The 70388-nt window shown below is 45.3% G+C and overlaps 2 protein-coding genes across 3 annotated transcripts; one reads left to right on the top strand and one right to left on the bottom strand.

Moving 5' to 3' along the window:
• The first annotated feature begins 13172 nt into the window (after window positions 1-13172).
• Window positions 13173-63285, top strand: PLS3 (plastin 3). Of its 2 annotated transcripts, none has more exons than XM_058847768.1 (16): window positions 13173-13268; window positions 42539-42625; window positions 49382-49545; window positions 51914-52043; window positions 52487-52619; window positions 53868-53949; window positions 54616-54781; window positions 55887-56029; window positions 57384-57479; window positions 57991-58186; window positions 58844-58922; window positions 59116-59230; window positions 59350-59483; window positions 60341-60464; window positions 61049-61173; window positions 61970-63285. In XM_058847768.1, the coding sequence occupies exons 2-16, from the start codon at window positions 42559-42561 to the stop codon at window positions 62100-62102; spliced, it is 1887 nt and encodes a 628-aa protein (XP_058703751.1). In that variant the 5' UTR covers window positions 13173-13268; window positions 42539-42558; the 3' UTR covers window positions 62103-63285. The 2 variants fall into 2 exon arrangements, with proteins under 2 accessions (XP_058703751.1, XP_058703752.1); XM_058847769.1 differs by lacking the exon at window positions 13173-13268 and adding an exon at window positions 31825-31939.
• A 2823-nt stretch (window positions 63286-66108) lies between these two features.
• Window positions 66109-67395, bottom strand: LOC131583382 (nyctalopin-like). The gene has a single exon (XM_058847398.1). It carries the CDS (start codon window positions 67393-67395, stop codon window positions 66109-66111), a length of 1287 nt encoding a protein of 428 aa, XP_058703381.1.
• Between the last annotated feature and the right edge of the window lie 2993 nt (window positions 67396-70388).

Here is a 70388-nt window from a genome sequence, read left to right as displayed (position 1 = left end):
GAGCTGCCCCTCATCTTGCAAGTGCTAAAGGACAAGTCCCACATAAACAAAGGGAGATTAGGCCCCAGGTGTGTCTGGCACCATCCTACCCTAAAAAACATAGAAGCCAAAAACCCCAGGCTCCATTGCTTGGCACATCCTTGGCTCCTCCTGGTAACAACAGCCTCTGAGCTGCTGAGCCTGTCTTGCTCCATGGCAAAGAGGTTCTGCTTTCTCAGTCTCCAGCACTGGAGAGTCCAAAAACTAAGCCAGAGGGGTTTATTGGGCATGAGCCCTTGCCAGATGCAAAGGTTAATGAACTCTGGCACCACTGCTATTTGCAGGTGGGTGATTATATGTTCATAACAAATATGCCATCAGTTCAGGGCGGTCAGGAACCTGTTCCATCACGTGCACACTAGGGCACGGGTACAGGCTTGAGCTGCCTCCTTCTTCTTAAAACCTTTAATGATTTTTCCCCTGGATAGTCTTGGAGCTGCTGCTCATGAATAGTTCTCACATTTCCCCTTCACAAAATGAGTGCACAAAGGCATTTGGGAAGAACAAAAAGTACTCAAGATTTTGACAACTACAGCTGAAAAATGTGTTGGATTCAACACCTTCTGTTTTTCCCTTTGTTTCACCTGAGGACCTCTGTAACTATTTGAATTTCCAATGAAAGATTTTTAAATGCATTTTTTCCATTACAAGTAACCTTAAGTATAAGGGGAGTTAAATATAGAGTTAGGAAACATGAGAATGTTCAGGTTCAACGAAATACTTCTGATTGCTCAAGACTAAATATTTTTCTCCTCCCTGTCTTGCTAACCCAGACATGTTCTCTTTCTGGTTTGTTTTGACCTCTGAGCTGACAAATGCTCCCTCCTCTGTGCCCGCTCGAGGGTACAGTAGGCGCACCTTTACTAAGATTCTTGTTTTTCCCCTGGCGTTCTCATTTGCCTTGAGCTCTTTGAATTTTAAACCTTTATCTTTGCTTTCCAGCACATTTTCTCCCCTGCCAGCTGAGAAAAGGCATGTTCAGCGCTGTGATGGTGGAGACAGCCGTGCTGAGCCCTGTGGGCAAGCTGGGCTGTGGCAGAGCAGGCTGATGGAACTGCAGTAACCTGCAGTCTCCCTGAATGCCAGCACTGAGGTTTCTTTTAGGAGAAAAGAAGGACACTTATACTTTCCTTCATGGATTTTTTTCTTCCTCTTAAAAGAGGCAATTTGACCTTAGCAGGTCTTCTTGCACACCTCACCTTGGGCAGAGCCAAGGCCACAGACCTGCATTACCCTTTATACCTTTCTTGGAAGTACTTGCATGGCAAATGGGGTCACAGTCCTCCCTTATCATGAATTTGCTAGGTCAGAGAATCGATTCTGTCAGCCTGACTGGGTGGGCAGCAGAGGAAGAAACCCCATCCCCATCCTCCCACACGGAGGGTGAGCACGGGAACAGCTCCAGCTCTCACCCTCAGTGAGTGGGTGGCTGGTTGCATGGGCATCCCTTGTCATATTGCAGATCAACTCCAACTCCTGAAAACATCCTCACTTTGCAAAACATCAGGATTCAGTGGATTTTGAGCTCAGCAAAGCATTTTGGAGACACATTGTGACACAAAAAGGTTCCTTGCTTCCTGGTTTGCTTTCTGCCCTTGGATGGATTCCTGCCACGGTTCACTTTAGGACGAGTGGTTATCACACTCTTAAAGCCTCTCTCCAGATCATCGGGGACAGCCCAAAGTGGCAACATAAAGATACAAGCCAGCAGACTGATGTGTGGAAGTTTCAACATCTACATTGGTGGCTTGTCTAAATCCTCTCATTCCCTCAGCATGGAGTATTGCCATCTCCCATCCTCCTGCCAATGCCTCCTTAGAGAACAGAAACGTCATGGAAGAGTCCTCATTGTCACAACCATAAACACGGCAGTTTTACAGAGAAGCTGGTGCATTATACATACAGCAGATAATTGTGCTGCTGGGAGAGAGATAGCACAGGCAATAGAAAGTAAACAGAGAGTGTTTGCTTGGCAGCTTGTGGACTCGGCAGGCTGCAGGGAGCAGCTCAGATCAACTGCTTCATGGTCAAGGCCAGAGAAGCAGAGAAGGAGATCCTGGGGAGGATCTGCTGACAGCTGGGACTCTGTTGGGTAGATCTGTGTTTGTGCTCCTTTACAGACAGCAGCAGCCTCTGGTCTCAACCATCCTGCTAAAACAGGCCGTGGACTGACCACGTGGGACTTCTCCCACTCCCTGTTTTCTTCCACACTGAGACTGTGTGAGGAAAAGGGAAGACCAATGCAGGTGCAAGCAGTAGTAGGGACTGTCCCCAGCTGAATCACGACTTTCATACAGCAAATGAATTCACCCTTGCATGAATAGATTACGCTTTTAATAATAGCAATGAAAAATCAGTTTTGCACACATGTGGGTGTGCAAAAGGGCTGAGAGGAGCAACAGGTGATTCCATAAGCCACCCTGGCCAGCCACACCACAGGCAGCTGCCTGTTCCAGAGCCTAGCCAGCTGTTCCAACAGTTGTGTCATCCTAATCCCCTACCACGTGTTAGCATTCCCTTGGCATGCCCAGAACTGCCAGCGATGCTTGGCCAGAGCAGCTGGGGAAGGGTGGCCTCCAAAAAGTCTTTATTTTCATGCTAATAAAGATCAAAGATTTTCTCTCCAGGGTTTCACAGCAGTTCCCACTGTGGAGGAGGGGTCACTTGGGAACTGAGTGATGTCCTGGGGTGAAGGCAGTGGCCACACCGATAAAGCAGAGCTGCAGGTGATGCCAAGGGCAAATCACAAAGGGCAGTTTGGGACAGAGGCGCTGCCAGCCCCTGGCAAATCCATGGCCAGAAGGAAAAGCTGCCATTAAAGGCCACCCAGATCACAGCATACGTGTCTCCCAGGGGCTTGTCTGCAGAAAACACGGATTTGCATTGCCATGACCTTTCACCACCCATCACCCTCCTGTGCCCCTCGGTGATGTCCCCATGATCATGGTTCTGAGAATCCATGTGTGCATCAGCACCCACTGTGTTAGACGGCACGTGGTCAGGGGACATGATCATCATTATCCCAAATTACCTAAATACTCTGAATAAAGAGTGGAAAGTGGTGAGTAGACACACAGTGGTGGATTCAAGGAGGTGGCACTGTTCAACAAAAGTTAAAATTTTTAAAAATCATGCAAAATATTGCAAGTCAACAAAAAATGTTGGGCCCTGCCAAGAAGAATATCCAACCCAGAGGTTGTGAGGATTAAGAAGCTGGGTGGAATTAGCTAGGGTGGGACTTGTTAAGGGAAGAATTAAAATAATTCTGTTTTGCTCACTTGGAGATTACTATCATGATGAGAAGAGGCCAGGGTTTCAAGCTGACATTTAAACCTGAGGAGCTGTGTATGCAGCAGAAAGCTGTATGGATGAGGAAAAACCTTCCTCCCAGCTGGGGATGTAAAACCAAATAGGCTTGTTTGAATTGCAGGGCAAAGGTTTTATTTAGTGTGTGCTACACAGCACATCTTCCAGCTCCCAGGTCTGTGAGGCTGGTCCCCAGTGGGGAAGTTAGTTTCATTTTCCCAGTTACTGGATGGGAAAATCACAGTTTGGCTGGCAAAACAAAACCAGAAAGGATAAGTTGTAGTTAGAGTGAAAATAAATAACTCGTTTTGCATCAGCTTGAAGATTTTCAACACCTGCAGCCTCCTTTAAGTGTTTAACCTCACATTCAAAAAGAAGTGTCAAGTGATTGTGCTTTGAAATATTGCACTTGAATCTGTGGTTAGAATTTGTATTCCCCAGGATTTGGGATGATTTGCTGAGTTTGACCTGACTCCACACTTTCCGTCATCCACCTGGATCAGCCTCTTCCTGAAGGACTGACCCCATGGAAGGAACCAAAAATGCTGGAGCAGTTTTTGATGAACTGCAGTCCATCAGGACCTCTCATAATGTGTGATTTCCAACTCTTAGTAAAACAGCTCTTTCAAGATAATCCTTAAGCAGATGAATTAATCAAGTAATCTAAATTGAATTAAATCCACAGGGAACACAGACCTTTACAATCACTTGTAAACAAGGTCAGGTTTTACAAGCTGTCTTCATGGCTAGCTGGCCTGACAAACCCATCAGACAGTATTGATGTCATCACCAACAAAAATGGTGTGTTTCAAAATATAAAGCAAATATGAGCCACTTAGTAGCTATGTGACAGAGAAAGCTACCCTAGATTTTCTTCCAGTACCAATCTGATGGACCATAAGCGTATAATGATTGGGAAAAAACTCTTTCCACAGATCAGGAGGAAATATTTAGCGGCTGAAAAATGTTTTTGTGTGTTAATGCCTTTGGCAGTGCTTCATTCTCAAATTTGTTATGAGATACATGTGTGAACACAAAAACAAAGTCAATTGTAAAAGTGTTTGGGACAAAATCAAAACTAAAGCCAAATGTTGCTTGCCCTACTTCTAGAAGACAGCCTTTTATTCATAGCTGTCACAGCAGTTGATGTTGGTCTGGATGGAACATCAAAAATACGAAAAGTGAGGACAGATAATGCTAAAACAACAACAGCAACAAAAAGCAGGAAGAGATCAAAGCTCTTCCCTCTGCCAAGTCAAAAATGAGATGAGATCTCTGTGGGATATATGTTACAGATATAAGTTACTTTGTCCATCAGAGGAGAGCCCTGCTCTCTCAGGGTACTCGGTGCTGACAGCTCTTAACCCTGTTTTGTCTCCATGTGGAGCACAGGAGGTGCTGAGGCTGGGAGAGCTGTAACTGCAGACACCACCCTGCAAAGCAGCTCCTGGGGACGAGCTGGGCTGCACATGGCCACCTCCCCTGCAAGTGTGGCACTTGGAGGAGTCTTGGACCCTATAGCCCTTGTCAAAAAAGCTGCATTTCTAAAGATTTAGAGCTTTGGGCTCTTCTGCTGGAGTGGCTGCTGAGGCAGGGACCCAAAAGAAATCCCATCAAACATGGAGGTGATAAAGTGCCTGGGGCAGATGCTTTGGGAAATATCCTTGGCTTGGCATGCTGAGAGCAGGGGCCACAGTGCCCTTCCAGGAACCAATTTGTCCTTTCTCTACAGGTCAGTATGGCCAGGGCCTGGTCATTTCAGGTATCCACACACAGGAGTGAAGGCCTCACTGCTCTCATCTGCCACTCTTAAAAAGACTGTCAGTGCCTGCTGCAGAAGCAGGAGGACATGGAATGCCCTTGCTTGAGGACAACACAGCCTGTTTTCTAATTCTGCCTGTGCCCAGCCCACTAGAGAACCTTTTTTTTTTTTCCACAGGAGTATTATTTTCTTCTGTTTTTAAGCTGTGTCACAGCTATGAATTCCCTTTGATGCAGCACGTCCCTATCAGCTCCAACAAAGGGAACAAGAGGGGCTCCTGGGAGGAATTCCTGTCTGCAGCTGATGCTGAGAGACACTTTTTATGAGCTGTTTACTGTCCTTTTCCAGTAAATTACTTTTTTTTATAGAGCACGTTGGTCAGACCTGCAGACTGTTGTTGGGCTGGAATGTGAAATGCCAGGACAGTGTCCAGTTAAAAGTCCTGTGATGCAAACCCCTCTTATTTGGCACAAATGTCCTTCAATGCTGTGAAAGCAAATATCCATGCAAAACACATTTTGTTATGAATTCAGAAAAAAATTATATCCAAATGAATTTTTATTTTTTATGCATCTTCATTGCTGAGCCCTCTCCCCTCAGCCAGGATGAGGTACAAGGCTGCTCTGGCCAAAGAGGATTTTTTGGGACACAGAGAAGCTTTCTGTGAGCTCCTTTTACAGACTGTCCCAAGGCTGCACACTCCTCAGAGGGGTTGAAGCACTCCCTGCAGGACTGGGCTTGCTTTCAGAGACGGGGACTGCTTTTGGAGAAAGGTTTTATGTTTTCTACAGTTGTTGTCATCACAGTAGAGCTGTTGGTTTGTCCTCATCTCCTCCTGCCTAGGAGACATCAAACACAAGCTACAGACTACTGGCTGAAGTGGAAGCATATGGAAAAGACTTTCTGCACTACTGGAAATAAGTATGGTAATGATTCCAGAATGCAGAGCAGAGGGAAATTGAGCTGAGCTCTTGACACATGAAGGCAAATAATTTTACAACATGGAAGTGCATTTTCTTGTTCTCTTTGAATAAAATACCCCTTGTTTTTAAAATGAAGCTTGCAGGAGTTTTGATGCTGGTTAGTCATCAAAAGTGGGTATTTGTACTTTTGTGGGTTACCAGCCCACAGCCCAATGCAAATGATTTCAGCAGCTGACAGTCACAGACTGCAGTGACCCAGCTATCTAATAACCTTGCCTAGAGTCAGGCACCAAGAGAAGAATTAATTTTAACACGTCTAGATCAGCAAAAACTAGAACAGCAAGAGCTAAGCACAGGGAGTACAGTGGTGAGGTCAGGAAGGCGAAAGCATTGCTTCCAGCTGGATGCAACCCTCTGCATGCTGCTGCCTGGAGAACTGATCCATGCTCCTGTGCCAGGGGGATGGAGCTAAGCAGCACTTACAGGGCTGGAAATGAGGTTAACTCCACTGCACACACAGCATGCAGCTGCTCCATGCACTGTGGCTGCACCCTCTCTGCTGCTTGGGATCCTGCACAGATGGATGAGAAAGGAGAGAAATCCCAGTGACCATCACTGAAATTTGCTTTCCTGCAACAAACAGGAATGACAATAGCAGGAGATAAGGCTGGAAGTGCCTTGGAGAGGGCAATTAGCCATATCCTATAGCAGTAGACATGAACCTGAACCACCTTGACTGATTTTTGTTTGCCCTGTCCCTGTAACTCCTGCCCCATCCCACACACAATTACCACAAAAATCACATTACTTTCAAGCAGTTCTCTTTTTCCTGCTGTGTCCTTGGCAATAAAGTTTAGGAAATGCAAAGCCTGGATATGTAAACGTGGACTAATGCACCAGCACCAGTCCATGCACCCACATATCCTGAGGTGGCTGGTACACCACCAGAGCCTCATGGTTTGGACCAGCAGGATCAGCCCTGCCCCAGCAGCACTCAGCTACCTGGAGATGCAACTCAGGGCAAAGCAGCTTCCTTGGATCTGCTCAGATCAAGACACCTGGCCTGATCTCTGCTCTGCAGAGCACAAGAGAAGCAAACAAAGCCTTGCAGTTGCTGGATCTATTAAAGAAACTCCTCCTCTGTGTTTGTCCCAGCCACTGCATTGGGTTTCATGTGTCCTGGGCCCAAGTGGAGCTACACAGCATGTTTGGTTTGGCAGGTGTGGTGCAGCCTGGCCTCAGAGCTGGGAACAGCCACATCCTGGGCTGGGAGACTGCAAAGCAACTTCTGTGCTAGGCAGGGTGCGAGGGAGCAAGAGTGCCACAGCTACAGCCCCACACAGGCTCCTGCTCCTGGCACACACGGCACAGCTCCTGCACAGACACACACACAGCTGGAGACACAGCATTGCTCTTAAGGATAACTTTTTTTTTTTTTTTCTCCTGGGTAAATATCCTTATCCAAAATCAGCGTAAGAGAATTCTGTGAGTCTTATCGTGTTCTGCAATTTTCCTGCCTTACACAGTCACTAATAGCTCCCTATTTATTAGCACTGGCACACATCCACACCATCTCCCAAGCCCTGGGCTTGCAGGAATGTAGACAGCCCTGCCTCACTTCCGCTCACCATAGATTTTGGAAGTTGTGGGATGACTGAGTTTTGTAGGAGCTGAAGGAACTTTGTGCCAGCACGAGTAAAAGGAAGGAGGAGGCAAAAGTCAGAGTGGCAAAACTGTAAGAAAAATCAAGGAGAAAGCCCAGAGAAAATGAGAACAAAATATTCACAAATATGTTACGGACTAAAAGGACTAAAAAGTCCAAATTAGTTAGAATCACAGAATAATTTAGGTTGTAAAAAACTTTTAAGATCATCAGGTCCAGCTGTTAACCCAATGCTGCCAAGCCCACAGCCAAACCATGTCCCTCAGCGCCACATCTACAGACTTTTAAATCTCTCCAGAGAGAATGACTCAACCAATCTCCTGGACAGCCAGTTCGAGTGCTTGACAACTCTTTTGGTGAGGACATGAACAAATCAGTAAGTATTAGGAACATAAGAAAAACCTGTCCTTGAGCAGCAAGAACACTTCCTCAGTTTTCAAGCACAGCCTACAGCTCTCAGCCTGCAGCAGGTGAATATAATTTGTTAGCTGCCATGCAGTCTCTGTGTACCTCATTTTGACTTAAGCCAAAGAAAGGCAGAGTGGAGAGACAAATGAAAGCAAGGCCACTGCTGCAAGCCTGACCAGCACAAAGGTCAGCACTAAGACTCCTCCTTGGATGTCCTGTACATGTCCCTGTTCATCCATCCCAAGCTCTCTATACCATACAGAATTGCCTGCATTAGCAGCTGCTGTTCTTCCTGCCTCCAGTCTTGCCCCAATGTAAAACCAATTGCAAAAAATATTGACCCATGCTTATCTTGCCAAACCACCAGGCATTTCGCCCTTCAAACTCCTCCTAAAAACTTCATTCCAGGGTAATGCTGTCCAGCTCTGAGCACACTGCCAGGATTTAATAATAAGAAGCTGCATGAAGAACATCAGGCCCTGTTAATAACCAGGTTACTGCACACCAGAGTGTCACTTGAGATAAAAAATGACCAGCTGTCAGCTACATGGCACAGACTGCATTTTCCACAGCTTGTAGCTAACTCTGTTTTGGTTCTTCTGCCCAAAACTACCTGTGTCTGACCTTCTGTATCTCATATTCTCTGGAAACGTGATTTTCTTTGTAAGCAGTTGCTTGTACCTTAGCTAGGAGAAAGGAAACATGGATTCAGTAACTTCTTGGGATCTGATCTTGATGGGATGAAAAATCAAGTAAAGAGAAGAGACAAAACCACTTTTTCATCGCCATGCTTTTTTTGGTTTTTGGTCCACAATGGTGAGGGAGGGGCGTTCACCCTGTTGATATGAACTGCAAATAAAAACTTAAGTCACCCATTCTCCCATGTGCTTCCAAGGTCAGTGAGTCCTCTATAAGCTCAACCCATAAAAAAAATATAGTTGAGGGCTGTAGAAAGGCATCACATGTGTAACTCTGGCTTGCCACTGATGAGTTGGAACTGAAGAGCTCTTGTAATGCTGCATGAGCAATCCCTGAAAAACTCTCCTTGACAAGAAAGAATACAATTTTAAACAAATGAAACATACACTGCAGGACTGAGACAACATGAGACCCTGGGCAGCTCCTTTGCCAAAGCAAGAGCAGATTAAATAGGAGGCACTGGTGGTTTCACAACCCAGTCTAGAATGCCATGAGGTGGTGTTTTATCTGGCAGCCAGGACAGTGAGAGGGAAGGCAGCCTGCCCACAGCCTGGCCCACTGTTAACTTTGGTGTGTAATCTGCACTCACCTGGGGAGTCTCAGAGACTTCTTTAGACCTTGAATAGGGATTCCCTGTGCTGGACAAATTTGATGGATAAACTCACTGATACTTATCTCCCAAAAGTTGTTTTTAAGTAAAGAAGTGCACAGAATTATTTGAGTAAATGTTTCTAGTGGGAGGTAAATTCAATTTTCTGCAGTTCAAAATATTATTCAGATTCCCATCTGCTTTCTTGCAATGGAAAAAAATAGTTCCAGATTATTAATCTATTCACAGCACCACTCAGTTGTTCTCTTTGATTGATGACAAGTGTTTTTGACATTAATGTCCTAGTTCTTATATTCTGTTAATGTTGTGGGTAAGTGTTTGTAGAAAACAAAACAAAAGTCTAGTTGAGAACAGATGGCCTAATTCTAATGGAAGAATTTCACACCAACTCCTTAAAGGCCTCTTCTGAACCCCTGTGAACTCCTAGAGTGTGTTTTGCAGTTTCTCCCTCTCCCTGGCATACTGTGCATCAGAGACACAAGTTTTCAATTGCCCTGTCAGGCTTCCTTTCCTTCTTCCTGATTGTCACCACCCCTCACTCAGGTCCGTGATGATCTTTATCTCAGGACAGCTATCTTAGCCATGGGACATCAGCATTGTTCAATAACCCAGCCAAGAGCAATGATTTAACTCTTACACAATGGAAAAGCAATACAGGAGAAGCATTGCTAAGGTGCCAGATAAGAAGCTTACATTTCAACAGAGATAGTAAAAATTTATTTCAGTTCTCTAGGCATGGAGTCACACTAACATTAACCTGGCAGTGGCAAAGTCTCTTAAGAGCCCATCCAGCTTCCACTGGAATCAGTAACAGTAATACTGGACACAGGGCCAACCCTCCGTCTGCCTGGTGATTATTATGGCAATAAAATGCATTTATAGATCTCTATATCCTTACAAATTAAAAAAATCCAACAGGCAGTCTCCTTCCATTGTGGCTCTGTAACCAGTGCATTTTCTAACATCTGTTAAATTCACTGCACTGTGCTGAAGAAGCAAATTAAGAAGCACTGTTTAAACAAGTCTTCAAAAAGTATTTTCTAAATAGCAATCTTTTTGAAAGGGCTGTAAAAGTGTCCTAAATACAATTTCAGGAATTGGCCAACACCAATATTCCAGATCCACTCTGTGCTTCAGTCTCTGTTTAAAATCTCCATGGGACATTTCTTAAGGGGACTGGTTTCCCCCTGTGACCTTTGCCAAATTTCACCTTTCACCAGTTACATCACCCGTGGATGCAGTGAAACAAGAATCCAACTGCCTGCTGTCAGGTGATCTTGAAAAAGTCTGTCCACTCTTTCACAAAGCTCTAGGAAAGGGAAACCAATATCAGAGTGTTTTTAACCATAAATAATCACCCAAGAACATGCTGTTGTGTGTTTTTGCAAACAAGGTGTTCACTATGGGTTACGTGTAAATGAAACTCCAGGTTTTGACATCTTACTCAGAATATGGTAATTACAATGAGTACATAATAAAAATATTAAACTGAGCTTGATGACTGTATCAGGGTACTAAGCAGTGGTTGTAGCTGAATTAATGGATGTGTCTACTATAGCTCAGCTTTCTTTGTGCAAGAAGACACGGGGAAATCCTAATAAAGAGGCAACTGGTAAATGTTCAATATGTTTAATACTTTACTCCCTCATTTAGAGAACAAAGAGTTGCCTGTTTCACACTACTGGTTTAGACAAAAGCAGGGCATGGAAATGTGTAATCTGCATTTTCTGAATAGTCAAGATTCACAAAGATGATTTCATGTCTCCTGTTGTTTTATGTTGGCATGCTAGCACAAGGGGACAAGAAGAAATCCAACATACAGTTTTTTTTGCTAAAATCCAGAATCAAAATCAGAAATAATCCCAGCTCTGTCGTGTTTGTAATGCAGTGTGAAGTACTGGTCTAATCTAAACACAGGACTACCACCACAGAGCATAAAATTGAACTAATCTTTTAAATCAGGATAAAATTACCACTCATCTCCAAGACCCAGCCTGATAAACTGATGAATATGTAAGAGTTTCTGATATCCAATGAGAAATCCAACTGTATAAAAAGAATAAAAGGATGATGAGAAGAGAGTCTGATTCTTCTCAGGAAGCTGCTCCTGCTAATGTGATGAGGAAACTCCCACTGTGAGCCATGTCGTTTCCATCATGTGGGACAACTTTATGAGACCGTGTCATTTTTTAGCTTTGGAAAAACACTGCAAAATGAATTTTCCTGGCAGTTTTGACAACAAAATATGTTTTACCTTATGTTATAATGAACAGACTGGCAGCCTTTCTGTAAATAATTCATATAAAAATTCATAACATACGACTATGCAATTCAGATCCAGAAATGTGCACCTGTAACATTGCCAACATAGAGAACTAAGTACTCATTGCACTCAATTTCACTGGGCAGTTCTAGTTAAATATGCCCTACATTTATTTAAGTTTGAAAGAGAAGAGAAAGAATGATCTAATGCTGGTGTGTGCCTTATCTATTAATAGTCTGTTAGGTAACTGTCACCTTTTGGCAAGTTTCTGACACTGGTGGAAAATAGTTAAACAGCAAAATATGAGATGTGCTTTTACATTATACAAGAGCTAGCACCTTCCATTAGTGTTCCTGGTTGTTATATGAATTTATTACCTTGTGCTGTTCTCACCTTCAGGCATGGGCATCCTTCTGGCCTGGAAAGGGGTTTTTGGGCCTGAATGCCTATTTGCTTTTCTCCTAAAACCAGAAGAAGGTATTAATATCTGAACCCATGTTTTCTCCTGGTCCTGGTGGATGTGCCAGCGTCGGCCAAGAGTGTGAAGTTTCCCATGTGGGGAAACAACTTCCCCTTTTTCTGGCCCAGGTCTGAAGTGCAGCTCTGGCCCCATCTCCTTCTCTCTGTTCACCTCCTTCTTCCCACAGCAGGTGTTTGCTTTTTCTTTCTCTGTTCAAGGCCTATTTGGATTAACTTCTGTTCTCCACCACTTTTACGCAAAAGCGTCCCTAAGGCCCTTGATTTCCTGAACCCTTCCAGCAATTTTCAGAGTGAATAGCTGTGTAGCAAATGTAGAAATTAGGGCAGTTATGAGGTCACCTATCCCAAATTGGACAGCTGGAAGCTGTGTGGGGAAAGGCCATGGCAACGCTCTCTGTCCAGGAGCACAGAATAACAGGGTGCAAGGGACAGGTACCTGCACTCCTCTCACTCCTGGTAGGAGCCAGGCCCTGAGCCTGCCCCAGCTCTGCTCTCCGGGGAGCTCCTCGCCCAATGCGCCCACCAGCACCAGCTTTCCCTGGACATCCTCGGCATCAGCCCGCAGGGTTGCTCTTGAGGAGACAAGGGGAATTTGCAAGGCAAGCCCATAGCTCCTCTGTCTGCGTGGCAGGGCTGAGGCAGCCAGGGCTGCCCGTGCATGGGAGACAGGACACAGTCTTGCAGGGGAGGAGGGACGCGAGCACAGACGGCAGGGATGCCCGTAGAGAAGAAAGGATGCCTGCTTGGATGAGAGTGGCACACAGCAGAAGAATGAGGGATGCTTGCCGGGCAGGAGCGAGGCACGCGCGGGATTTGGGATACACGCAGGGCAGGAGGATGAACACACTCGGCACCAGAGCGATGAAGGCAGGGAAGAGCGGGGGGAAGCCGCGGCAGAGCAGCCCGACGGCGGCAGGGACGCGGACGGGGCGTGCCCTGGCTGGAGCTCAGCTCTGCCCTGCCCTGAGTGACTCGGCGGCCGCCCACTCGCAGCTCGGGGCACCGTGATGTGCGGGCGGGCGGCCCAATGGGGCCGGGGCGGCGGGGCCGGGGCGCGCCGAGCGCGGGCAGCGGGCGGGGCCGGAGCGGCGGGACGGCTCGGAGCGGCACGGACGGTGAGTGCTCCCGGGGCTCCTCCAACGCGGCTCCAACTCGCCCAAAGTTGCGGGCGCTCGCCCCGCCGCTGGACGAGCGGCAGCCCGCGCGGAGCATCCCGGCGGCGCTGCCAGCGGCGGGGATCCGAGCGGCCCCGGCGGCTCCTCCGGGCCCGGCCCGGCCCTCGCTGCCCCCGGCGCCGCCGCCGGCCGGGCGTGTCCCCGGGGGGTCCCGGGCAGGGCGGCGGCGCGGCGGGCGCGGAGCCGGGGCGGGCGCGGAGCCCGGAGCGCGTCGGTGCCGGCGGGACGCGGGGGACGTGTCCGCCGGGCGCGCTCCTGCTGCCGCTCCCAGCTCCCCGCGGCGATGAAAAGACACTTGTCTGATTCATCCTCCCGGAAAACTTCACCCCCGGGCTGAGCCGGGCCGGGCGCGGCCCGGGGGATGCGCTGCCCGCTGGCGGGGCTCGGCGCTGGGATGGAGCCCCGGCAGAGTCGAGGCTTTGTGCGAGTTGGTAGGAGCAGAGCCCGGCCGAGGGGCGGGGAGGTGCCGCTTCCCGCTGTGGGTTCCTGCGGAGCGGCTCTGAAAAGGGGTTCGGTTTGTATTTCGCTTTTATCTTTTGTGCAGGGTAGTATTCCCCAAGCAGAGAGCGTGAGGAAATGGGAACGACTTCTCATCTAATTGAAGCGGGGTGAAATAAAGTGAAGTCGTGGGACAGCTGTGTGGGTTTATTTTTATACATCTCTAATTTGGACTAGGAGAGGAAGTGTCACCCTACTCCCCCTAACAATGGCTTCTTGTTGGGAGCCTGGGAAGGGAAAGAGAGGAACAGGGAATTTTTCAGGACTTAAAGCTCCAAACTTCCCTTTGCTGGGGCATCCTGATGTTGTCTGCAAGTATTGTAATGGATAACATCCAGTCTCAGTGCTCACTGAGATAACAACTCTGCAGGCATGACTGTGCTCCTGTTGTAAGTTTTTCTAAGTAGAAATAGTGGTGAAACGTGTGGATGGGAACAGAGCTGCAGTTAATGCTTCCTTGGGTCAGGCTGCACGTGCCTGCTCTGTAAGAGCATCCACGCCTTCAAGCAGGGCATCGCTTGGACTCACTGATTTCTTTTCAGGAGAGCTGCTGGTATAGATCTGAGCAAATGCCATTGAATCAGCCTTTGAGGTTGTTATTGCTGTTACACAATTCCAGTGGAATGTGAGAGCTGGGCTTCCTGTTTTTGGTCAATCTGTAGAAGCGACTATAAAAGATAATAGATATCTCAAGTAAATTGCTTTTGCATGACAACTTGGAGCCATTGTCCAGCCAGTAACACTTGTGACTTCTCCAGTGAGCCTGGTAACCTGAGAAGCAAAACTCCTTAATGCTGGGAGACTTGCTCAGAGTAACTTTAAAGACAACAGCTGGAACCTGGATATAAAGAGGGAATAGTTACCGAGATCAGCATGTGCTAGTGCTGTGCATAATGATGTACAGAAATTCAGTCTGTTTTGAAAAGAAATCTTGTGCAAAGAGAAGCTGCTGGTAGTTTGTGAGTGGAGAGCAGTGATTCAGGGGATTAGTGGACACAAGGCAGGTCCCCTGGGTGCAATATTCTGCAGCTGATTCTGCCCTGGGGGTGTTTGATGGCCTTATGTGGGGTGTGTGCACACACAGAGACTTAAAATTCCAGACCTGTTTGTTTGCGTCTAAATAACTCTTGAAAAAAAAAAGTAATAAAATAATTTGTTAAATGAAACATTTTCCAAACGGTGTTGTTGTCACAGCCAGTTAATCTTGCCAACGATTTAACAATTTGAGGATGTTGCTTGGTTGTAACCAAGCTCCTTTAAAGGAATTTTTTGCTTGTGAAAGATGAATTACTCATTCTTTGTCTGAGTTAAGAGATCATAATGTGATTATTAAACTTGGTTATTCACTGCTAGATATAAAGAATTGTGTTTATTCAGGGTCTTTGTTCTCTTATCAGAATTAATCTGATGAAGTTTCCTCTCCTGTAAAATACTCACACATCTCCCCAGATTAAGAATGCCCCAAACTCCAGAAACCTATTTACCAGTTTTGGCTAGATGAGCTTCACAGTGGACTGATGACTTCATTAGGTATTTGGATAAATGCAGAGGAAGCTCTTCCCCTGGGGCTCCCTTACTGACTTCTCTACTCCGGGTTTCAATTGTTGTGAGATTAGGATTGTGAGTGAAGGAATTGCAGCCTCGTTAAATGAGTTTGCACTGAATCCACTCATGCGGGATCTTCTAGTAACTCTTTCCTGTGTTTACTTGGCTTTCTAGTGCAGTGACTTAAAATGGCTTTGGAGAGGCGGAAATACAACAGTTCTGACTTTAGGGAAGCAAAGGAGAGAGCTGCTCAATGACTGATTGGAAGGAATGTTAGGGACAGATAATTCAGTAGTTGTGCTTAAGCAGCTGCTGGTGATGTAAGTGATCTGTGTGCCTTGTGAACCACTTTATCTTTGTGTAGTAAAACTGGAAGTGCTCCACTTGGAGCTTCAGTATGGCAGTCGCATTTTTGACAAGGTATAACACAGTGCATTGGGAGAAGATACATACTTTTACATGATTGGCAGTGGGTTTAGGGAGGGTGTGCCCATCATAGATACTGTAATGCACTTCCTTATCTAAGTAGATGATGTGATCAGTAGCTCATTTCACACCTGAGGTTGTCTTGGTGGTGATACTTTAAGTGGTGGTAATTTATTTGGTGACGTGTCCCAATACACAGATAATGTTCTTGGTAATCTATTTTACACAGCATGAAATAATAGGTGGGGAAGCACAAAGGGGCTGTGTTTTCAGCAGAGCCAAAGACCAAGTAAGTTCTGCTTTACATCAGTATAAGGTATTTATTGTTTGTGGTTGGGGCTTGTTTGTTTTTTTAAGTTACAATGTTTTGCATCTGTTTGTTTCATAAAATTGAGAGATGAGAGATGTGGATTGGAATTCTCTGGGGACATTTGTCCCTCTTTAGATACAGGCCTGTTAGCTTGATTTTCTTGCACATGGATTGCCTGTGGCAGAGGAGGCGGTGGAAAAGCAGCATCAAGCCTGCTCGTATTATTCCAGCACAGGTTTTGTACAGATCCATCAGTGCCCTGCAAAGCACAGTCCCGGCTCTAATGGTGCTCACAAGGGCAGCTCTTGACCTGCCACGTTGGGAGGCAGTTTAACCCTGTGCAGGGATGTGGTGGTGCTTCTCATCACAAAGACAGTGCAAAGTAAAGGTGGGAAAGGAATGAGGGAGGTGCCAGCTGCTACAGTGTTCCTGTGCAGTTTGCAGAGGGTTGGACAGGTGAAATTTATGCAGCTGCTATTTGGTTTTTATCTGTGTACCACCGACCAAGTAGCAGTAAGCAGCAAAAGAAACATGGTTTAAGTTGATGTTTTGTTCAGGCTTTGGATATTATTCTGCCTCCACATATATTAGAGCAGCAATTCAACATAAAAAACCACAGATTCTCATCTCTCCAGGCCAGCTGTTTAAACATGTGACTGACAAGCTATCATCCTGCCTGCTGCAATAACAGATATTAATTTTTAACTTTCTGTGAAATTGGGAATAGCCACAACATGATATGTTAATATTTATCAACCAATGACTAGTCTTTGCATGGTCAGCACTTTTTGGACTAAGTACTAGTGTGCATTTAGTAATCTGTGTCTTTTTGGACACTGAGCTCATGAAGTAATTAGAGTTGCTACTTACATCAAAAAAGCCAAACATGAATCTAGAAACCCCTACCAGCAGATGTGTAAAAGGTGGATACTGAATTTTAAAGGTTTACCAAACAGCAAAAGGAAAAAGAAAAAGAAAAAGAAAAAGTTTACCAAATGCAAAACATTCCTGAATATCCTTTTCTTTTCACCCATGTTGCAAAACTGAGATCAGCTCTTGTAATGAGGGTGATGCAAGGTTGAATTAAACCAGTATTTGTTGGGCTACTGTGACAAATGTCACAACATCACCTATCCCTGGCCTCTAAGCCCCTTGATAGGCATTTGTCAACATCTTTGCACATGCATTCCTGTTGGCACTTTGGGAATTGGATTATTGCACAAGCAGCAGTGGTTGTGTTTGTGGTGGGTAATGTCTTGGCAGAGCTCTGCCCTCAGCACTGCTGGTAGGGGAGGGCATGAAAGGACTATTTCCCCTGTGACCATCCCAGAGAGTTGCTCAGACTCTTGTGCAGAATCAGCTGTCCCTGCTTGCACCATTAAAGCTCTCTCCTAACCCAGAGCTGCCTGCTGCTCTTGCTGCTGGTGGGTAAGTAGGTGGGAAGTGTGAAAGCTGAAGGCAATTGGGTGATGGTCCAACATCTGGGTCCTGGGTGCTGTGGCTGGGAGAGATGATGCTCAGGGGGCATCCTGGAGGTCCTCTGAGCAGCAGCAGCTCAGCTGACAGTGACTGGGCTGCTCTAATTGCATTCAGCTGTGTGACTGCTGGTCATGAATGAACTAGTGTTGTGTCCCCTGCTCCATACACAGGGGTTTGGGTGTTCCTGTGGGTGTACTGTCTCTCTTGGATTTATGGAATTAAAATAGGTATCTCTGGTGTGGTCTGTGCAGGGAGTAAGTATGAGGTGGGTGGTGTTTAGACACAGCAGCATTAGTTCAGCTTCAGTCTTAGCTGCTGCCTGCTTTGTGCTCTTCAGTGCTGAAAGTTGTAGGTGATGGGTCAAGCCTGACCTAGTGTTTCCTGCACTGGATATCCTGCCTGCTTCTAGGTCAAGTTTCTCTGAAGTGGAGACTTGGATAGCACCTTTCCATGTGTTGAGATCCACTTGGAGTGCTGCAGAATGATCTGTGAAAAGTCCTCTGGTTTGTGCAAATATTTCCCAAATGAAGAGCCAAAGGTGTAGATTTCCTCTGCTTTATCTGGCTGGCATTGCCACGCTGTGCCATCAAGCATGGGGACAGGGGATCCTAGCTGTCAGAAATCCTCCTTCCTTGTCTCACTGTGCTGCAGCTGCCAGTCCACCCCATCTCCACTGGCAAATGGCACTGGCACACCTGGGGTGGGTGTGCTGTGACACTGGAGACAGTGCCTGGGGAGGGTGATGAGACCCACTCTTGTAACTGTTGCTGGAAGAGATGATTTGATTATAGCCGAAAGATGGGACTAGTGTGCTTGTGGCTGCAGAGCGCAATCAGGGCAGCAGGTGCTGTGTTTGAGATTTCAGGTGTTTGGTGTGTTCCTGTGTCATCTTGCCAGCCACATAAAGAGCAACCTGTACCAGCTAAACAAGAAAATGTGGTTAATTGATGGAGCTGAAGACAGAGGTCTCCACCTAATAGGGCTGGAGAGTGGGGTGGGAGAAGGTGGCATACACATCTGTGCTCTGCTAGTGCCCTGCTGTTTGATCTGGAGGTGATAGAGCTCTTCCATGGGCACATCTGACATGGGTGCTGACCACGACTGACATCAGTGTGACCAGCAGCTGCCCTGTCATCACCCTGTTTGCTTGGCTGCTCTGCCTTCTCCCAGCAGTTCTGTTCCCGTCAGGGGTGTGGACTTCCCTGGGCAGGGTGCTGAGCTGTGGTGGCCAGCTATTCCACTCAGTTACTGTGGCATCCACTGGTCTCCTGGGAATCTATAATCCGTTGGCTTTTTTTGGTAATGGATTAAAAATGCCAAGGATGATAAGCAAGTCCTGTCTGACCTGCTTGGAAGAATTATATCACATGTTCTCTAACAGCTAGGGTTTCCTGTCTGGGTTTGTGGGTTCATGCCTGGGCTACTTAAGCTAGTTTTACACTGTGTTTGTGAGTGGCATGATGATGAAAAGGGGGCTTCCATGCTGCCAGGAGAGCTGCAATCAGCAGAGATGGAGCTGTCCACAGTTGTTCTTTTTGCTTGTTTTGCCAACTGATTCCTGTTAGTTTGTCTCTACCTTTCAGCAGCTGAGCCATGAGGGTGACCACTGCCCATGAAATGCAGCATCCTTGGCAGGTGGGCTGCTTGCCTCAGGTCCTCTTCCATGTGTCCCCCTGTGCTGGCTGGTCTGCACTCCAGCACCTGTGCTGCTGGGCATCGTGTACATTCCTGGGGGCAAATTGACTCCTCCTGCAACATCCAGGCTGTCCTCATGGGCTGTGGTGGCCTGTGCACTACTGACATTTGGGAGTTAGTATGGAAGAAATAAAATAATGATTGGTTTGACATGTGTCTGAGGATGTGGGGAGCAGGATAACTGTCTGAAATGGGAAGCTCTGGTTAGGACTGCTGCCGATTGCTCATGCCAACCCGTATGGGCCATATGCTTCTAACCAGTCTCCTTGTCTCATTTCCTTCTCTGAAATGCTTACAGCTGTTTTTCCTGCCGCTTCAGTAGGTTTTTTGTTCCTGTAAAAAGAGTGACAGCTCACAGATGCTGCTGGGAGTCCCCACTGAATAGCTGGGAAGAGGGACTATTACTGTGATCTTCAAGAGAAGATAAAGTGTAGTGTCTCTGTGGGCGGCCTAATTACTGATGTTTTAAGTAAGCTTTTTTTTCTTTTTAAAGCTGACAATAGACTTAACTGCCTCATAAACTGTTTCCTCATCATATACTGCCTTTAGTGATGTACATGAGAGAGGAGGTAGTTGATGAGGTCACTTATGTGTAGAATAAGGAAGGATGGAGTGAAGTTCTCCATAATCATGTGTTGAGGTGTTCAACATTCAGTTTTTCTGCTCTGCTTATAATGTTTGGGTTAAACTTCACAATGTTGCTTAGATGTTGGCTTTTTTCCTAAAGATGTCTGTGACCAAAGTGATAGCAGTGCTTGAGGTTCATCATTGTTGGTCCTCCACTTACTCCAGTGTACCATCTCTTTGTCCTGCCCCTTCTGCATTCGGCCAAGAGAAGTAATTGCAGACTTCTGTAGCTGGGTTAATGATCCAGCCCTGGCCATGTGAAGAAGGAGCTGTAGAGATGCTGATGCCTATGCAAGTGTTTCACAGTTTATGGCTGGGTGGTAAAAGGGCACCTGAAGACAGTGAGAGAGGCTATCTATATCTGCTTTTAGACAAATGACCTGTGCAAGGAATGTGGGGCTAATGTGGCAAAGGAAGTGGCTGTGTTGAGTTGGCTTGAATGCCAAGGTAAGACAAGGTCTGTAACAAATAAAACCTACTGGTATGTTACTTCTGAAGTCATTGTGATCTTGGATTAGTTTAGGTGCTGAGAGTCCAAAAAATCTCTGCTTTTAGTGGGTTGATTGCCTGTTGGCCATAAGCCCTAAATAAGCAAAACTTGCCTTCTTTTCCAATCCTCTGCTTTGCCTTTTTTGCAGTCCCAACTGCACAAAACAGTGAAATGTCCCAACAGCTGTTGTTTTTTTGTTGGTGTTTGAGATAGGAAACCTTGTATGGGACCCTGGTGGTGTGTCTATGGCTGGTGACTGTTTTCCTGCCTCATCCTCCCAAGGGTCTCACTGCTGTGCAAGGAGATGTGGATTGGCTTTTCCTCCTGTAAAAAATATACTGGGGCTGTAGTCTCCTCACCCCATGTTATAAATTATAAACTGCCGTGGGAAATGCAAAATAGAGTAATTCTGATTTGTGTTCTTTTAGAGCCCTGTTCTTTAGACCAAAATACACAGGATAAGTCTGGCCCTTCCCTCTATTCATTTTCATAGCCTCCTTTGTTTTTAATTTATATATCTTTTTATTCTAAATTCCTCCCATCCCCAAAATAGAACAGACATCAGCCTGCAAACAAAGATTGCCAGGCATTGGTCTTGTGGATTATAGTGGCTTTTTTGGCCTGCTTGGAGACTGAGCCCCACCCTACGTAGGCTAGGATTAAAAATAGTCTTTCTTTTCATCAGGCTGAAAACTGTACACAACACATCTATGTCTTGATTTCTGGGGCATTGGCAGCCACAGGAAGCCCTTCAGCTATAAAATACCTCAGAAAATCTGTTTGCTGCTAATTAATCCAAAAGCGCTAAGGTGGCCACTGTTGGAAAGGTGTAGAGCCAGATGTCTGACTGCCAACCACGTAGCTACCTTAGATGTTGATTAAAGTTTAGCTGTGTTTCTTGAGGGGCCTGAAGAAATGGAGAGCTCTACCCACAGCTATGCATTGGGCTGCCGCTTCAGGAATGTCTCAGCTCAGGTGCTGCAGGGACGTCCAGTGGGCAGAGACTGCCCCACAGCCTCCAGCTCAGTCCTGTCTGTCCAGACCTGAGCTGCACTCCTCCCTCACTCTATAAAACAGGAAAAGCATTGAGGGCAAGAGGCTGAGCTGTATCTGGTGTGGTGATCTCATTCCCCCATTGCCTCTTGGAAAAGCCAGGCCTCAAACCCAAGCTTCTTAGGCAAGTCTGAGTGGTTGGCCATGGGATAGCAGAGGGAAGATCTGAGTGTATCCTTGCTCTGGGCATCTGTTCTCTGCCTCATGAACCTCAAGTGTTGGCGTCTTGCGTTGTTTCATTTGTTTTCCACTGTCCTTGGCTGTGCTTGGTGGGGCAGGGAATGCTTTTACAGGCTGGTAGAAGTGCTGCTGGCCGGCTCCAGCCCTCTCCGTGGGGAAAGGCAGGATGCAGCTGACCCAGGATCTGGAAGCAGGCAGTGCTGCCTGGCAATTCCTCCAGCTTAGCCACAGCCTTTATGGCTGTTTATGGCAGGGGTGGGAGTAAATGAGCAGGGGAGTGTGATGGGAGGAGGGCAGGGAGACTCTGCCCAGTGCCTGTTCCATGGCTGGTAATGACTAGCATGCTCTGTGCGCCTGGTTTATGTGACCTTGGTGATCAAAGGTCTCTCTGTAATCAGAGAAAATGCTGCCTTCTCTTCAGTTTCTGTAGACTCTGCCTTGGCCTGTTCTGTTTCTGTTAATTCTATTCTAGAGTAGACTGTAAAAAAACTTAAAAATGTGAAATATTGTATTGTCTCATAAAACCTTTGTAAATAGTCATGACACTGTAGAAGGATGCTAGAAGGATTTTATTTCCCCCAAAGCCTAGGGATGAGCTTTCAGCACTTTCTCACTCAGCTGCATGTTTTTTACTTTGAGAGTCAAGGGGCTATTTATTCATATCTCAAATTCTTAAAGTGGAAAAACTGACTCCTACAGGTAGGCCTTTACTACAGACTTTTTTGGTGCTAGAGGAAACCAATTTTTTTTTTTTTTTAATATGCTAGCCAGGCTGCTTTAAAAATTTTGTATAAATACTGGAACTTACACAAGGCAAAGTGAGTTGCTGCCCACTGCAGAGTCAGGTCAAGACAAGGAAAAACCTGCAAAACACCAGCTTAAGGAAAAACATAAAGAAGATCTGATAATCTGGTAGATGAGACAGGCTGAGTGACATTAGAAATGCTGCTGTCTTATATCAGTGTTTCACAGCTCCAGAATTGGGCTGTGGCTCAGAGAGATGCTGTAGGTAATCCTGCCCCTGGCCTATGCAGCTTCTGCTGGAGTTTTGTGTGCTAGAACTGCTTCTCCTGCCTTGTGTCCAAATGATGGGGAGACTGTCTTGCTAGGGGGAAAATACAAAGAATTGACTGCAGAATTCTGAGGACGTCCTCTTCGATTGCTACTGAAATTGTTGTCTCTTTGAGGTGGTGGGAAAGGAAGTTTTAGAAAAATCCCCTTTGTTTTCCCTTGCTTTTTTTTTTCCTGAAGATCAACATATGAGAAGTATTTCTATGCTAGAAAGCAAATATGAAGGCACGTGATTCTGCATTATGTGGCTTATTTTTGCCAATATGTTAATGACTAAATTAGGGGCTCTCCAGAGCTGAACACACAAGACTTTTGAAATTCAGTTTAATGACCATGGATAACAGAAGCTTGTATCCTGTCTGGATTAGATGGAAGGTGATGTGCAGTGGGTTGTTCCTGAAACAAGTTTGCAGTCACCTGTGTGCCATTTCAATATTCTTCCTTGCCTGTTGTGTTAACTTTAGTTACAGTTTTCAGATCTTTTTTCCTATGTGCTCATTCCCTCAAAGTACCTTTTTTGATCAGATTTGGGGTTTTTTGATGTTTGTGTTGATCTTTGCCTCAGTGATGTTGCTGGTGCGTGTGGTACAGTTCCAGCCCTGGTAGCAGAAGCCCACATACCAGGACTTCTGCTCCATGGATTCTGCTCAAAATAACAGGGAAGGAGGGGTTGCTGATCTGCCTCTTCCACTGTCTCCTGTGTACTGTGAGGTAGAAGAGTGTCTTGCTCTACTTTCGCAAACAGTAGGACTGAACATGTTGCCTTTGACCTGCTGGGAATGTCAGGAACTGGAGGAGGTCCCATGGATTTTCACAGTCTCTGATCCTTTTTTCATGGAAGATCTTGGTGCAGCCCCTCTCGGCAGATGAAACTGCTGGGCAAGCACCAAAGTTCTCAGTCTGTCCAGTGCAGCACTAACCAAGTGGAAATTTGAATTCAAGCTATCCATCCCTGTAATTGGCGTTCATGCTTTGTGAAGCGGTGCTTCAGCTGGGTCTGAAAGATAGTAAATTCTGGGTCCTTGTTTATGCTGCCATCGCAATCTTGTGCTCCTTCCTGCTAATCAGCCAGGAAGGGTTCGTGGAGTGTTGTTTGGGTTTGGAACAGGGCTGTGGTTTTGAGATTCCAGGATGCTGAGTCTTGTCCCAGGGACCGGCTTGGATGCTCTCCTGCCTTGGAGCCTCTGCAGCAAGATGTTAGTGAGCAGGCTGATATTCTAGCCCATCCCTGTTTTCCTTGGGCTAATCCAGTGTTTGCCTGGTGCTATAACTGCTGACCAGCTGTAGTACTGTGGTGATATATACATGTATATATTCTGCTATAAATCCTGTAGTTAAACATTTACTTGACCCAGCATAAAACAAGGTGCTTGTCTCCAGCTGGTCGCAGAAATAAAGGAAGTGAGTTCCAAAACAATATTGCAATTAAGCTGTTTTTCCTGAATTTTGCACAAAAGGTTTTTTCCTCCAAGAATGGATCGTAAGGACTTTATTTTAGGGAATACATAGGGTGTTGTGGGTATATATAAAGTTACCCTGTTGTGATTGGTATTGGGCAGGCATTCAGGGAGAAAGTTGACCCTTGCTTTTAAGAACTGTTTCTGAGATAGCAACATTCTGAAGGTCAGTAGAGAGCAAATGGAAATACGTTTACAAGAGCATTCATGTTTCTCAGTGTTCCTGGTAATAATAAGCAAGTTTCTGAATCCTCACTTAGATAGAATTCACCTCTCCCTAAGGAGAGAGGGGAAACTGGGCCTTCTGAAGACTGAAAATATTTTGAATAAGCAGCCTTAATGTCTGACCTAGACTCTAGCCTGTTCCTTTCTGCACTGTTTGGATGAGGCTGGGACTAAGCTTTCCTTGGGGACATGGATGGGAGGTTCCTATGCAATCCTGCTCCTGCCCTTCTTTTGCCCACCCTTCTGTAATGTTCTGGTTGATCTGATTTCCAGCTGGGCTCTTGCCACTGTATTATATAAACCAAATGCTCAAGCACAGGCAGCATAGTCAGACTTCTTGCTGAAAACTTGAAAAATTGACATTGCTTCTGCTCAGCTAAGAAGCTGCTGGAAGTTACTGCAGCTGTGCTGGATGGATGGTAATGGCAGTGCCCTGCCTACATTAGTTAGGTCCATCACTAATGACAACAACTTTTATTCCTTCCTCCCCTTCCTCCTCTTTCTGTAAGTAGTATATACACTTTTTCTGGGTTATATAGGGTTGTTTTAGTTGGTCCCTTTGCTCCCTGTGTTCTGAAGGTCTTTATAAAAAGAGTTTTGAAAGTCATGAAATGGAGTACGGTTCTGCCCCATACAGTCCTTGAAACCTGCTGTTATGCAAGAGCCTTTACAACCAGTAGTCAATGATTCACTTTAGCAATTAAAGCTCTGTGCATTGGTTTGATATCAACTTGGCATATGGCAAGGCATTGCACTTTCTTCAGTGCATTGCCCTTTCACACAGCTGATATTCTTGCTCAGCTTTTGGACCTCTTTGGTGTAATCCATGTTGAACCTTCGGTGTCATTGCTCCCAGCGATATATCTACCTCTTCTGCCTGAACTTCAAAGTTGCTTCATGCCTTCTATAAAATACTATGCCTTGTTTGGCTTTATGTAGGATCTGTAGATGTTTGGTTTTTTTTGCTTTTGTTTTGTTAGCTTCTATGATGAGGGTTTTTTTAATACTAATTAATCAACTAATTAATAAATATTAATTTCTTTAATACTGATTTCTTTAATACTAATTCGCAAAGCATTAAACTCAACAGCAGCAACAGACTAGAGAATATAAGAAATCTGCTGTCAAAGCAAAGGCTGGCTTCATAGCACAGAGATCAGTCTGCTACTAGTAGCTGTTTTTTATTGTCTGGAGAATGTGAGATGGCTTACTAATCAACAGTGCAATGAGCTGTGTGGTGAAGCTTGCACTCAAGGGACCTGAAGGCTATGGGTGACAACTTAGAGTGTGTGTGTGAGTGGTAATCCAACTCTAGCCCACCTTTCTACATATTTGAAAAGAATGCAGTAGTTGTGGGAGACCCTGGAGTTACCCTGTGCAGCAGGACTGTCCTACAGGAGACTTTCTGTTGGAGTCTGAGAAAAAGAGCAGTTGGAGGGAAGCCAACAAGTGCATGAGCTAAATACCAGAAAAAGCTTCAACATCCCTTGAGATGGGATTTTGGACTAGTTCAATACAGATGAACTTACAGGCCCCCTTGCACAATATGATGAGCCACGTGCTTCTGGCATCATGAGATACCAGTCCCTTCCTGAAGATCCTCCCTGGATGGGCTGGGTGTGTGTGCTGCTGCCCAGGCTGGTCAGTACCTGAAACCTTTCTGACAGTGGGAGCTCACCTGCAGATGTAGGTGGGTTGTGTGGGACTGAGGAGCCACCCAGTGGCAATCTCCCACAGCCTCCCACTGGCCAGGAGTGGGTGCAGCAAACTGGTCTGCACAGTGGTCAGCATTTGGCCAAATGTCCATTTGGTGGCTGGAGCAGGCTATGATTGCAGAGGTGTAACCTCTTCTTGCATATAGGTGGAAGGTATTAAGCAGTTTCTGACCTCTGGTTCTGCATAATTGCCAGTCTTGCTATAGTCCATGAATCTATTTTTCAAACCACATCTTTTATATTGCTATAATTTTATTTTGGAGATTACATCTATTTTATTAGTAATCTAATAGGGTACTCCTGTAGGCAAGTCCCTGGTGGTATTTGGCATTAGAGAAAGCTCTTGTTTTCAGTTGGCTTTTTTTTAAGTTGAAATGAGGTGCAGTGTTTGGCTTTGGTAGCAGTATTTATATTTTAGTACTTAGGAAGTGAATCTTCTCAGGGGAGAAATCTGGCTCAAGTAGCTGAAAACTTTGTAAAAAGTGTTGCTGCTGCTCAGGCTGCAGAGTATTTATCACTGATGGAAAGTTAAAAGGCTTGTGACAGACTTGTATGAAAATATGGACCTCTTCTAAACAAATCTGTACTCTTGTAATTTGCATTGTGCAACCATTTGCATTATGATTGTTTTTTTGGTGCTTCTTAAAACTTTCTTCAGTGTATGTCAAAAGGCCTTAGTTCAAAGAACTACATTACTATTAAATTGCAGCTTTTCCATATTAATACATTCCATGAGGATGCAGTCCACATGAATGCTGTATGCTTCTCATTGTAGATGTGTCTAAACTGCGTGTTGCCAAAAATGGATCAGAACAGTCTCCCTGTTCAGAAATACTGTGTGAACAGTCACTTGTGTTCTGCAATAGTGCAGTTCTAGTTTAAAATACTATTTCCTTGAGTAGAGACTGAAGGTGAATAGTCACCTGGAGCATGTTCTCCAAGAGGGCAGAAGATTGCCTGAGTCATGGCAAGGGCAGACTTTGGTGATGGACAGAGCTGGCAGCTGAGATGAAAGATAAAAAAGTATGTTTGTGCTTCCAAGACCCTCCTACCAGACCTGGTGCCACTCTTTGTCCACTGGCCTGGTCTGTGGCGTGGCTGAGCTGGTGCTAACTGGGATGCTGTGCTAACAGTGGGCCCTCTGCCCACTGCCTCATCTCCCTCGTGCTGATGTCCATTTGACCTCAGCCAGCCAGGATGGGAGGACTGAAGTGCTGAGGAGAAGGGGCAGGATGGCCTTTGGATGATGTCAGCCCTGCCTGGGTGCAGTTCTACTGTGTCAGGGCAGTTCCTCTTCCCAAGCTCCAGTCATTAGGCTTCATCTGATGCTGTTATAATCACCCAAAGTGTTTTCTTTGGGGTATGATTGTTGCAAGGTGCGCTTCGTGATTGGTTAGGTGGAGCTGCAAGACTGGCTTAAAAATATTCCCTACTCGGAGTTCCTTCCACTGGCTTCTCCTTTGGCTCAAATATGTAGCAGAAAGGATGGGAGAGTGCCTCAGAGCTGGTGATGCCCTGCTCAGGCCTGCAAGACTGGCCAGACAGATCCCAAAGGCACTGCAGACTCCTGTGGTGTTTTCAGTGCTGGCTTCTGCCCTGGGAAATGCAGCTCATCGGGCAGCTGCTTTTCCAGTGGATGTGCAGAAAGGGTTTCCAGGTAATCTCTTAATTTCTTTCTCCCTTTATAAAAAACCCTCATCCAACCCTAGACTCCCCATGGCCCATGGTCTTCAGAGAATAACTTGTTCGCTTTTTTTTCCACTTATACCCTCTCCACACCCACCTTTTTTTGTCTTTTGAATTTAATAAAGTGGTGACTCAGTACTAAATATAAAGCCTCCTGCTTCCAGCATCATCTGCCTGTGGCTCATTTCCTGGAGCTGACATGGTTGAAGCCTCCCGATTTCCTTATGAAAGAGCAAGACATGAAACATCCTTTTCGTGGTGATCTGGGCATACTTGTGGAGTTCTTTGGTGACTGCTTGGCTGCCTGATCTAAGCTGTGAATAATTAGCTGGTTAATTGCTAAGCTGAGCACTGGTGGAGCACAGGGTAAATCGGGAAAGTCCTCAGATCTGTTTTGCACTGCAAAATCATAGTCAAGTTTGCAGGCGTTTTTTAAATAAAGGCCAACTTTCAGTCCCTCCTGCATATGGAAGGTTTTTATTAAATAAGCATGAGCCTGACTAATGTCTTGCTTTCTTCCAGATGACAGGCTCGCTGACAGAGCAGCTCAGGAAGCTTTTAAGGGGGAAATCTAGCTAAGATGGACCTGTTTTTTTCTTTAAAAAGACTGATAAACTGAGGAGTTAAGGTCAAATGCTTGCTCCTGGCATGTCATATGTTCCCATAGCTGTTTACATTGATGGGATTTACACTGCCATTGGTTGGCAGTGAGGGAGAAAGCAAAAAGTGCATAAACCCTCAATTTATATCAAAAAGCACAGGTGAGAGTCTTTCTATCTGTTAATAATTTCGTTAAAATCCTTACATTTAAAAGAGAATGTGGACAGAACTGAAGGGGGGGAATATCTTCCACATGGTAAATGCTCACAGTCTAAAATGGGGTGGTGGTTTTGCTTTCTAAAGCCCTGGCTCAAAGAGCATGGTGTTTTTTCTCTGTAGTGAAGTAGACTATTTAAGTTATCTGTTTTTCAGTTAGGTATTCTTTTGAACTTCTTCTCTTTCCTTTTTTGATTTTTTTTTGTTTGTAAGGAGAGGGGATGCTCCTGAAAACACTTGCTTTGCAGCACCAGAGCAGGCAGAGGCAGGAGACTGAGCTGCTTTTGCTGCTCCTGAAGGCTCGCCAAGGTCTGCTAAGGCTCTCTTGGCTCTGGAATCTCCCCAGGCTGCTGTGGCCCTGCCCTCTGGCTATGGAGGTTTCTCTAGTATGGAGATACTAGACCAACATGTCCTATACCCCTGTATTGATTGGTTGACACTGGAGCTGGCTGTATCCCAGCAAAAAGATATTTTAGGCAGGAGCTAGAAGTGCCAGCAGTTAAAACCCATCCCAAAAATCACTGGGACAGATGTAGCATGCCCAGGGACTTGTTCATCACCATGGATGTCTCAAACAGCTTCCAACATTGGCGTGGTATCTCTTGGCATTAGTGAGGATAACACTACTTTTGGAGTGGGCAGGAAAACTTGGTGTCCAGAAGCAGATGGTTGTCTTCTTCTGGACTCACTGGGGAGAGCAGTGGGACTACACAGCTGACTGTAGCCAAAGGCCAGCAGCTCCTTTCCTCCCCCAGAACTTTGCCAAAGGGTCAGTTCTTGAGGGTCTGTGGTGAAAGGTGACGCCTGAATTTACCCTTTCTGCTCCCTTGTCGCCTGGACGGCAGCAGCTGCCGCTCCCACAGCCATCGTTGAGTACCTTCTGGAGGGCAAATATGTATTAGTGGCCTCCCAGTGAAACTTGGCAGCTGGAGCTGGGGAGGAGATGTGTCCCCTTGCGCAATGATGTGCTGGAGGAATCCTGCCAGTGCTGGAAGTTCTCTTTGTGCATAAACCTACATCACAATGTTCCATGCAGGGGAGTGGTTGTGTCACCTGAGCACCTCAGGCACCTTCTTCTTCCCTAAAAGGCTTTTTCTAAAGCAGGAAGAAGAGGAAAATAACTCTGGTACACTGTCTCTACAAAAAAAAAAAAAAAATCCTATTTTGGAAGAGTGTGGGGAGTGGTGTGGGAGCAGGCGTGCCGAGGAAGTCTGTTGGGAGTGCCCGGGGAGCTGTGGGTTTGCTGCCTGCCATCGCCACACCCCGGTGTGCTGAGTCTCAGGACATGACGTAGAGATGAGTGGTGCTGGCACCGCCGAGGTGCTATTTTAGCTTTGACTGTAATTGCAGGTTGGACCGCCAGGACTGGATTTTGAGTATTCACAGAGCAGAGTGCACTCAAAGCTCTGGAAAAACTGGCTATCTCTGATCCTTTGCAAATGTAGAAGATGGGTATTTCACGTGCACTGTGCATGAATTGAACTCCTTGTGGTGGAGCCACTGAGGACCTGTGCTACCCAGTGACGAGGCAGGGATGTCCTTTCCCTCTCAGTCAGAGGGAATGATTATACCTGATAGCCCTGGAGGATGCTTTACACTTACCTGAAAGGAGAAAAGCAAGTAAGCAGCAGTGCTAGATGATGGAGACAAGGAGAGGAGGCTTTTCTTTCGCCCCCAAAAAGTAGGCATTGCTTGTGCAATGGCTCTGCCACTGATAGAAAGTCACAACCTGATTTGGGAGCTCTGGCATGCTCTCCCCAGGACCTATCAAGCCCCAAAGCCTTGCTAACCCTTACAGGATGAAATTTATGCTGTGCAATAAGTGTAGGATGGAAAGTGGAGGATGTAGGATGAGAAACTCATGAGATGAGTTTCATTTTTGTTGCATGTTTGCCTCTAGACTTCATAGGCTGGATGCAGTCCCTGGTTTTGGTCAGAGCAGCCAGTTGGGCTCCCTGCACCCAGAGGCTGATGCGATGCTGAAGCCAGTTGCTGGTGCAAATCAGAGCAGAGTTGCTCTTCCCTAAACCCTGTCTGACGTGCACTCAGCCTGGGCTCCGTGGACTGCAGAAGTGTATTTTCAGTCTAATTTCTTTCAAGTTGCAGCTGCAGTTCTGAGCATAAAACCCTCTATTTTGGTTTCCATGATGTTTACCATCCTGAGGAAGCTGGCAGGCTGTGGCTTCAGGGTTAGGTTTTCTGTTTTGTTTTTTTTGGGGTGTGTTTTATACCTCTTTTTAAACTTTACAGCTGGAAGCTAAATTTTCAGGTGATATCCAAGAAATGGTACCAGGCAGTGACTCACTTTCCTGGCTGATGTAATTTCTAAAGAGAAATAAAAAAATCACCTAGTGACCATAACTTTTAGAACAGTCATGAGTTCTTCAAATTTTTTACTAATTCAAAAATTGTGTTTATTAGTAAATAACATAGTTTCCTTTTAGCTATAGGAATGCTCAAACATTATGGACTTAACAGGAACAGAAATCTCTGAAATATATTACTATAGTTTGAAAAGCCGAATTAACCTTTCTGGTGATTGATTCTGCTCCTCTGCATTGCATCAGCAACACACAGTACATGATGTTTCTGTTGCTTGTGTCTTCCTGGCTAGCAGCAGATGTCTGTCCCTGTTCCATCTAGAGCAGACAAGGATTAATTGCTGAGGTAATGCAATATATTACAGTATGGGCCAGCTTTGAACTCTGTATTTAATTTAATCTATTCAGAAATATTTTATTTTCATTGTTGAGAAAATAAGAGGTGAAATATCAGGCAGCATCCTCTTTCAGTGCAGACTAAGGCCAGATAGGTCTGGATCCTTAGTAGTCTGTGAGCTTCTGGTTGTTTCAAAGACATCCATAAAATAAGTACATAAAGCCAAATACAAGCTTGCGTTTCTGTTTGACTGGACACGCTGAGAACTAGCAAATCAAAGTGCATTCATTTTAGAGAGTAAAGAGCAGTAGAGGGGTTTTTTTTGTTTTGTGTTTTGTTTTTTAATAATAAAAAAAATACAGAACTTTTAGGTAAGCAAACTATATTACCGCTTGCTGGTCCCACGTGCCGAGCAGTCAAAGACCAGGAGCTGTTGGGGAGGATCCCCTCGGGATGCTCCCGGGATGCTCCCGGGATGCTCGCGGGATGCTCGGGCCCTGGAGCGCATCTCTTGGCAGCGTGACCGCATCCCTGGGAAGCGACCTCCCATCGCTGGGCGGGGAGGCAGGGAGGAAGGAAGGAATGCTGGCTGCCCAGCTCTGGGCTGGGGGTGTGGGAGACGCTTCAGCGCTCAGGCCAGGCGAGGGATTCGCTTTCCCTGGGAGGAGAGAGGAGGAGAGGTAAGGAAGGCTTGAGGAAGGGTGTCCCGGGGCGGGCTGGTGTGTGGGTGCTGCCTGCTGCTGCGGATGCCAGAGATTGTCCTGCAACGACTTGTTTTGCTTTTCTTTTCTCCAAAAAAAGTCTTGTAATTCCTGCTGCTGTAGTAGATAGAGGAGAACAGCTGGGGGCAGAACGAATTTCATGTTTTGATGTGTGTAAGTTGGAATTTATCGGTGCACCTGACGCATGTGAACAGCAGCGGCGAGGGCTGCCACAACTGCATCACTGAGGGTTCAGTGTTCCAGGCGAGGGCTGAGGGTGTGTCTTCTCAGAACTCTGGGACACAGTCTTGTTCCATCTCAGTCTGCAGCAGGCTTTTACAAAGCAGAACTGCTTAAACTTGCATGCTAAAGTGTTAAATACTTAAACCTCTGCTGTGCAGAAAGTGCGAGGATCTCTGAGTGCTTTTGTGAAATGGCTGTAGGCTGCTGGCTGTGGCGGCTGCTGAACTTTTTGGGGTGTTTCACCTGGAGAGGTTGGGCTCTGAATGCTGTGGAGGCATTACAGGCTGGTAGGATTTAGTTTCCTAAGAGAGGAGTTTATCTTGCTTGCTATACCTGTTGCTGGAAGCCAATGTAGACACTCTCTAAACACTTTAGTAGTCCCTACCAGCTTAAAACACTTGCATAACAGTGCTTTTAAGTATTGAACTGAAATACTGAATTTTTTGTGCTAAAAACTTCACTAGTCTAAAAAACCTGTAAAACACTTCTAGTATAGCTTCTTCATGTCCTAATTTTGTTTGTACTGAATGTATTGCTCTGAGGTTTTTGCTAAGTTATGTTTTATTAAAGTGATAATATACTTGCTCTTAGCCAGAAGGCTGAGAAGAGACATTTTACCCTGCATTTATTCTGCAAAGCATCTGTCTCTAAAGAATGATTTCCACAGCTGGAGGACTCTCACACCCTCCTGAAATTCAAAGTAATGATGAGGTTGCATGCTGTTTGCAGTGCATACGTCTCTTTAACCACAACATCTGTCCTAGGGGTATTGGGCATTGGCTGAGCTGCAAAACAGAGGGAGAAGGAGGAGGAGGAGGAGGAGGAGGCAGAGCAGCTTGAAGGAACCTAATGAGATGTTAGTGCTCAGCTCCAGGAGTGCCTGATGCATTTTCCTAACCTTGGTGCTGGATCCATTGACCTAACCTTGAAACCTGCTAATTAGAACATTTTGTGGAGGTTATTAATGCTTCTCCAAAATCCAAGAGTCACGAAGAAGAGCTTGCCTGATCCTGAACTGGCGACTGCTGTCTTTGGCTCCCTATCGCTCCTCCCCACGTTAAGTTCAATTATAGAGGAGTGTGGGGAACACCCTGCAGTCAGACTAAATGTGATTTCACTGTCATTGCAACCTCATGGGAGGCAAAGCTAGCAGCTTTCCTAAACTTCTGGCCATTTCATATTAATTTTTGGGATTAATGTTTTGGATTTTGAGTAGAGTAGATGGGATCTACACCATCTCTTCTACAGTAAATAAGTAGTGGATTTACAGAGATTTTTCCTACTTCATAAGCCACTAGGACAGCTATGCAGTGACACTGATTTATTGCAGTCTAATGTTGCTTTCTTGCTCTGAAACAAATTAATTTGACTTCTTTCCCTTTTTCCCAAGTGCTTTCTAAACAAGATTGCAGACAACAGCGGAAGGATGGAAAATGTTTTTTCTTTTATCAGAAGCTTTTTCTAGTTAGAGATCTGTTACTGAAATTCCTGGGGTTTAAGACACTTTTGAAACACAGTCACAACACTTAGGGCACAGTTTGTAGTTTCTAGTGTTTTGTTTTTTATTTAAGAAAACATTAATTGACACTTTTCTCTGAATATTTATCATCTGGGCAGCCAGAATTTCAGCCTTGGCTGTGCTCTTTCCAGAGAGTTCTGTTTACCTTCAACTGATAAAACAGTTTGCAAACTGCTTAACCACAGCTGTACCTTCTAAAAGGTTGCACAGAACCCACCCTCCCAAAATGAATACTGAAACTCCCTATTGTCCAGCTTGCCAGGGATCAGCACCGTCATGCCAGGTGTTTGGCTTGCAGGAGCTTGTTTGCTGGTGTTGAATAAGCAGTGACTGTACTGTGATTTAATTTAGGGATCTGCTTGATTCCCCCAGCTGGGCGGGGGGAAGTTGAACAGACTGAGTAATGCTGCTTGCTTTATCGTGGCACACTGGATATCAGCCCCTTCACCTGCCAGAGGCGCTACCTGCGAGCAGAGCTGGAGGTCCTGGGGGGATGGAGGGTGTTCTGGGCTGCATGGGCTTGGCAGGGCTTTATCCAGCTGCTCCTGAACCAGGATGCAGACTCAGCTCTGCAGCCCACCTTGTAAAGGATTGAGCTCCTTTGGGGCTGAATATTGGGAAATCAGGAGACACATGCTTAAAGCATGTTGAGGGTAACCTGCAGGTCTCAGCAAGCAGGTCCCAGTCACTTCTGGGGAAGAAAATTCGCACTGATTCAGCCTTGTGAACCTCATTCCTCCTTGCTTATGCTGGCAAGGAACCCACTGTCTTTCACATTACTGCTCTGAGAGTCCCCTCATAAAATGAGGGATGCTGAGTTTTTGCAATGGGTGGTAAGAGATGGGTCCTTGCTTGAAGACATTTATGGTTAAGGTACAAAATAAGCAGAAGGAAGTGTTAATGCTGCTCTTTTTTTTTCTTAGGGAACTATTCAAGAATAAGAATTACTTTCAACATAAGAATTTCCTGAGAGGCTTGCATGACTTTTCTGTGCCTTAGCCAGGAATTTAAATGAAGCCTTCTGAGTTTCAGTCCATTAGCTGACACCTGACCTCAGCCCCCCTCTCTTATACCTTCTTGCATTTAAGTTTAAATAACCTCTGAATGTTACTTGCTTTTGCAAGTTCCAGGTAGATGAGTGTTCAGCTCTTCCTTTCCCGACACATCTTGAAAGGATCACCTGTTCCATGTTGTACTAGCTAGGTGATGAGACTATTGCTGTTCTCTTTCCACTGACATGAACAAACTATTTCAAAAGTTAGTTAAACCAATCCAGTGGGTTATGATTTCAAATGTTCTCTAACCCTGGAGTAGCTGCTCTGCTGAAACTGGAGGTGTGTCAAAATGCAACACTTAGTAGGAGTATTTGTCAAAGAGGCTTTTAAGGATTGATTCATTGGTGCCTTGAGCAGTATTTTATCTGTTTTCTACTGTGCCCTGTGGATTATGAGTATTCTGTAGATATGTGTAATAGATTTTGGGCAAGGTCTGTTGCTATAGCTCTGAGTCTGCAGCATGATAGAGGTGTGTGAGTGCAGTTGGTCTCCTCTGTGGCCATCCATCCAATCTACTTGGCCCTGCTCTTGCATGACAGGAGCCTTCAAAGAGTGTAAGGTCTGCAGAAAGCTTTTAGTGTTTCTTCTTTGCATTTGAGTCCCAAAGCAGTTTCATGGTTCTGTTCAGCCTTCTTCTTGGTGGATGAGAATAAGCAAGCATCCATCCACTCTGCTCCAGGATTGCATTTTACCCATTAATGTGCATGAGAGGCAGCTCTGGCTCAGAGGACAGGGATGCGTTGGGGGAAATTTCATTGAGGGCTAAGGGCTTATTTTTTCCTTTCCATGGGCAATTAGAGTGGAAGTATTTGTGTTCTTCTGACTTGTGCATCCCTCCAGCCTCTGGGCAATTTGGTGTCACGTGGCCAAGCATCCTCAGCTGCTTGCTCCCTGTTTTCTCTACTTGTAAGATAGAGGGATTAGTGTACTTGAATCCCTGTGAATTTCTGTTCATAACCCCAGCTTTCAGTTTTCTGGATGCTGCCGTGGAGGACATGGCTCCCCTGAGCTTTTATCAAGGGGCTGATTCCTGTTTGATGCTGTGAGCAAGCTGGATGCTGATTTTGGGTTTTCTCTGGGTGCTGGCTACAGTTTTGTGTAGGGTTCTGATCATGCTGATCATTATCCAGGCCTGACCACACCCCAAAGAGCTTCCTTGGCTGTGCCGGGCTGTCAAAGGCATGTAAATTGCCTGATGGCTCAGCAGTTGCTTTTACTAAGGATTTAAGGTGATTGAAGCTAGTGAATCTGGTTCTGTCATGAAGGGAGAGAAAACACTTTGACCAGCATGCAAAAGGTGAAGGATCAGGTTGTCCAGGCTGTCAGTGGATGTTGGGGTAGTGGTGAAAGTGTGAGCAGAAGACACAGGAATAGTGATTTTCTGCATTCCCATACTGTTGGAGTGGCCCTGCCTCTCTGCAGCCCAGATCCCTGCTGGGCATCTACCCAAGTGCTGCTCAGAAGATTACCTGACATCACTTTATGCAGGTCTAGCCAGGAGAAACTGAACTTCTAACCTGGATTTGCTTGAGGAATAGACTTGTCCAGAGGTGGATACCCCATTGAGACATGCCTCCAAATCCAGAGAGAACCTCTGGCAAGCTAAGAGCAGTGACTAACTCCAACATGTGTGTCTGCTCCTGATGGATTTGGCAGATTTTTCCCCTGCAGCAGTGTGAATTGTGCAACAACTGGAGCAAAGTTTCACAGTCCACTCCCAGGTGAGCATAAACATAGCAGGGAACTTGCCTCTCCCCGTATGACAGTTTCAGGAGTCTGAAAGAATATAAAGCAAAACCTGCTGAAGGGACTTCTGGTTTAGAGGTGCTTCAGAAACAGCAGCTGGAGGTAATATCAATGTGGAATTGGGATGAAGTGACTTGAAGGGTGCCAGGGCAGTGGGAATCCCTATTTGCAGTCCTGTGTCTTTTCCCTGTGATGTGTCTGGTGGGCTACACAGCCAGCATGGGGCAGTCAAAAGGTATACTGTGTGTAAAGGCAGTAGCTGGAGCTAGCAGTAGCCAGAGCTGGAGAACTGGGTAGTGTAAGGTGGTCAATTCAAATATCCAGGCAAGCTTAAAGTAATTCAGAACTAAAATTGAATTTATGTAGTTGGTCTTGGCCTGTTGAGGTGAGTTTTTTGGTGCTTTGCATGGCCAAGAAAAGCTGAATTAAGAGTGAAATAAAACTAGATTTGGGTAATGGCTTTCCAGGTTAGAGTACAGTGGTGTGTGATAGTTAAAGCACTGCAGACCTGACAGCAGAGCTGTGGATTCACTGCTGTTGAGCCTGATGTGTGTGGGGCTGGGAAAACTTTACTGAAGGAGAGATCCATAGATGAGAGATGCAGCTACTCAGCCAAATCTAGCCCCAGAAGGCAACACCTGCTGAAAGCATTGTGTGCCCTTTTCTTCCCAAGGCAGGGGAAACAGCTCCCTGAGTGGATAGGAACACCACAGTATTGGTGAGCACAAGAACCACGATTGTGCAGAGAGCAACAAATTAATTTCAGAATCTGCATCATCATGCTGACGGTAAGGGGTTAGACACCACCATGGTGGGGCTTCTCTAGATGGGGTAGCATGTCCTAATCACCACTCTTACCAGGATGACATCTATCACCAAAGAGTGGTGAAGGTCTGGTTTCAGCCAGTGCCTTTGACCAGTGGCTGTCTGGAAGGTAATTGCCAATTAAAAGTTTATGGGCTTCCATCAGCTTGGTGTTTGCTAATAACCACATGCGAGGTGTGAGTGCTGTCTTGTAGGAATTTGATGAGCAAAGCACTGTGGTGAGCATTTGATGAGCACACAAACTGATTATGAATAGGAGAGGATTGATTTTATGATAGGTTTTGATTTACAGGCTGTCAATCCCTGAGCTTTCCTGTCTCCCTCCAAAGCATTGGAAACTGTTTACCTCAGAGGACTCATCAGACCAAGTCTGTGCACCATAATGTCCTCCTCTCACTGTCAGGTTTGGGACTGTTGTCTGTAAAACCCCAAAGGCTTTGCTTGGATTGGACCTGTAAAAGCAGCCATCAAGGCTGATGATGGAGATGGGAGTGGGTGTATCTGTGCCCTCTCCTGCCTGCAAGCATTTCCAAAACCAGCATGAGCCCAGGCCTGTGCCTGTGGAGGAGGGTTCCTGCAGAGATCACTGCAGCATCCTCTGCAGCTTCCCATCACCTGGGAAGGGATGCAAAGAAAACTTGGGCTTGCATCCCTTGCCAGTGACTCTTCCCTCACTGTCCTGAGGGTGGCTGCTCTGGACTGTCTTGGCACTCTGGAGCTTGCAGAGCCCTTTTGGGATGGTCACGATGCTGTTGGCTGCTTTCAGAAGGGGCTGGGGAGGGGGAAGAGGGGAGTGCTCACAGCCACCCCACTCTGCAGTGCAGCTCTTGGCAGGGACCAGCCCTACTTGCAGAACAGGGAGGAAAAGGAGGATTAGGTGAGCCACAGGAAGCCTGGGGGCTGGATCCTACGTCAGCTGAATCACCAGGTTTCCTCCAAATTGGCCAGGCAGCTTTGTCAGTGCCCCTGCCTGAGGGCTCTGGCACTTGCTGTGGGTTGTGGGGGCACCAAGTGCCTGGCTGTCCCTTTGCTTGTTCCGAAGGATATGTGCTGGGTTAGTGGTCACAGGTATGTGGGGTTTGAGTATTTTTAATTAGCTAATGCCAGCTGACTTCCCTTCTGATGTCAGGAGCTTTTGTCATGAAAAGGGAGCAAAACCACAAATTCCTCAGAGATGGGGGTGAGTCACTGCTCCAGACTAGGTCTAGCTCACTTGTATTGGATTCTTGTTTCTTTTTAATTGGGTGGAAATATGACATACTAATACCTTTTTGTTGACACTTTAATGTGTCTCTACATTGGCCTGTTTAAGTAAACAAGTTGATATTGTTAATCAGTCATTACAGAGATACTAAAGTAAGGCAGGCCTGGAAGGGATGAAGCACTCAATTTTCAGAGTAACGTAGAGCTGCTAAGAAAGTAAATTCTTCCATTTGGATCAGCAGCAAATTCCAGCTCTGTTTCTGTTGGAAGTGTTCAAGTGGCTGTCAGGAAATATTTGGTTGTCATGCGCTTTCAAATTTGAATTAATCTGCCAACTTTCAAGACGTACAAATGTCTGAATATCCCCCCTTGATCAGTTTTCTACCAATCCTCTGTGTAGGATACAGCTTCCAGGGCTTGCCCTCTTGGGGAAGAGTCTTGAGAACATTTTTTTCTGTTCTTGATTGTTTTTAAGTTGCTGTCTGAGCAGTTAATCCACCCAAATATCCTGGTTAGCTTCTGGCACTTGTGCTGGAAGTGCTGAGCGCCTCGGCAGAGGCGTCCCTGCAGTGCCAGCCCCTGCAGTGGCCTGTCCCCAGGTGGCTCACAGCTGTCAAAACACACCCTGGGACAGCTTTCCTTGACCTGCCCCTATTGCAGTTCTGCAAATAAACCAACCTCAATTCAGTGACTGCGGTGTGTTTAGAACCTGTACTTGTTTGCACAGAACTTTGTAGAGCCCATCTCAGGGAAGGAGTTGATATTCCAAAACCTGATGTGTACTTAAAGCAGCTCTGATCTGTATCACAGGTTCTGAGGGCAGGAACAGGCTGCACTGTCTGCCAGCCACGCTCTTCTAGGTAGGTGCCTTTGTGCATCCATGTGTTACAGAGCTGGCCCTGCTTTTCTTCTGTGGGGTGAGGGATGAAGGCAGGATGAGGGATCTGGAGCAGTGATTGCTTCCTTGTACACTTTATCTGTGCATTGACTGATGGGCTGTCAGCCACCAGATTAAAACTCTCCTCTTGTTCCCTCTTCGTTCCTCTAAAATGGGTGTTTAAATGTGAGCTCGTCTCTGCCTGTCATACCCTGGTGGAGGCTTTCTTGCAGCAGGAGTGAGTGTGACATGGTCAGGCGTGAGCAGCATGGTGTGTCCCCACAGGGCTTCGAGTGAGGCAGCTGATGTGTGATCCCTGTGCCAGTGTGATAAAAGGGCCTTTTATGTCCCACAAGACAAAGCCTCTTGTTTAAAAATGCAACTGAATGAAAAACATGATTCTGAATGCCCTAGACTCAGCTATTAAAAACAAACAAACATAAAAACCCCCACACAAAAAGAAAAGCTCCCCTGCCCCCCAGCCCAGTGTCCCAGTGATGGTGTAATACCTCTTCATTGCAGAAAAGCTCTGTACAATTGCTTTGGGAGCTTGTAACTTTGTGGCCCACTAACCTTTCCATAGATTTTGTTATGACACCCTTTCTCCTTCACAGACAGCCTTGACAAGGTCAGGTGTCTGTTTTCTCTTGGTTGGTTTGAATTCTCCCTCCCTTGTCTTAAGCAGAGAAACAGAAGGAAGAGGTGATATTATAAAAACTGAGAGGGAAACCTGTTTTATGGACTGAGCTACTGAGCTGAACACTCTAGGGACTGCAAGGAAAAGAAAATATTAGAGTCAAGACCTATACAAACAACCGTGGGACATATCCAGAGCATAGTATTTCCCTGATAAAGTCAAACAGAGCAGCATTTTTAAAAGCTCTCGGCTTATGGTGGTGTTTGCTGCTTCTTTTGGTGTTAAAGATATTAGTCAGCAGCAAATTAAATTCCAGTTAAGAGGTTGGGTAATGATGCTTTGGGCAATCCCTTTTTAAGGGAAATCCTCATGGTTTGAAAATGAATTGGTGCAAATGAGAATTAGGAAGAAGGCAGAACTTGTGCAGGAGCTTTGGCTGAATTTTCAGTCTGTAGCTCAGCCTCTCCTGCCTTGCAGCTTGTGCCACCTGCCTGCATAGCCAAATCTGGCTCTGTTCTTGCTAGCATTCCCCAAGTGTTTTTGCCAGTTGTGAAATCTGTCTCCTGTATCGTGCAACAAGCTTGCTCAGAGCTGATTTTCTTGTTAGGCAACTCCTTTATCCCCTGGAAATAGCCAGGTTCTGGTGGCACTGAGGCTTGGCACCCATGGAAGTCCTACAGGGAAGGAAGGGGCTGCTCCAGGAATGGAGATACATCCCAGACTGGACATCAAGCAGTACAGTCAGTGCTGCACACAGCATTCCTGCATTTTGCAGAGACCTGCATGGTAATCTGTGAAACACTAAAAAAAATGATAAAAAAATTATTTTTTTACCTCTGTCAGTCTGATTCACCTTTGCTGTGATTCCTCCCCCTGCCCCATTTTTTCAACTTGAGCCCAATGAAGTTTGTTGTCTTGCTGTTGGTGGCTTTTACTGACTGTTCAACATCTTGTTGTGCCTGCTGATGCTGGGAGGTGGGGTCTGAAGTGCTTTCCTTCATGTCTCTGCAGTGATGCAACTTCTTGTTGGCTTTCTCTGCTACGAGCACCTGTCTGAGCTGCTTTCCCAGGCTGCCACACCTGCCCATCGCTCTCATCTTTAACAACTTCATTCTTTCCAGACTGAGTGAAGTGTTACAGAAAATGAATATTTACAGCTACAGGCAAACTTGTGTTCTTAAGTTAGCTAGTGCTTGTGAAGGCAGCTGGGAGTCTCGGACAAAAGAGGGTTGCTAATCAGAGCACAGGCATTTGTGAGTCTCTTGTTGCTTGAGCCTTGAGCCAGAGCCAGCCTGTTCAGGATCCTGCCTTCTAACATTCTGTCAACCTCATTCCACCCCTCATCCTTTTGCTTACAAAGGAGGAGGCAGCTGTGTCTGTTCCCATAGGCAGAGGACGAATCTTTCATTTCTCAACTTCAGGATTGTAGTCAACAATGTGGGAACTGGAAAATCTTGGATGCAAATCTCATTTGAAGTTGCACCAAGCCTGCTTAAATTCCCATTGCAGACCCTGAGCTAGAGCTAGCAGTGGTGTTAGAATGTGCTTATCAGTGCCTGTGTTTCTGTTCCTTGTTGCATCAATCACTGCTCTCTCATGGTTGTGTCAGCCAGAGTGCCACATGGCATCTGATGCCCTGTCACGAATGTCTGGGATGGGGATGTGCGTAGGTGTCTGACTTTCTCCCGTCCCTGTGGTGATACCTCCTGTCCAGGCTGGCTGGGTGGCACCTAATCAGCACTTGGAAAGGGGGATGACAGCAGATGGGTGGAGGAACTCTGTGCTTCACCCTCTCTGTTTCTTAAACACCAAGCAGATTTGATCCAAGTGGAGTTTCTGTGAACTTAGGGTTTCACTGTTTCTCATGCCTGCTGTTCTGTGCTTGCTTGTGGTGCTTCTGCCTTTCAGGGAAACAGTAGCCATGCAAACAGCTTGTTCCTTGCAGTTTTTTGGGAGTCTCACTCTGGGGAAACAAGCAGGTGTTGATTCAAACAGCTAATTTGCAGAAGAGCAGACTTTCCTTTTTGCAAACAGTACCAGGTATACTGCTTTGTGCCAAAAGACCCTCTTCCACATACTGTTCAGAATCTTCTATTTGGGTTTGGTAGCTGTGTGCTCTCTGTTAATAGTTTAACTCTGGATTCTGATTTTGTTCAAAATTGTGGAAAATCTCTGGAGATATGAGTTCTGACCTACAGAATACACTGACAGCAGGTACCTTGATATGTGCAGAACAGCATACTCATAAAATAATATACAAAGCTAAATATTAACAAGGCTAATGGGCTTTTTGATTTGTTAAAGAGTGTATTTCCCATCTCTGAGTTTGACACATCTGTTTTCTTAGTGGAAAGATAAACGAGGTTCCGGGAACTGTGGTGACACTGGTACTGATTGTTGCTATGCTGCTGTTTGAAACTGGGTGTTGTTGAATGCAGTCTGGTTTCACACAGTGCTCTTTTTCTCTCTTTAGGTACTCCCTAAATTCATGAGATGGCCAATACCATGCAAATCTCCAAAGATGAGCTGGAGGAACTCAAGGAGGCTTTTGCTAAAGTTGGTAAGTCACACCGAGGAGGGCACCTTGCTCCTGTTAGCTGCACCTTTGAATTGGATTCATCCCATCCCTGTGATGATATGATGTGGGCATTCTCCTGTTCTTGTGATTGTCTCTGTGCCAAGGAGTCCCTTGGCAGCTTTGGTGCTTCTGGCTTGTCACTTTGGCCAAGGAGCACAAAGACAGGGACATGGGCAGTCTGGCACTTGTGCTTCAGGGTGCACTGGCAGACAGCCTTGCACTCGTGCTCCAGGGTGGGCTCTTTTGCTTACTGATGGCAGAAGAAATATTCAAACAGGTATTGCATTGCTTTGGCCTTGGCAGCACTTCAGGGCTTGCACAGTTCTTGGCTCTGGTGGTGTTGGTTTGGAAGATTGGCTGAGCCATGTGCATAGTCAGTGTAAGTGCTGCATTTCTGGTTTGTGCAGGTGCATTTTGGGGCTTGTAAGCAAAACTGAATTTGTTTACATGGCCATCATGGAGTGACTTGTGGTGATGATCAATGCCTTGTGCTGAGCACACCTCCATTGCCCTCTGGTGGCTCCGCCTCTGCTGATCTCCCTCAGCCTGCTCTGCTCCAGGGGCTGCACAGTCTCCTCCAGGGGCTGCTTCACCTGCCTCCCAGCTTCCCCCCTGCACGGGCATCACAAAAGCCTCTGACAGGCTGCTTCAGGAGGCTAAAATGGGAAAAAAAACTGACATAATGGAAAAAATTGTTTTCTGTGGGTTTAGTTTCTTGATATGGCTTACTGAAGGATCAGAGAACCAGCAGGGAGGGGTGGGATGGGCCCTGGGGACTGAGGTCAGTGTGTGCAGCTGGGGAACCACACCCAGGACTGGCACTGGCCAGGATCAAGTTGCACAAGTGGTGAGAGCCAGCATTTTGTTTTCCTAACTGGACATGGGCATCCTTGAGCACTGGTTAGATGTACAAAATCATAGTTGCCTCTTATCTGTATTGGGTGTTACCACCCTCTAGGGCAGGGTGGCTGTGAAAACTCTAACTTGCTCAGAATTTCCAGTCTGCAGAGGGAAATGGGAATTTCAGAGGCAGCTGATTCTCATGAAGCAGTATCCCCTGTCGGAACTTGAAATAAGTTGTATTTTACAGAGTTTCCTTTCCTCTCTTCTCAAGACTTTTGCAGCAGGTAGAAGTGAGCTGCCACAGAAGGAGATGTTCCTTGGAAGGAAGCAAAGTGTTTCTCTCTAATGTGCCTCTTAGTGCAGATGTCAATAAGGCCGGGATGTAGGCAGCCTGTTCTGTCCTTGGATGCATTTAAAATTATTAACCTCTCTGGAATGTGGTGGCTTTTTGTCATTAGTGTTGGGGAAATTATCAAGATTAGGTTGGAAACGTGGAGAAATGCAAGTCAAATGTTAGCTTGTTGTAGGAAACCAGCTCACCCTGCTCAGGAGGTGGGTCCCTGTTTGGTTTTAAATTATAAAGGCAGTGTCAGAACTTAAATATTAATGAGAAATGTGCTAATTATCCTGGACATAGCCACAAATGAGATAGGATCTGCTAGTTCTTTTCAACTGCCTTGTTTTGTGTGCTTTAGGCATGGTAGAGCCTACAAGCATGTGGGACACACCTGCCAGGAGTGTCTTCCATGCTCTCATTCCCTTTATTCTTGCCTAAAGGAGCCATGTTTGCCCTGGGATATAGAACTGGTCACTGGCTTTCACTGTGAACTTCTAATGGCATCTTTAGTGAATGTGAACAGAAGCTGGACTAAGACTGCTGTGTAAAATAAAGCCTGTTTGTCATCTCCCAGCTATCTGGAGGATTTGGAACGCAGCTGAGAAGCTTGGTTGTAGTAAAACTCATCTAGTTGGCTTCTAGGAAGTCATGAAGGAGATGTGGGGAGGAAGAAATGTTCATAGGGTGATTTCTGCTCACCAAGATGTGCCCTGCTCCAATGCACGGCTGGTTGGGCTTCCTGGAGACCTGCTTTAACTCCAGCATGGGGCAAGTTACTGCTCTGGATGGGGTTGATGGGGCTTTAAAGGTGTGTGTTTGCCAGCTTTTCTGTTTGCAGCTGGACTGGAAAGAGACATCAGGGGATGCTGGAAGGCAGTGAGGTGTGTTACTCTGTGCTCTGTCACCACTTGCCTTCCATGCCACTTGAAGGTATTTCCTCTCTCCCATGCGGCTGATGTGCTGTCCTCTGACAGCCAGCAAAAGGCATAAGTCCCATAGACATCCTACTGCTCACTAAAACAATCCACATGTGAGAAACTGTTTAAGATTATGACTAAAGTCAGCTATAGCACAGACAAATAGCTCCCACCATCCTACAGGCAGTTATTTGTCTTGGAACTGATCCAAGTGGTAAAGAGCAGTGGGGGGAAAAATGCTTTGTAATGTTTGAAAACAGTAATTAGTGGGGCATTGGTGGAGGCTTTGAGTGACCCACAGGTTAGTGGGAGAGGAGCAGGTTGCTCCAGATCTTGTTGGGTCTCTAAATTTGCTCTGTGGAACAGGTGCCTGTTTGTGTGTACTTGGCCAAACAGGGGCACTTCAGAGGGGAGGTGTGGCAGAGCAAAATCCACAAACTTGGTCTGTTTATTTGTCTTCATTCTCCCTTCTTCTGAGATAAGCAGAGATAAGCATCTTTTCTGGAAACATGAAGTACTCAAAAATCATAACTGGGCTGAACACTTTGTTCAGCACTGCAAGGTGGTAAAACAATGCTCCGAAATGTTGGCTTAGGGCAAATAGGGATCTGTGATCCTGCTAGTGTGTCCTGCTGAGCATATGTCCTTAAAAGGAAACGTGTGGGTTACTTTCCCCTCTTGCATCCTGTTATTTAAGCTATTTTAAGTACTTGTCCTCGGGAGGAAGCTGAGCCAGAGCTTGAAGCAGCTTTTGGGATTCACTGCGGCTTTGCTGCGCCACCTGCATATGGCAGAGGCCGGTGCCGTGCGTTGCTGCCGTGACCTTTCCCAGGTTTAGCATGCTGGCGTGCATGCATCTTTCAGTAGAAATAGGAAACTTCAGATGTGCTGTAGTTTCCTTTCCATCAGGCAGACTATAGTGAATCCAGGCTGTAGCTTGTCTGTTAAAACAATTTTGCTTTCTTCCATTAGTAATTCTGGGCAGGCCGCCGAACGATTTCATTTGGGATAGCTTCTATTTTGACAGCCTCTTCAGCTGTTGAATACCATCTCAGATTTTGTTAGAGAGTTCTGTCTGAAGTCAGGGCCTGTTGCAGGACATCCAGCAAGGCACCATATGGTGGGCCTGCAGTGATGCTGGAAATAGTTTTGGAACTGGCTGGTACTGCAGAGTTGGAGTTCATTTTATTATATTTTTTTTAAATGCTGCTTCTTTGTACATTTGATGCCAGAAGGAGAACAGAGACAGTAGGAAGGGAAGCAGCTGCCCTGTGGAATAGGGGTCTCAGGCTCATTTGTCATGTCAGGCTCGTTGACATGTTAAGAACAGGTCCATTTTCCACCTCATAGTCAATCACTCTGCTACCAAGCCAGAACCACAGGCCAGCACCACTTTATGGTAAAACCAGCAGGCTTTAACACTCAAATCTGCTTTTCTGTGGCTGAGAATCTAAAACTTGCAATGAGAGCATCTTTAGTGCAAAACCAGGAACTTGGTGTGTGGTCTTACAGTTAAACTAACAGACCTGATTTGATTTGCCCACTCCCAAGTGTCTGGCACATAGATGCCCTTTTACTCTGTGAAGTAAATTGGTGATTAATTTTTTTCCCCAGAATATTATGGAAGAGTAATTCTTACAAGTTGGGATATTGTTAAGATACTTCAAGAGCTTAGGTCCTGAGTGCTGAGAATCAAAGGTTTTGTGTGAGTTAAGGTGTGCCCTTCACACTTGATTTTGTGCTGTTTGTCTGAGCCCAGGGCAGCCTTTCCTGATGGGCAAAATCTTTCTTTGTGCCATGCTCCTGACATATGTGAGCTCCCATGTAAGTGTGCATTTCAGATGGCTCTTTGTGTGGCAGAGCTCCTATTTTTTTATTTTCTATTTTTTTTATTTTTTTTTTATTTTTTTTAGAGAGCAAAGGTAAATCTTTGAACTAAGGACACCTGGAGGCTGGGAAGATGCTGATTACAGGAGTGAATGAAACCATCAAATTGGGCAGATGTTGACCCAGCTTGGAGTAAATTCCTCATACCTGCCCTGCAGGGATTCATATGTAGAACCAAGCTCTAAATAGGTTTCAGCATCCTTTTACCCATGTGTCCCTTACTGGAGCTGCAGACTTTTGAGCTCAGTTTCCTGATGTCTCACCTAAGAGTCTTCTGCCTCATGAAATACCTTATAAGGTTTTATCCCTTTCAAATCTGAATAGGCTCTTGCAAGCCTGAATCAGAAACACTTCTGAATGCTTAACCCAGACACGTCAAGAGGAAAACCTTTACCGAATCTGAATCAAAACTGGATCCCATCAAGGATACAATATATATTTTGAAATCTTATTTTTCTCTGTCATTTGCCTACTGCTTACATCTACTCTAACATTTGGGTAGATGTAAAACTTAGGTGGGGGATTGATTGGAAGAAGTTATGAACAGATGTTTTTGTATTTACCTGCTTAATTTGGCAGCATGCTGAGGGATCTTGATTGGTTCAGTCAGGCAAAAGCCAGGGAGTTGGCTACAGGCTGAGGGTGAAAGCAAAGTTTTGTTTTAGGCTTACAGGCACTGGAGATTCGGAAATCCCTTCTTGACTTATTTTCCTCACTGGCTGTAAGGAGGGGAAAAGATGCATATTGTAAAGTTAGATGCAGTAATAAAAATTCTGTAATAGAAGAAGCTGTGATTTATCTAGAGGGGAAATAGTTTGCTCATGACATCTCAGGCTGGACTGTTAATAAATCTTGCCTTTGTAAGCTTGTATTATTTCAGAATAAAATTCTAAAATTGAGGGCCAGACAGCAGCCTATTGGTATCATTAATCATTGCCCCAAATCACTTTATTTCCTCAGCACTATTGTAAACACTGGCTTTTCATGAAGTAGTTTTAATGTATTAATTCACTGGAAGTGATGCTCTTCCTTAGTCTGAGGCACAGAGACTGGGGTGTAGGAGGGAGTACAGGTTTGCTCTGGTTACTTTGGATATTTGCCACTGAGCAAAGTTTCACTTTCTTGCTAACTGATAAAAACAATTTTAAAATCTCATATTCCCATATGGATCTGGGAAATGAGGATGGTTGGAGTGGTGGTGAAAACATGCTGCTTGCTGGAACACTGCTGTGAAACAAAATCTAAAAACCACAGAATCCTCATTAAAAGCAAACTGACCTCCACAATTTGGTTAAAAAAAAAATAACCCTGGACCATAGAACTATCCTGATTGTTTTCTTTGTTCTTGAAAGTATCTCCCTTTAAGAATAAATACTGACCTTAGTGACTGTGGCGAGATTCCCTCTCGAAGAAAAGCAAATTCTGAGGCTGGTGCAGCTCTTCAGACACTAAATTAACTTCCCTATTCTGTCTGTAGCACTTGCCTACAGCAAAGGGATTTTAGTAACCTATTACTGAGCCAGTAACAGCACAGTGTGCCCTGAATCCCTACCTCTCCAAAGATGGGGCTGTAGGGTCATGCATGAGTTGTCAATCTGGGCTGTGCAACTACTTCAAATGCTCTGTCCCCTTGTGGACCCAACTGTGCTGAAATGTGTATGCCAGCTCTGCTGTGAGCAACGCTCTGCTCATCCTGCTTAGCTTGGGGAAGGAGGCTCCCAAGCCCTGCCTGTCCACGGTGGCAGGAAAATCTCACTTGCCTGAAGAAAGTCTGGGGCTGCTGGATTTGCCATGTGTGGTCAGTAGATGTGATGATGTACCCAAAGAGGTTGGGATCTGTTTTGTGCAAAACTCCAGTGTCCCTCTAGATTCTTGTTTTCTCCCTCAGTCTAGTAGGTGACACTATCTCACTAAACACACAGTGCTGCTGTGGCTTGGCGACAGACTGTGAAAGCAAATGTCCTTGCAGAGCATTCTTGGGCAGCAATAAAATACCTGCTTGTAATTTGCTGCCAGTGTTAAATGGAGAGCATCATTGACAACATGATAAAAACACAACTGCAGAGCTGACTTAGTGTTTTCAGTTCAGAAAATAAGAGGTGCTGTGTTTCATTACCATCTATTTTTAACATGCGAGGGCTGTGGTATTTAGACGTAAAAAGAGACATTCTGGAGATTGTTTATGAAAATACAGATGTTCTGTTGTGAAACTTTAACACCAGACTTGTCACATGTGCCCAGAGTCATCGTGGTCAGTCCTGCTTCAAAGCTGCTGTTACCCAGAGCTGGAGGGTTCCCATGACTTGTGCTGGGACACTCTCTGAGGATGTGCTGTGTGTATTTACTGTGTGTCTTTGGTTCCTATGGATGTCCCTTGAACAATGTACTCCTTGATATTTTTGGTGTGATAAAGTACTGGAATGTTCTGCCTGGGGAGGTTGTGGAGTCACCACCCCTGGATGTGTTTAAAAAAAGACTGGGTGTGGCACTTGGTGCCATGGTTTAGTTGAGGTGTTAGGGCATGGGTTGGACTCCATGATCTTGAAGGTCTCTTCCAACCTGGCGATTCTGTGTGGCCATCCTGCTGTGTTCCCATGCCCTGCATGGGTTCAGCAGGTCCCCAGTGCAGGTTGCTCTCCTTAAAGCTCTTGGACATGGTGGGGGGAGGTCATGGTTTTGCCCCTCTGTTGTGGGTCAGTTCTGTCAGGTACAGGCACATTTCTAAAACCTTCTGCTGCCTTTTCTCTTCCTCAGACCTCAACAGCAATGGGTTCATCTGTGACTATGAGTTGCATGAGCTGTTCAAGGAGGCCAGCCTGCCTCTCCCTGGGTACAAAGTGCGAGAGATCATCCAGAAGCTCATGATCGATGGCGACAAGAATAAAGATGGGAAGATTAGTTTTGAAGAGTTCGTCTATGTAAGTAATATTTCTGAATTGCCAGTGGCCTGGGGGGGCCCTTTTAGACAAAGCTAAGGAAGACTGTAGAAGAGGCTGAACCTGAATTCTCAGCCACTTACCCTAATCCTAATTTTCTTTTGACAAACTGGTCAATTCTGAAGACTAGCCATGTAAGAATCAGTTCTTTGTACAGGTATCTGTATATGATCAGTCTTTTGTGCTGTTATTGACATCTGTTAGATTTGGACAGAGGAGAACTATTGGTTGGTTTTTGAACAAAAACCAACCAACAAAAAATAATCCATGTGGTTTTCCTATAGGGATATCTTCATTGGAGGCCAAAATACTGTTTCCACATGAGGTGACAACTGGAAAAAAAGAATTGCAATGATCCAAGCTTACGGAATTTACTGGATGCTATTCAGTTTTTCCAGGCACACAGATGAATGCTTGTTTTCCCTGTGTATCAGTATAAATTTCTTCCTCCTTTTAATGGGACTACAAGTACTTGCTAAAGAGTTGAAAGGGCATTTCAAGACACACTTGGATTTGTGTTAGGTGCTGATCTAGGAAAATTCAAACCTCTTGCCTTGAAAGGGAAGAACAGGACTAAGGTGATAGGATCAGTCTTTTTTTGTAGAAATAGGCCAGAATTAAAACATTCATTTAGTTTTACAAAAGCACAAGGCTTCTGAGATAATAAAATTCTTCATCCTTTTGATGCTCTGATGACTGAATGCTGAAGGAGTAATTAAATTGTGCGTGGTAGATTGAGGGAGATGTTTTCGTGTGGGTTCGTTTTCTTGATATTTCTTCATTTATCTTCACTTTCTGTTCCTTAATTGTTTTCAGACCCTCTGAACTTTTTGAGTTCGGAGTCAACTAGTAAGTTGGAGTTTGCAGTTTGTAAGCACTTGCATGCTGGGTGCATGTTTCAGCTGTTGGTTTGAGCTGGTCCGTAACTCTTAACTTTGCACTAGGAAGTAAAAATTACTGGAAATAAATCTCTTCTGTTTGCATTTGAAAGGTACCAGTGATTGAGTAAAGACAAAATGTCTTAGGGCAGCTGAGGTGTACATTAGCAGCAGTGCTTAGCTGCATGATTTTTACAAACTGAACTCTTGCTCTGAGCATTTTTGCTGGAGTTCGTGGTACAAAGAATGACATGAACTGACTTTACATTGGGACCAAGTGACTTAGTGGTACCTCAGCATTAGAGTACATATTCTCAAGAAGATATGCAATACCAGTAGTTAACCCAGGAAATTTTAAAATAAATAGATCTAAAACAAAGCCCCTGTGGTTAAAGCCAACCAAACAGAAATCCCCCAACTTTTGGGCTCTCAGATCTTCCATCGGCTTTACCTGATCAACCTCTGCATGCCATCAGGAGATGATTTAACCACACTGAATCATCATCTTGACTTGCCACCCTCCCTGTGTTTAAGGGACAGGGAAGATAAGGTGTGACAGCTAGTAGCCTGGTGCTGTAGTGACACCTCTGCAGCCTGGTGTCCTCTCCTTTCAGCAGAAATATGTTGTTGTCCTGCTTTACAGTGCTGTTTCTGCACTGTCTTTTTCTGGGTGGTGTTTAGAGAACCTATGCACATTTCATTTGTGTTTTCAGATTGGTTGAAAATAATTTAGTTCAGTTTTGAGGCAGTTACAGTAGGCTTTCCAGCCACTGAATGTGTTTTTTGCTAATAGCTGCCTGCTCAGTTCTGTAGGGCCTTGGGGCCACTAATAGTAGCATCCAACCTGTGCAAATGGCACATGCAGTCTTCCTGTGCTAAAGCATCTCTTCTGCCCTCCAGCAAGAGGGTGTTTTGCCAGTTAGCCAAAGCCTGCTGTTGAGGAACGGGGAATCTTTACCTGGAGCACTCCTTGTTTCACTTTACCAAAGATTTGACTGTTACATGCTTAAAGAGAATTGTTTCTTGGGTTGTGGACAAAGTCTTTTGTGTGAACTAAAGTCACAGTCTCACGAGCATCTGGCTTATGCAGAGAGGTTAAAATTGCACCACAGCTTTCTCAAGTTTGGCCCTGCAGGACCTGCTGCATGTGTTACCTGTGCTCAGACTGCAAAGGTTTCATGTTTTTTTCTTGTGGTCTCCTGAAATCTATTTGTAAAGGTAAATATATGCAAGCTACTTCATGCCTAATGCTTCTGTTTCAATAGGCACTTGCAGTGTGTGTTTGAGAAAGTGAGGTGACTGCCCACTGTCCATGTCAGATTTAATACCACTACACCCTTGCTGGGCCTTTCACATTTGCTGATTTTACTGTGAATTTTGCTTTAAAGCTGAGAAGAAATAACTCCTTCTGTGGTCCTTTTTGTTTTATGAAGATGATTTTTTCTTGTCTAACAGAGCACTTTAAATTGTAGATTTTCCAAGAGGTGAAAAGCAGCGATATCGCTAAAACATTCCGAAGAGCCATTAACAGGAAGGAAGGAATCTGTGCCATTGGGGGCACCTCAGAGCTCTCCAGCGAGGGGACCCAGCACTCCTACTCAGGTACCACTCTGCTTCCCACTCTTCTCTTGGGTTTTTGGAGGTCCTGTACCAAAACCAGCCCATTCCTACCACCCATGCCATGGGCTGTGCTCTAGTTCTCTGAGAACTGAGTGATCTCACGTCAGGGTGAAAGCAGGACAGAATTAATGTGCTGCAAATTTAACGTCGTATAAGTTAAATGTGTTCTTATTTGCTAACTGTGCTTGCTGATGAAGTCCTTGTGTCACACACAGTATGATAAAGTTGTTAAGTAACAAATAAATAACAGGAATAATTCTGCTAGTTGTAAGTGAGAGTCTTCTTTCTTTAAATTTTGTGTGACTAATGAAATGTGTGGTAATGATAGTGGGGTTGTTATTTCCCTGGGCTATTGTACTCTGCTTCTTTTGGGAAAATCTTTGTTATGGAAAAACTTGTATTAAATTTATGATTGGTTATCTTAGAGGAAGAGAAATATGCCTTTGTAAACTGGATAAACAAAGCCCTGGAAAATGATCCCGACTGTAGGCATGTTATTCCAATGAACCCAAATACAGATGACCTGTTCAAAGCTGTGGGAGATGGGATTGTGCTATGGTAAGTCATGATGGCTCCTGACTAAAAAAAAATAAAAAAGTTAAAAATCAGCAAAATAAGTTTCCAAAACTGTAGTTAGGGGAATTTTCATCCTGTTCTAGGCTGGTTCTCAGGCTTTCATTGCCATTGTGTGATGCCTCAGCTTTGGTGCCAGCCAATATTTTCATCCAGTGCTTTTGTTTGGGTTTGTGACTGAGTTTGCTGAGGGGGCAGAAGGTGCTTTGTGGGAGCAGGAGCTGTCCTGGTGCAAGCTCAGCCTGGTGCTGGGTAGCTTGAGGAGGGGCACATGTGATAAATAGCTCATTCTCTTGGATGTTCAGGCAGACAGTGTCCTCTGTGGGAATGTTAGAGACCTTATTATGCATGAACTCAAAAATGGATTTTCTGGGAATCTTCTTGTCCTTTTTAATAAATGCACTAAGTAAGTTAGGTGACTTAATCTGTTACATGCTAAGAACAGAAGACATCCAGGGCTGCTAAATACCAGCAACCTTCTGTGTATGAGGCTTTTGTTGATTTTATGGGTTAGGTTAATTTGTTTTACTGTAAGTGAATTAATGTAGTGGAGAACTGGATCAACCTGGAATTTCACTAACTGTATCAATACACAAACTTAGTTTAAGTGAGTTACCTGCTCTCTTTAATTTTGTTTATTTTTTAACTTTAGCTCATGATGCATATTTTTAGTTTATTTCCCATTTCAAGTAATTCATGGCTTTAGGCAAAGACTGAACTGAGTAGGAAGTAGTTCATAATATAAAGTTTAAATTTGCCATATTTGGTGTTGATTAAAAATTCATTGTGCTCACAAGCTCCCCACTGGGCTCTCCAAGTGTTTGTTCTTTTTTGGGGCAGGTTTTCTTGCCAGCAGTAGTAAACCTTTACAATAGGAGGAAGTTTGTTGTCTTAGTAGAATGTGCAGTGGATGTCAGCAGAGCAGTGAGTCTTCACTAGTTCAGGGACTGCACTGTAAATAATTCATGTGCTCTTTTTGCTCCAGCAGCTGAGATCAGTAGTGGCTGGGAACGTGTTTAAAGTTTCAGGCTTAGCTATTAGTTACAAATACATTCTTGATAATGTAAATATTAACTTCTGATTTATGCAATCTTGATTTTTATGAAAAATAATTACACAAAAACAAGCAGGCTAAAGGAAATGTGCTGTGGTGAGTATTGTCACGGTGCATTGAGTTTTCTTCGGATTAAATACTAAGTACTGTTCAAATATCATTGGTTTTCCTCCTAACAGCAAAATGATCAATCTTTCTGTTCCTGACACAATTGATGAAAGAGCAATTAATAAGAAGAAACTGACACCATTCATAATTCAGGTATCAAGCATTTCTGTATTTTATTTTCTGAAGTTCGTATTAAGATAGAATTAATGAATGTAGCATGGTGGCTCAAGGCATTATTGTAGAATGTTGGAAAGGAGCAAGTTTTATAGCTTCTGTTTAATTATTAAATGCAGTTTTGTACTGTGCATATTTTACAGTTCTGTGGGCATGGTTCAGAAATGCTGAATTAATGACAAAATGGGTAAAGTGGATGAAATGTTTCCCACATGTGATATTGCTGTAGTGATTATGTACAGCACTGTCTTTTTTAAACAATGTGGTTATTGGTGTTGGTCGTGTATCATTTCATACTGGGGCAGGTTGTTTTTGTGAGGAAGCCTCTGTGTGTGTGTATGTGTGTAAATTAGCACTTCTCTAGCCTTATTCTTGTTGATGCTACGAGAAGCAGCTAACTCGGAGGCTGAAACTAAATACCAGAGGCTGAAATTAAACCCTGGTGCCTAGTTCAGTTCTTATTGATTCAGCCTGCTGCCACCACAGCTCTCTTAAGACTTCAGCTGGAGAGTGGCTGGGAGTGTTTCCCCTGAGCTGCTGCTGCTGGAGCAAGGACAAAGGGGAAGCCTCCATTCTGCTGGTGCTGGATGAAAGGGGAAGCAGCATCTCCCTGGACTGTGTCTGACTGGGCTTTGCTGTTTGCAGGAGAACCTGAACCTGGCCTTGAATTCTGCATCTGCCATCGGCTGTCATGTTGTCAATATTGGCGCAGAGGACTTGAGGGAAGGGAAGCCCCACCTGGTCCTTGGGCTCCTCTGGCAGATCATAAAGATCGGCTTGTTCGCTGACATCGAGCTCAGCAGAAATGAAGGTAAATTCAATTCCAAGTGATTACTTCTAAAGCATGAACACAGCACTGCTTGTGCTGTCAGCCCCAGCCCTGCCACTTCCTCTCTTCCCTCCCTCCTCTCTCCTGGAAGAAGGATCATCAGGGCATGTGCCAAGCTGAGCGTTCTCCAGCCTGTTTATAGCTGTGCAGCAGGTTCATGCAGGTGGGTTGTGCCATCCTGGTGAAGTATCAGCCTTGGAGAAGTGGCTGAACACCAGCCTGTAAGTCAGGATGAAGCTTGGCTTGAGCCTGGCAGTGAATGAGCACATTGCTTGGTGATGCCTTAGGCTGCTCCAGCTGCAGGTTCCTAACTGTGTTGGGATGTGGCAAAAGCTGCTTGGATCCTGTTAGGATTATAGACAACTACATATCTTTCTCAAAAAAAATTTAAAAAGTGGGGGAGCTTCAGCTCTGTGGTAGTTATTTGGTTCTAAAATCCTTCTTGCTGCTGTCACTGATGCAGCTCATGCTCTTGCTTTTTCCTTGGTGGCGAGAGACTGATGCTGCAGATCTCTCCCTGTGCTCACTTGGCCCTGCATGACAGCCTCTAAAATTTAAACTTTTCAAATCATCTGAAGAGCTCTGATATTCCTGCATGTGCTATCAGAGCATCCAGATGGATGGAGGGGCTTCAGTGTCTTTTATTTAAGCTTCCCCATCATGAAGTGTTGACATTGTTTGGCTTAGATTGAAAATTCATGGCAAAGGAAGCATTGGGCAGCTGAAAGGGTGCTTATCTTGGCTCCTCTGGGTTTTTTTAACGATGCTTGTGAAACTGCTTGGAAGCATTTTTCATTGAGATAGAAGTGCATTTGCATTTAGCTTCCTGTCATCAGCTTAAAAGACTGCACATACATAAAGTCCAGAGAATCTTATTATACAAGGAAAGGGAAAATACTTTTTTACACATATATTTCTAGATAATTTATACTCCCCTCTGTGTAACAACCAACTCACGAAAACTCTGCTTATACCCAGGATATTTTGACATATTCAGTAGCTGGTATTGTACCCCCCTAAAATCTTGCAGCAGCTTGAATTCTGGCATGCAGGTTTGACTCTTCCCTCACAATCATTTTTCTTGTAGCACTGGCTGCCTTACTTCGTGATGGTGAGAATCTGGAGGACCTTATGAAACTATCCCCAGAGGAGCTGCTCCTAAGATGGGCCAACTTCCACCTGGAAAACGCAGGCTGGCACAAAATCAGTAACTTCAGCTCAGATATCAAGGTACCAAAGCTCTCCTGATTTACAATGCCTGGGAAAAAGCTGGGAGCTGGACAGGGATGTGTTTGCCTGTGTAAATGAGGCCTTTCATCTTCAGACAGGACCTTTCATAACCCTCATTTATTGAGTGGTCTTACCAGGGGACATTTTGGATATTCTGTTTGAGGTCCTGCAGTGCTGTTCTTTCTTACCATGAGGATGAGCCCAATATTGAACTATGTTTCCTCCAGTGCTGCTGTTGTTTTAATCAGCTCTGAAACTGGTATTTCTTATATGTTTTCAAATGTCCTTAATCCATATTTTGGTGGAGATAATAGGGGAAAACACTTCACTGGAGAGTGAAACTTCCACATACTCTTGGCGGGCGATGGCATTTCATCTAAAATGTCGTGGGCTGGAGAGAGGAAGGGAAACAAGACCTCTTATTATTCACACTGGGTTTAGTAGGAATGGGAGTAGGGATTCTTAAAGCTGCTTTTCACATGTGAGTGGGGGCACTGGTGAGAAATGGAGGATGGTGACTCAGGGTCAGTGTGGGGCATCTGGACACTGGTCTCAGCAGTTTTCTGGAGCTTATTCACATGGCCAGCAGTTTCAAGTAGGAGAAAGAAGATTGAGATATGAAAAAAAAAATTTACAGTTGAGGTGTATGGGGAGCACAGATCTGACCTGTTGTGTGTGCATGGTCACTCTTATTTCCAATTTCAAAATTACTTACAGTTTTGCTGATAGCTGTTGGCTCTTCTTTGGTGCATCCCCTAGGCTGCCATGATATGCTGAGGACTAAAAGGACATGCAATTGATAAATAATCACTACAGCTATTGTCTCGTCCTGGTTTGTGACCATCCCTGGCCTCTCTCCTCTAAGCTGTTCTAGCTAATGTGCAGGCACAGAAGAGAACATTCAGACAGCTTGTAATCAGCTTTTTGCTTGGAATTTGTCTTCACTGAGCCATTTTCATCATTGCTGTGGCAGTAGGAATGGCTGCCTTGTTTAGAGGTTAAGGCTGCCTTGAGGCATCTGGGGGCCATGAGTGTGAGCAGCATGGGGTCATTGTCTCCTCCAGCCACTGCAGAGGTGGCTGTGACACCAGAGCTTGTAGCAAAGGCAGCTTTCAAACAGTCAGACTGCATAATTGTCATCTTAAATATTTCTAACATTTTCCCTTTGTTTCCTTTCCTGCTGCCTGGATTTCTACTATTGTGCTCTCTTTTAAGCTTACAGATTTTGGCAATTCAGTAAAGGTACATAAGCCAATTATGCACGGTGACTTGTTAAAAATGAGCTTGAAATGAATTGTTATGGTGTATTCACTGCTGTGCAGGAGAGCTGAATTTTCTTTTTCATTCACTTCAGGATTCCAGAGCCTATTTCCACCTCCTCAATCAAATTGCACCCAAAGGTCAGAAAGAAGGAGAGCCTCAGATTGATATTAACATGTCGGGTTTCAATGTAAGTATTCAGGCTGTCACATCCTCATCCTGTAGTATCACAAACTGTCTGTACCCTACCACTGCACCATGACATCTGGATAACCCAGTATCTTAATTTCTAGAGTGTGTACAGTGTCAGTGGCCCTGTGCACACCTCAGGTATGTGCTCAGTGAGTGCTTGCTGGCAGCCTGGTCACTACCCTCCAATTAACAGAGATGATTGAGAAATCCTTTGTGGGCTTGCCCCATTCGGGAGCATGTTGACTTATTTTGAATCACCAAGTTCCAAAAGCATTCAAATTTGACAGCATGTGAGCTTGGAAAGCACCATGCTAAGAAAAATAGCAAGACAAGCCATGACAATGGCACAGCAGCAGGGGTTGGTGTGTGTGCCTCATCCCCTCGCTCAGTTAGTGACTCATGCCAACCATGGACTTGTGACATTGCTCCAGATAGTGGTCAGAGGCTTCCCATCTGCTTTGTAGCCCAGTCTGTTCCACAACAGCTCTTGTCCATTGCATCCCTGGCAGGAAAAGGATGACTTGCGGAGGGCAGAGTACATGCTGCAGCAGGCAGATCGGCTCGGCTGCCGGCAGTTCGTCACACCCGCTGATGTGGTCAGTGGCAACCCCAAACTCAACCTGGCCTTCGTTGCCAACCTCTTCAACAAGTACCCAGCACTTACCAAGCCTGAAAACCAGGACATCGACTGGACCCTTTTGGAAGGTGATGGCCGTATCAGGGACAAGATAGCAGGAGGGGACTATCTAAAGTAAACAGTTGTGTCACTGGAGGCTGTGCCCTGCAGAGGTATCTCCATTCAAGTAACACCTGTGATTTGAGGCTTCAGTGCTGCAGTGGTTGTTTACTCATTTGGGGCAGATGAGAAGGGCACTTGGCAGCCTGTTCAGCTGCTCTGACCCTGTTGTGGAGCCTGAACCTATAGGCACAGTGCCAGCAGCTGTCACTCACCGTGCCGGGGAATTTGGTTTTGCCATTTCCTGTGATGGGCAAGAAAACCTCAGAAATGCAGTGACATGTTCATGGGAATGCTAATTGTTGGCACAACTGGGACTGGGCTGTGACAGCAGTTAGCTAACGCCTATGTGAAAGACCTTTCTGCTCCTTTTTCTTGAAGAAAGTGCAAAAAAAGTGCAAAAGTGCAAAGCCCTGAGGCTTGAGAAAATCAAAATGATATCCAAGACTAGATAGCAGGGTCACCCTCTTCCTTTGAAAAAAATTATAGTAGAAAAAAAAAAAATACTCTTTCTCTGCTTAAAACCTCCTGCTGAGCTCTGCTGCTCAAAGCTCCCTGCCTTGCAAGGTGAAAATCCCAGCTTTGAACTTGCAGAATTTGCAGTGAACCTGTTTTCTGCCATGTAGGAGAGACGCGTGAGGAACGGACCTTCCGCAACTGGATGAACTCCCTTGGTGTCAACCCCCACGTAAATCACCTCTACGGGTAAGCTTCAGGCTCTTGGGAGACCCAGCTGATTTTTTCCTTTTTAGGGTTGTTGAAATTGCAACAACCTGTGAAGAATAGTAATTACTCACAAATTAATTTGTGAATAATCAAATTCAAAATTTGATTCAGTTCAAACTGAACTTTGCTCAAATCTCGAAACGTTAGACTTAATCCATGTTTTCCACTTCAGTGATCTCCAGGATGCTCTGGTAATACTACAATTATATGAAAAGATCAAAGTTCCTGTTGACTGGAATAAGGTTAACAAGCCTCCGTACCCTAAACTTGGAGCAAATATGAAAAAGGTAAATATGTCAAAAGACTTCAAAGGAAGCCATGGACACTAAAATTTCCTGTTTGAGGCTTCTACTAAAGTGAGTGTGTTTGTGAGTGATTTTTCTGTTTAAACTCTTGTCCTGTGTAGCTGGAAAACTGTAACTACGCTGTAGACCTGGGAAAGCATCCAGCTAAATTCTCCCTGGTTGGCATTGGAGGGCAAGATCTGAATGATGGAAACCCAACGCTGACACTGGCCTTGGTCTGGCAGTTGATGAGAAGGTAGGACCCCTCTCAAACATGTGAAATTTGTCAATGGAGTACAGAATTTGGGAATTTTCTTCTATGAGAGCGTTGCAGCACCTGGAACTGGTCACCCAAAATGATTGTAAAACCTCTGTCCTGTGGGGAGTGTCTGAGACACACCTGGACAAAACTGTGATGGAGCTGCACGTGAGAGGCTGGAGCAGACATCTCTGGACAGCCTGTTGGTGGACCTGTGATCATCCTGTGACAAGGATCACCTCCCTCTCACCTGCTCAAGTCTGTTCCACAAGCAGACACCCTGAGCAGGAACATTACACAACTTTTATGTTATGATTTTTAATTGGAAATTGAGAGGGAAACATTGTGGGGCTGCTTTATTGCCCTCTTTTTTTTGGAATGGGGGAAGGAAGAAACTTAACAGATAAAGCTAATGTTCCTGTTCCCTAGTTTTGAAGAATTGTAAGATTATGCAAATGTAGCTCTGGAAAAAAGGTGTGTGGTAGCTCCTAATTTGACATTAGAGGTCTGAATGCCAACTCCTGAGGTAATCCACACCTTTTAGGTAATGTATTACCCCTATGGAGTCAATGCTCAATGATCAAACAGTTTAACAAGTGTCCTGAGCTCAGGCAATTCTGTGAGCTCCTATTAAATGACATGAAATGCTAGAAAGACTAAATGCTTTAACAGAACTCACACTTCAGGTAAGATACGTGGTTCTTTCTTTTTGCTAAAGGAGTTTAAAAAAAATCCCAAGCCCAGAGCTGAGACTATGTAAAGACTTTCCAAGCTGCTGTGGCTCATGTTGCATCCTGGCTGCATGGCTTTGTGCTGGCTCTGTGCCTAATCTTGTTCTCTCTGCTGGTTCTCAGGTACACACTGAATGTCCTCGAGGACCTGGGTGATGGTCAGAAAGCCAATGATGATATTATAGTCAGCTGGGTAAACCAGACCCTGAAAGAAGCTGGCAAGTCCACCTCCATCCAGAACTTCAAGGTGCAGATTCCCTTCTTGCCTACAAGAGGAGACAAGTACCCCGAAAAATTTTTCCTCAGCTGCAGGAACAGCAGGGGCATCTTAGAAAGGAGTTCAAACAGGACAGGATTCAGTCTGTGCTGGGAACAGGGTGGTTTCAAGCTACAAGATAGGAGATTGTTTAGGACTGCCCATGGCGAGGAATAGTGGCAGAGGAGGGGGGTGGTCAGGATCTGGGGCAGAGATGGGAGTTGAGATGTTGGCAAGCAAAGGGGCTGGAGCTGGTGTGCATTTGGAGGGTGAGCATTGTGCCCTGAGCTGTGCTCAGCAAGGCAGAGCTGCTGCCTGCACAATGATTACTTCTTTAGATTTTCAGAGCACTTGCAGTAAATTGGCGTAATAGTATTGTGTATTGTCACCAAAGGAGAGGCAGTGGTTTGGTTTTCCCTCTGGTTTCACCTGGGAACAGTCACTAGCACTGATGCTTTGAAGAAGCTCATTTAAAACTTCTTTGGCTGCACGTTGCAGAGCAGCTGAATTGAGGTGAGAGTTATGCTTTAAGGATTGGACACTCATATTTACTTCTCTGTCCCTGTATTCTCTAGGACAAGACTATCAGCACGAGCTTGGCAGTTGTGGATTTAATTGATGCCATCCAGCCTGGTTGTATCAACTATGACCTAGTAAAGACTGGACACCTATCAGAAGATGACAAGCAAAATAACGCTAAGTAAGTTTGCTCTCTCAAAAGCTGTTGTGCACATTCAGTGTGCTGGCCTCAAGCTGCAGGTGTTTTGACCACAGTTAATTGCTGTGGTTTTCAGTCTCTTCTAGCACAGTACTTTTTACACAGGCAGCACTTACTGAAATTGAGTTGCTGTCCTTGCTTGTGACACTGGAGGGAGCAGTTGGCTGTGCTCTGGCTTGCTGAGAGAAATGCAGAACAGCTCCAGCAGTTCTTACCAGTAATACTCTATTTCTCACCTGTCAGTTAAGGCATTTGAAGTATTCAGCTGGTGGCTCAGAGTTTTGAAATGGAACCCTTGTATGTCTTACATCTTGTTGAATCATCACAGATTGTCAAGTTTAAAGTATGCCTATTAAAACATGCCTTTGAAATGTGTGTTCTGTGACTGTTCTGCAGTGGCAGAATGACAGCAAAATTTCTGGCAGATAATAGTCTCACTTGGTTATTCATAAGGAGCAATGAGAAGATGAAATCTTACATGATTAATCCTTCATTATATATGCTATTAGCCCTAACAAATATTAATTAAGATTCTTTTTTAACTGTTGATAAAGTGGACTTGACATTCAAAGGTCAGTTTGCACATTAAAAACACTTTACTGTGGAAAAGGAAAACGGCAAAAGATGGGAAAAACTTGTAAAACAAAAGGATGTGGTGTGATTAAACTGTTCCACATCTTGAATCTTAATAAAGAATAGGTGAAATTATGTTGGATGGGGCAGGATTTGCCTTGTCATTTACTGGCTGCTGACCACCTCATCTTTCCATGGTGAATAGGTATGCTGTGTCCATGGCAAGAAGAATTGGTGCCAGAGTTTATGCTCTCCCAGAAGATCTTGTGGAGGTGAAGCCAAAGATGGTCATGACCGTGTTTGCCTGCTTGATGGGGAGAGGAATGAAGCGAGTATAAAAGGGATAATCCATGTAAAGGAAAAAAAACCAAAATGCAACAAAACCCCAACCTGCCACCCTGGGTGCATGAGTAGCAGATGGGCTGTGACCACGCTGAAATGCTGTTGGCCTTGGAACTGTTGAAGTTCAAAGGACTTTGTTTTGCTTTGCAAGACAAATTTATCAAAATTCTCAGGGGGAGGAGTTTTAACCAACAAACATGCTCTTTTCCCAAAGGAAAGTTTAACTTATCAAGAGCTCACAGAAATGCATTCATAGCAGACCTGCATCTTGCAATATTGCTCTGGAGCTGTTTTCACTCCATTATTTCTCAGATACTTGACGTGTGGTTTTTTACCCTTGAGGGCTATAAGGTGGTTGGTATGAGTTGTAATGGAAACAAATCTAATTTCTATCTGCAGTCCACTTTAATTTCTATCATACAGTCCAAGCATATTTTAGGTTTGACCACATCCTTAATTTTGCAAATAAAGCTACAGTACAAGTTGGGACCTGCAGGCCAGCTCGCAATGCTAAATGAGAAATGTGTAATTAGGGAGATGTACTTCCTCTGGTATTCTTTGTACATGGTGCTTTTTTGTACATCTAACTATTTTGATTACTTTACAAATAAAGCATGGCAGTTTTTTCTCTTGCTGCTTATAAAAAGGGTTTTGTTTTTTTTTTTTGTTTGTTTGTTTATAAGGTTTTACTATATATAATAATACCACCATCCTTGGACCTCTTGCAGTAACATATGATCATGTTGCTGATGATGTGGTTACACCTGAGAATGGAAGTGAATGCATTTTTGTATGCATCTTGGTTCAGTTCTGTGCACCTAGAAAATAATTTTTACAAAAATCTGCATGAAAACTATAACTTTTTTTATTTAAAATGCTGTTAGATACAAAACCATACTACATTGTGGAGAGGTTTTGTGCAGGGAAGAGGCAAATGGTATAAACAGCAGGGTTCAATAAAGCGAACAGCAAATATGCTGGAATATAAAATTATTTTTACAGATAAATGGAAGGAAGCATTGTCACCAAAGAAGGAAGATGCTGTATCCATAGGATTTAATATTCTCTTGCTTTGGCAAGCTGTTTGCTATATTTTGAGATCATATTGCTATTCCAAGCTATTCAAAGTGATGTAATATGGTGGCAAAGCATTAGTTGAAATAAAAACATTTAAATACACGCTTGTCTCCTTATTTGCACTGACCCAACTGTCTTCAGCTGCAGCTGGTGCTTCTGGGCTGCAGTGCTACACACAATCTTTCTTCATCTTTAATGGCCTGATGTAAGTCTGATACTCTGTACTGGTCCTTCAGAGGGTGTTGAGGGGTTGGTGCTGCTGGCAGCACAGCAGGGAAAGGTCCCTTAAAAGCAAAGGCAGGAGAAGTTTGTTTGAAGCAGCAGCTTCTGTACTGTTGTGCCTTGGGGGCTTCAGAGATGAACATTTGTATGGGGGCTAATGGAGTGAAAAGGACTGCGTTTTTCTGAGTGTAGGAGATGAGAAAAGGACAGGTGAAAAGGAGGAGTTTGACAGGGAGCTGAAGGCAGGCTGGGGCACCTGGGAGGAGAGGAGCAGGAGCCCTGCCTGCTGCAGGGGTGAGGGCATGGGCTGCGGTGGCACGGGCTGGCAGTGCTCCCTGCTCTGAGAGTGGAGTGTCAGCAGAGCACCCCAGTGATCCCCTGCACGAAGCCTTGTGCAAAGCTGCCTGGAAACTTTCCACTGGTGCACTTTTTTCACAAGAAAAGTATGTTAACAAAGCTTCCCACAGGAAATTGCATGTTTTCACTCAAGATGGAGCGATATACCGTAAGGAGAGTTACAGCCATCCCACTGAAACCGTGTTCTGGTGATTTATGGCGCTGGCAGGGGTTGTGGTGTAATTAAGGTCAAAATTCTTGGACTTCAGAAGTGGCCACGTGCATCTCTCCTGTCTTGCCTCTTTTGCCTCCTTGGTACCAGGTTGAAGGGGGAGAAATGGGTTCTTTGACAATTACAGAATGGGAAAGCATCTCCTTGTGCTGGATGTATTTAAGAAAGAAAAGTTTGGGGTACAAGCAAAGCACATCTCACACAGAAGGTCCAGTGCAGGGCAATCAGGACAAACCCAGTGCTTTTTCTCCAGTAAACACTTTTAACAAGTTTTCAAATGGTTTGTTTTGTCAAACACACTTAAAATTTCCAACAGGAGATGTAAACTTTTAGCACATTTCCTTCTTCCTGAAACTCTTTTTGCTCTTTAATATTAAATTATTTGTTAGTATTTATACTTTGTTTGCTTCTTCAGTGACATGCTTTTTGTTTCCAAGGTTTTTTAGCAGTGTCAGCTTTGTTCATATTTGTTATTGATTTTTTTTTTTAAACAGTTGGACTTGCTGCTTTCCTTGTGGGTGCATGTTGTCCTTATCCTTAATCTTAAGGTTCTCCTTCAAATGTCTTTGCAAGCCCAGACTGCCTTCTCAGGGAGGCACTTTTTCTTGTATACCTTGCAAGTTAAATTTTTTGTGGATTAAAAATGTAGCCACATGTTCTCCCTGAGCATACTGTGTATAACTTGTTAAATATTTCTATGACTTTTTATCACAGCACAGAGGAAGCAATTTACTTGTGCTGCTGTTACTGTTTAATGAGGTGGTGGTGTAAAAGTGGAAGGAATATTTTCTCAAAGCATTCAGAGAAGGCAAGGTTCTTGTCCATATAATTTTTTTGCCAATTTATATTATTGAATGGAAAAAATCAAATCTTTTAGGGACTTAAGAAAATTGCTGAGGTGGACTTTGCTTGCCTTTTTGCTTCTGCCTTTTTCTATTGCAGCTTGATAGAGAGGAATGCAAAAGCAAGAAACCAGCTGGAGTTTTTTTCCACTGCTTCTCAAAGTATGTGAAGCTGGTGAAACAGCATAAACAATGTAAGCAAAAATTTATTGTATTGACCGTTAAATACTTTGCACAAACCTAATCACAAATATAACAGGGATGCAGCATGTGTGGTTTTGTTGTGAAGCCCCACTTTGTCCCTTCCCTGGTGTAACAGCAAAGGTTGGCCCTGCTCTGCACTCCATGGCAGGTTTCCCATGTCAAATTGTGCTGGTTTGTGTGTTTTCAGCCCTAAGCAAGGGTTGATTTCACTCTTAGCTCTTATCAGCTTGGGATAATTCCTCAAAGGACAGGGACAAATGTGGTGTGTCTGGCACACATTCCGTTGCTTCCTTCTGCAAGCACCCAGTAAACATTGGATGAGGGTTTTTAATGTACCTGCACAAATGGAAAATTCCATTTGGTAGGATGGAGAAGGCTGATCTGTGTCTCCCAGCAGCTGAAGGGAGGCAGACTGGGGGTATGGCACCAGAATTGTGCTGTGACAGAGCTCCTTGAAGGCATGCAGGGAGGCACAACTTGTACAGACCATCCTTGAGACACTTGACCTCTGCAGGGGTAAATGCAGGGCCATGTTAGCTGAGGTTCAGTGCTGTGAGGAGCAGCTGAGTGATAAAATGTTTTACATTTTACACCTCCAGCACTGTTTTACATCCTAACAGCAGAGATTCCCATGTTCCTGCTGTGGGAAGGCACCACATGCTCACAGCAGTGCTGATGGACTGGGCTTTTTCTAAGGATTCCAAGGATGTCCTTGCACATGCAATTTATTCCTATTTCAGCAGTACTCACAATATGCCCAGGTGGGCTGGGCAGAGGAAGGCAGCCCCTCCCAGGGAGGTCACACCTGGCTGTGGTCAGTTGGGAAATGGGGAGGACAGAAGGGAACATGGTTCCCAGCCCCACATCACCAGCACAAGCCCCAGCCCTGAACTTGCCAAGGTGAGCATTTGCATTGAATTTTTATGTTAGCATTTCAGATTAGAGTATTGCCCATGAATGAAATAATTTATTCCTATATAATAAAATCCCTTTATTTCCATATAAAACCCACCTGTCATGCAAACCATTGTCCATAAACAAATTTCAAGAAAATAAGTACGTAGCCTCCGCTGTATAATTGAAACACCATTAAAACGTGGCCACCACGGTGCCCCAGCCCCTCTCATTGTACCACGTGTGGCAGGCAAGTGCCAGCAGGATGAGCTGGCTGGGCAGAGCGGGGGGCCTGGGAGCCACGCTGGTCCCAGCCACCCCACACTTGTCCTCCCTGGGCAGCTCCAGTGGCACCGTGCAGTCCCCCAGGTCCCCAGCACGGGGCTCCTCGGGTGCTGTTGTGTTGGGAGGGCCAGGGAAGGCACAGTCCAGCCCCTGGATGACAGCCCGGCGTGTGGCTGTCCAGCGCCAGAACCAGAGCATGCTGCAGTCACACCTCCAGGGGTTGTGGGACAGGAACACGTACTTGAGCTTGGTCAGCTCGGCGAACGAGCGCGTGGGCAGGGAGCTGAGGTTGTTTCTGCTCAGGTGAAGGAAGTGCAGCTTGTTTAGGTATAAAAAAGCAGAGTCTGAGATGGAGGAGATCTGGTTGTTGTTCAGGTACAGGCTTCTCAAGTTGAGCAGGTGTCTGAAGGTGCAGTCGACAGCCGTGATTCTGTTGGCTTCGAGGTGCATGGTCTTGAGCTGGATCAAGCCTTCAAAAAGCTGATTAGGCAAATCAGCGATGAAGTTGTGTCCTAAATTTAACATGCCCAATCTGAGAAGCTTTGCAAAAGCCCCATTTTGGATGATCCATATCCGATTCCTCCTGAGATTCAGATCGTACAGGGTTTCCAGGTCCTTCAGGGAATCTCTGCCGATGGCTTCTATGTGATTGCCCTCCAGGGACAGCCTCGTGAGGCTGGAGAGGTTCCTGAAGGCTTGCGGGACATACCGCATGTTGTTGGAGGCTAAATCAAGCCTTTCTAAGGAAGGCAAGTGTGAAAAAAGAAGTGGGTGGATTTCAAAGATATTGCAGTGGGACAAATCCAGGCTGATGAGGTTTAATAGTCCTCTGAAAGTGTTTGCGTGCAGGTAGGTGAGGCGTGAGTTCCTGCTGAGGTGCAGCTCCTGCAGCCTGCTGAGAGCATGGAAAGTTCCTGGGGTCAGGAAAGTCAGATTGTTCCCATCTAGCCAGAGGCTGTGAAGGAAAGTCAGGTTTCTGAAGGTGTTGGTGTTGAGAATCCGCAAATAATTGTTGGAGAGGTTTAGAGAGATGGTGGATGCTGCTATTTCTCCAGGTAGGGTTTTCAGTCCAGCTCTGTTGCAGAGGATGGTCTCTTCAGGTGTACATTGGCACATGCTTGGGCATGAATTGGAGACATTCAGACTCAGCCCAGCCTTTGCTGCACAAGTAAATATAAATATAACAAGAAAGAACATGACCAGCCACACATCAGCCACAGCATCTAATACCTGATGGACAGTAGAGAAGGAGGCAAGAAAAAGAGCATGTACCTTTTGGGCAGGTGAGCTGCAGGCATGGCAGGGTTGGTTGGACTGTGCACAGTGAAAATAAATCAGCTGGTTCTTCCTGCTGCAGCCCTGTGGGGATTAAGCGTTTAGGCACGTCAAAGCTGATTAAGCACTGCCCTGAGAGGCAGGGAGGCTTCTCAGCCCAGCATCATGCTCTGATAGTGGTTTTTCCCACCTCCTGCCCTCTGCAAACAGCAACAGGTAACAGACTTCCTCTGGCAGCTGTCTGGGAGAGGTTCCTGCTCATGGGCTATCACCTTTCTCAGGGTCTGCTTGGTAGTTGGCTCAAAAAATACTTCTGGAGGAATTTTTGTCATTTTCTCCTGGTAGAGCTTCAGCAAAGGCAGTGGAAGGCAGCAGTACCATCCAGGTGTGAAGTGAGGGTGCTCGCCCCAGTGTGGCTGCACACAGTGACAGGTGCCCTGGGCTCAGGCTCAGGGAAATGCAGCTGTGACCGAGCCCTGAGCACAGCCTGGGGCTCCCCTGCAGTGACATGGGAGACTGCCAGGAGCTGTGCAAGCCTCTCATCCTCTGGCAGCTGGGAAAGCACAGGGGAGTGCTGTGTCCTGGCAGTGCCTCTTCTTGGGATAAGCCCTGAGCCATTTATGAGTGGTGAAAGATGAACCCTGAGCTGAAACATGGAGCACCCCAAGGGCTCACTGTCCTTCCCTGGGCACTGCCTGTCTCCAGCAGGTCTGAAATGCCACTGAGCAACTGGAGCTGAACTTTAGGGTCCTTAAAAATCTGTGTCCTTTCCCCTGCCCTGTTTTTTATCCTATATCCACAGTGCAAAGGGAAAGTGCATTTGGGGGCCTCATTGATGAACTCGACAGCCAGGGATCAGCAATCTCCAGACTGATCATTCTGCAAGAGGACCAGACCCAGGGCTTGCAGCTGATGTGTCATTAGGGCAGCCAGTGACACAATTGCTGCTCTTGTTTTTTGTCACCCTTTTAATTTTTCTTTTCCACTTCTCTCTGTTGGATTTCTCATGTGTTCTGATGTGCTTGAAGCATCTTTTGTCAGCCCTCTGCCTTCCAGTGCATTTCCTCATTCTTAATTTTTTGGTCTGTCTCAACTTTGTTCTTTTTCATGTTTTACAGATTGGCCTTTCTTTCTCTCCCCTGTTCTGCCAGCTCTCTCCAGACAGTGGCTAAACCCCCAAGTATGCCCAACAGTAGGTGTGACCTGGATAAGTTTGCAGCTCAGTTGTGTTCTCAGCAGAAGCAGATTATGTTTCCTGTGCTGTTAAATTGCTATGTTTGCTCCAGCTAGTTCTGTTTTCTTCTTCATTTGTTCAAGCAATAAACCCCTGAAGAACAGCTTCGCCCTGGAAGCTTGGCCAGGATGATCATGTTGTGTAATGGAGACCATCTTCCAGCTGTAAACAACATCATTTATTCAGTTAGACAGGCTTTGGTGCAGTGTTATTGAGGGCCAAAATCTGGTTTCCACCAAGAGCAGCAGTGCTGGCACTGTGCCCAGGGGCTGGTCCTGGGAGCCCAGGAAAGTGGAAATATGCACTGCTCACCCCATCCAGCTGATCGTGTCTGGGGTCACGCCAAAGGTTTTGGTGGGTGAATTTTTTTCTGTATTCCTGGCTCAGCTGGGACTGCTCCTTTGAGGACATCACCTTCTGGGGGTGTCCTGCTGCTGGGATCTCCACGGCTTCTCTTGCCTCCTGATGCAGCACAGCTAGGAATATCCACCACTCTGTGACTTTGTCAGTGCTACCCTATGAAAGAAACAAGTTTCTGCTGATCTCTTTGCAGGACAAGTGAGCTGCACTGTGTGCCTGGGAATGCTCTTGCCTTTAGCTGAACTGTGTAGCTCAGGCTGAAAAAGATGGATCTCTTGCACTGGTGTCCCTTTTATTCTACACGGGCTTTATTTCTGGTTGTAATTCTGGTTGTAATTCCAGCAGTGTTACCATGTTCTAGCTCTTAGTTAAGCCCAGTGCCCTCTGTAGCTTTCCTTGGTTTCATACTGGAAATTTTCAGACCAAAAGCATGCAGCTCTTGGAGCTCTTTGCTGCCAAATGTTGCAACTGAACTAAAACACTGTGGTGGAACAGGACCACACAGCTGCAGAGTGTTTCCTTGCTTTAGAGCCTATAGGGCCAAGGAAACCCATAAGTATCAAAGTGACCAGATTTTTACACTTTGTCAGAGGTTTGGCAATTCCAGTTTCTCCCTGTAAAGATTCCACAAAGCACAGAGGTGGGGTGGCAGCTGCCTTGCCAGGTTCTTGGCTGTGGCTGCCTGAACTTACCGATGTCAGCCCTGGTTTCAGCTGCCCTTGGGGTGGGAGCAATGCAGGTATGCCAACAGCAGCATCACGGAGAGCTAAACCTTTGCTGGGGGCTGAGTGCTGGTCCAAGAGAGTGGCCACAGGAATGTCCTGTGTGTGCTGCAGTGCCCAGTGCTCCTGTGCAAGAAGTGCTGAGCATTGCCTGTCCAGCTCCTCAGCATCTCTACTGCAGTCATTGCCACGCCAAGTGCTGCAGAGACAAGGTAAGGACATGCTCCTTGAGAACTGACACAGGAGCTTTTTCTCTACCCAGCTTTTTAACAAACTTTCCCTTTATGATCTGTTCAAATATTAGCATCCTGCTCTTGGGTTCTCTTCTCCAGGCTCAACTCTTTGTGCTCCACGTGCAGGGATTTTGATTGCCTCGCTCCATCTGCTTGGAGGGTTTCTGGAGTGCATCATGTGTTTTGGCTGAGGTGGCTCATCCACCCGGCTTTAATGGAAAAGCTGAACCACTGCAAGTCTTCTGTTAAAATGTGTTCCACCCACCACATGACCACAGTTGTGTTTTTGTCTTTTTTTCAGTCACTGATTTATCTGACATCTGGGATTTATAGCCCAGCACATCCCCTTCAGAAATGGTTTGTAGC

Source organism: Poecile atricapillus, chromosome 12 (assembly GCF_030490865.1).
Source record: "Poecile atricapillus isolate bPoeAtr1 chromosome 12, bPoeAtr1.hap1, whole genome shotgun sequence".
In the NCBI taxonomy this organism is placed as follows: Eukaryota; Metazoa; Chordata; class Aves; order Passeriformes; family Paridae; genus Poecile; species Poecile atricapillus.
The sequence above is the reverse complement of the archived record's forward strand: the minus strand, read 5'-3'. Positions and strand labels throughout refer to the sequence as shown.

Bases quoted from the DNA above. Each gene is read 5' to 3' on its own strand.
- LOC131583382 (XM_058847398.1), bottom strand. From the start codon at position 67,395: ATGTTCTTTCTTGTTATATTTATATTTACTTGTGCAGCAAAGGCTGGG.
- PLS3 (XM_058847768.1), top strand. From the start codon at position 42,559: ATGGCCAATACCATGCAAATCTCCAAAGATGAGCTGGAGGAACTCAAG. The intron at 56,030-57,383 runs GTACCAAAGCTC...CATTCACTTCAG, and splicing joins ACTTCAGCTCAGATATCAAG to GATTCCAGAGCCTATTTCCA. The intron at 59,484-60,340 runs GTAGGACCCCTC...GCTGGTTCTCAG, and splicing joins GTCTGGCAGTTGATGAGAAG to GTACACACTGAATGTCCTCG.